We start from the raw sequence: 72089 nt of genomic DNA on the forward strand, positions 1-72089 counted from the left end.
GGCTCATAATCGCACCGAGCGCTATTCGATGGCGGTATTGCATTTCCGCCATCGTTTTTCGATTTCCGCCAGGGTCGTAATGAGGGCCATAGTGTTTTGAAAATAATTCTATCTTTAATGGGCAGCCAGTGATTTTCTCGCCTTATGTTAGAGATATGTTCTGATTTCTTTATACCTAATGCCGCTCTAAGAGCTTTATTCTGCAGCACTTGTAGTTTGCTGATATTTGCATGGGAAGCTCCTAAAAGGAGGACATTACAATAGTCGAGCTTAGTTAATATCAATGCTCAGGCTAGCGTTATGCAGTTGGTGGGTGCAAGGAATTGACGGCTCAGTGCAATGAGTTTGGCCGTGTATGCTGTGGAGGATGAGAGGGCTGAGAGATGTTTACACATGGTGAGGTTAGCATCTATCTAGACGAGAGGCAAGAGTTTTGACCTGTTTAAGAACTGGTATCAGAGTTCCATCGATATTGATGTGTATGTAGTCTGGGTGGAGAGAGGCTATTCTGATTTGGGATCCTGGGATGAGGACCTCAGTCTTCTCATCATTGAGCAAAACAGAAAGGTGATGGCTGGAAGGTTTTGAATTAATCATAACCACGGGCAAAGCTCTGGGCAACCCTCCAGACCATCGTTTTTCAGCCTGCCAAGCCATTACAGAAGGGGAAAAACCATATGCAAATCAGGCTTGGTCCAACCCCAAAAGGGGCAGTCCAGCCCGAACTGCTAGGTCACATCCCTTCTGCACAAGACCACAAGCATCCCCAGACATGTTTCAGCCTTGTTGGGCGTCATCAGTGAGGAGTAGCTTGGGTCTCTAGGCCCGGCAGACTCGGGACCCACGTCTGGGCATACCCGTCCCACTCGGGGTGACTTTAGCAAAACAGAAAGGCGATGGCTGGAAGGTTTTGAATTAATCATAACCACGGGCAAAGCTCTGGGCAACCCTCCAGACCATTGTTTTTCAGCCTGCCAAGCCATTACAGAAGGGGAAAAACCATATGCAAATCAGGCTTGGTCCTACCCCAAAAGGGGCAGTCCAGCCCGAACTGCTAGGTCACATCCCTTCTGCACGAGACCACAAGCATCCCCATACATGTTTCAGCCTTGTTGGGCGTCATCAGTGAGGAGTAGCTTGGGTCTCTAGGCCCGGAAGACTCGGGACCCATGTCTGGGCATACCCGTCCCACTCGGGGTGACTTTAGCAAAACAGAAAGGTGATGGCTGGAAGGTTTTGAATTAATCATAACCACGGGCAAAGCTCTGGGCAACCCTCCAGACCATTGTTTTTCAGCCTGCCAAGCCATTACAGAAGGGGAAAAACCATATGCAAATCAGGCTTGGTCCTACCCCAAAAGGGGCAGTCCAGCCCGAACTGCTAGGTCACATCCCTTCTGCACGAGACCACAAGCATCCCCAGACATGTTTCAGCCTTGTTGGGCGTCATGAGTGAGGAGTAGTTTGGGTCTCTATGCCTGGCAGACTCTGGACCCACGTCTGGGCATACCCGTCCCACTCGGGGTGACTTTAGCAAAATAGAAAGGTGATGGTTGGAACATTTTGTATTAATCATAACCACGGGCAAAGCTCTGGGCAACCCTCCAGACCATCGTTTTTCAGCCTGCCAAGCCAAAACAGAAGGGGAAAAACCATATGCAAATCAGGCTTGGTCCTACCCCAAAAGGGGCAGTCCAGCCCGAACTGCTAGGTCACATCCCTTCTGCACGAGACCACAAGCATCCCCAGACATGTTTCAGCCTTGTTGGGCGTCATCAGTGAGGAGTAGCTTGGGTCTCTAAGCCCAGCAGACTCGGGACCCACGTCTGGGCATACCTGTCCCACTCGGGGTGACTTTAGCAAAACAGAAAGGTGATGGCTGGAAGGTTTTGAATTAATCATAACCACGGGCAAAGCTCTGGGCAACCCTCCAGACCATCGTTTTTCAGCCTGCCAAGCCATTACAGAAGGGGAAAAACCATATGCAAATCAGGCTTGGTCCTACCCCAAAAGGGGCAGTCCAGCCCGAACTGCTAGGTCACATCCCTTCTGCACGAGACCACAAGCATCCCCAGACATGTTTCAGCCTTGTTGGGCGTCATCAGTGAGGAGTAGCTTGGGTCTCTAGGCCCGGCAGACTCGGGACCCACGTCTGGGCATACCTGTCCCACTCGGGGTGACTGTAGCAAAACAGAAAGGTGATGGCTGGAAGGTTTTGAATTAATCATAACCACGGGCAAAGCTCTGGGCAACCCTCCAGACCATCGTTTTTCAGCCTGCCAAGCCATTACAGAAGGGGAAAAACCATATGCAAATCAGGCTTGGTCCTACCCCAAAAGGGGCAGTCCAGCCCGAACTGCTAGGTCACATCCCTTCTGCACGAGACCACAAGCATCCCCAGACATGTTTCAGCCTTGTTGGGCGTCATCAGTGAGGAGTAGCTTGGGTCTCTAGGCCCAGCAGACTCGGGACCCACGTCTGGGCATACCCGTCCCACTCGGGGTGACTTTAGCAAAACAGAAAGGTGATGGCTGGAAGGTTTTGAATTAATCATAACCACGGGCAAAGCTCTGGGCAACCCCCCAGACCATCGTTTTTCAGCCTGCCAAGCCATTACAGAAGGGGAAAAACCATATACAAATCAGGCTTGGTCCTACCCCAAAAGGGGCAGTCCAGCCCGAACTGCTAGGTCACATCCCTTCTGCACGAGACCACAAGCATCCCCAGACATGTTTCAGCCTTGTTGGGCGTCATCAGTGAGGAGTAGCTTGGGTCTCTATGCCTGGCAGACTCTGGACCCACGTCTGGGCATACCCGTCCCACTCGGGGTGACTTTAGCAAAACAGAAAGGTGATGGTTGGAACGTTTTGAATTAATCATAACCACGGGCAAAGCTCTGGGCAATCCTCCAGACCATCGTTTTTTAGCCTGCCAAGCCATTACAGAAGGGGAAAAACCATATGCGAATCAGGCTTGGTCCTACCCCAAAAGGGGCAGTCCAGCCCGAACTGCTAGGTCACATCTCTTCTGCGCGAGACCACAAGCATCCCCAAACATGTTTCAGCCTTGTTGGGCGTCATCAGTGAGGAGTAGCTTGGGTCTCTAGGCCCGGCAGACTCGGGACCCACGTCTGGGCATACCCGTCCCACTCGGGGTGACTTTAGCAAAACAGAAAGGTGATGGCTGGAAGGTTTTGAATGAATCATAACCACGAGCAAATCTCTGAGCAACCCTACAGACCATCGTTTTTCAGCCTGCCCAGCCATTACAGAAGGGGAAAAACCATATGCAAATCAGGCTTGGTCCTACCCCAAAAGGGGCAGTCCAGCCCAAACTGCTAGGTCGCATCCCTTCTGCACGAGACCACAAGCATCCCCAGATATGTTTCAGCCTTGTTGGGCGTCATCAGTGAGGAGTAGCTTGGGTCTCTAGGCCCGGCAGACTCGGGACCCACGTCTGGGCATACCCGTCCCACTCGGGGTGACTTTAGCAAAACAGAAAGGTGATGGCTGGAAGGTTTTGAATTAATCATAACCACGGGCAAAGCTCTGGACAACCCTCCAGACCATCGTTTTTCAGCCTGCCAAGCCATTACAGAAGGGAAAAAAACATATGCAAATCAGGCTTGGTCCTACCCCAAAAGGGGCAGTCCAGCCCGAACTGCTAGGTCACATCCCTTCTGCACGAGACCACAAGCATCCCCAGACATGTTTCAGCCTTGTTGGGCGTCATCAGTGAGGAGTAGCTTGGGTCTCTAGGCCCGGCAGACTCGGGACCCACGTCTGGGCATACCCGTCCTACTCGAGGTGACTTTAGCAAAACAGAAAGGTGATGGCTGGAAGGTTTTGAATTAAGCATAACCACGGGCAAAGCTCTGGGCAACCCTCCAGACCATCGTTTTTCAGCCTGCCAAGCCATTACAGAAGGGGAAAAACCATATGCAAATCAGGCTTGGTCCTACCCCAAAAGGGGCAGTCCAGCCCGAACTGCTAGGTCACATCCCTTCTGCACGAGACCACAAGCATCCCCAGACATGTTTCAGCCTTGTTGGGCGTCATCAGTGAGGAGTAGCTTGGGTCTCTATGCCCGGCAGACTCTGGACCCACATCTGGGCATATCCGTCCCACTCGGGGTGACTTTAGCAAAACAGAAAGGTGATGGTTGGAACGTTTTGAATTAATCATAACCACGGGCAAAGCTCTGGGCAATCCTCCAGACCATTGTTTTTCAGCCTGCCAAGCCATTACAGAAGGGGAAAAACCATATGCGAATCAGGCTTGGTCCTACCCCAAAAGGGGCAGTCCAGCCCGAACTGCTAGGTCACATCTCTTCTGCACGAGACCACAAGCATCCCCAGACATGTTTCAGCCTTGTTGGGCGTCATCAGTGAGGAGTAGCTTGGGTCTCTAGGCCCGGCAGACTCGGGACCCACGTCTGGACATACCCGTCCCACTCGGGGTGACTTTAGCAAAACAGAAAGGTGATGGCTGGAAGGTTTTGAATTAATCATAACCACGAGCAAAGCTCTGAGCAACCCTCCAGACCATCGTTTTTCAGCCTGCCAAGCCATTACAGAAGGGGAAAAACCATATGCAAATCAGGCTTGGTCCTACCCCTAAAGGGGCAGTCCAGCCCGAACTGCTAGGTCACATCCCTTCTGCACGAGACCACAAGCATCCCCAGACATGTTTCAGCCTTGTTGGGCGTCATCAGTGAGGAGTAGCTTGGGTCTCTAGGCCCGGCAGACTCGGGACCCACGTCTGGGCATACCCGTCCCACTCGGGGTGACTTTAGCAAAGCAGAAAGGTGATGGCTGGAAGGTTTTGAATTAATCATAACCATGGGCAAAGCTCTGGGCAACCCTCCAGACCATCGTTTTTCAGCCTGCCAAGCCATTACAGAAGGGGAAAAACCATATGCAAATCAGGCTTGGTCCTACCCCAAAAGGGGCAGTCCAGCCCGAACTGCTAGGCCACATCCCTTCTGCACGAGACCACAAGCATCCCCAGACATGTTTCAGCCTTGTTGGGCATCATCAGTGAGGAGTAGCTTGGGTCTCTAGGCCCGGCAGACTCGGGACCCACGTCTGGGCATACCCGTCCCACTCGGGGTGACTTTAGCAAAACAGAAAGGTGATGGCTGGAAGGTTTTGAATTAATCATAACCACGGGCAAAGCTCTGGGCAACCCTCCAGACCATCGTGTTTCAGCCTGCCAAGCCATTACAGAAGGGGAAAAACCATATGCAAATCAGGCTTGGTCCTACCCCAAAAAGGGGCAGTCCAGCCCAAACTGCTAGGTCACATCCCTTCTGCACGAGACCACAAGCATCCCCAGACATTTTTCAGCCTTGTTGGGTGTCATCAGTGAGGAGTAGCTTGGGTCTCTAGGCCCAGACGTGGGTCCCTTGCCTGCAGGGCCTAGAGACCCAAGCTACTCCTCACTGATGACGCCCAACAAGGCTGAAACATGTCTGGGGATGCTTGTGGTCTCGTGCAAAAGGGATGTGACCTAGCAGTTCGGGCTGGACTACCCCTTTGGGGGTGGGACCAAGCCTGATTTGCATATGTTTTTTGCCCTTTTGTAATGGCTTGGCAGGCGAAGAACGATGGTCTGGAGGGTTGCCCAGAGCAATGCCAGAGGTCAAGATGTATTCTAAACCTTCCAGCCATCAACTCTTTTGTTTTGCTATTGTCACCCCGAGTGGGAAGGGTATGCCCAGACGTGGGTCCCTTGCCTGCTGGGCCTAGAGACCCAAGCTTCTCCTCACGGATGACGCGCAACAAGGCTGAAACATGTCTGGGGATGCTTGTGGTCTCGTGCAAAAGGGATGTGACCTAGCAGTTTGGGCTGGACTACCCCTTTGGGGGTGGGACCAAGCCTGATTTGCATATGGTTTTTCCCCTTTTGTAATGGCTTGGCAGGCGAAGAACGATGGTCTGGAGGGTTGCCCAGAGCAATGCCAGAGGTCAAGATGTATTCTAAACCTTCCAGCCATCAACTCTTTTGTTTTGCTATTGTCACCCCGAGTGGGAAGGGTATGCCCAGACGTGGGTCCCTTGCCTGCTGGGCCTAGAGACCCAAGCTACTCCTCACTGATGACGCGCAACAAGGCTGAAACATGTCTGGGGATGCTTGTGGTCTCGTGCAAAAGGGATGTGACCTAGCAGTTCGGGCTGGACTACCCCTTTGGGGGTGGGACAAAGCCTGATTTGCATATGGTTTTTCCCCTTTTGTAATGGCTTGGCAGGCGAAGAACGATGGTCTGGAGGGTTGCCCAGAGCAATGCCAGAGGTCAAGATTTATTCTAAACCTTCCAGCCATCAACTCTTTTGTTTTGCTATTGTCACCCCGAGTGGGAAGGGTATGACCAGACGTGGGTCCCTTGCCTGCTGGGCCTAGAGACCCAAGCTACTCCTCACTGATGACGCCCAACAAGGCTGAAACATGTCTGGGGATGCTTGTGGTCTCGTGCAAAAGGGATGTGACCTAGCAGTTCGGGCTGGACTACCCCTTTGGGGGTGGGACCAAGCCTGATTTGCATATGGTTTTTCCCCTTTTGTAATGGCTTGGCAGGCGAAGAACGATGGTCTGGAGGGTTGCCCAGAGCAATGCCAGAGGTCAAGATTTATTCTAAACCTTCCAGCCATCAACTCTTTTGTTTTGCTATTCTCATCATTGAGACAGAGACTATTTATTGCCATCCAGTTTTGAATGATGGCGTAAATGTTATTAATGGCCTGGGTGTCTTGGGCGTAATCCCCGGTGATGGGGATAAGGATCTGGGTGTCATCTGCAAAGTTTGTGTAGATGACACCCATATTGTCCAATGCTGGGAAAAGGAGTTTGGTATAAGCATTATACAGGGTAGGGGAGAGGCATGAACCTTGGGGTTCTCCGATGGGTACCGCTATAGGATCAGCCACATCTTTCCCAATAGCAACTCTAGAGGTTCGTTCAGCTAGAAAGGATTTGATCCAGAGGGTGGCCTCAGTGGAAAAACTGAAATCTTTAGCTAGAGTGTCACAGAGTTTGTCATGGTTGACAAGGTCAAACGCTGCTGATAAGCCCAGCAGCAGCAATATGGCAAGTTTTCCTGAGTCTCTAATGGTGTCTATTTTTATTTTGAGGTCGGTGAGTGCGGTTTCGGTACTATGGTTTGGTCTGAATCCAGATTGTCTGGATCCTAGGAGTTTGTGCTGTTCAAGGTGTGTTTATATTTGGTTATACGCTATTTTATCAATGATTTTAAGAAGGAATGGGACCGTAGTTATGGGTCTATAGTTTATTGGGATTAGAGAGTCCAGCGAAGGCTTCTTTAGCAATGGAGTGACCAGGCTTCATTGATACTTGCCAGGACCAAGTTAGAGCTGAATGATGCATTGACAAAATTAGTGATGATGGCAGTGAGTGTGGGTGCATATAGTTTGACTAAGTGCGCTGGGAAAGTGTCCCCTTTACAGTTGGATGGTTTAAGTTTGGCTATGGAATTAAACACTACTTGTTGGGAGACTGGAGAAAAATGGAAGTCTGGAATATTGCATACTGTGGGTTCTGGCATTGGGATCTGCCAGAGTATGTTTTTCTGCTAGTGTTTTCCTTTTTGTGGTGATTTTACTTTGTAATAGTTGTATTTTAGCAGCTAGAGCTTCTTGGATGGTAGTGCACCATTCTTTACTGGGTTGAACCGGGTTGATGCATGGGGAAGGGTAAATAATTCTCTACAGTCTGAGGATGCATTACTGATCCTAGTATTGAGTGTGTTTGCTTTATGCACAATGATAGCTGCTTTGTAGATTTTATTAGCAAGGTTAAAGGCGTCAGTTGTTTCAGGGGTGGGAGATTTGTTGTAGCGATGTTCACAAAAGCGTTTAATTGGTCTCAGTGATGCTAGATCCTCATTAAACAAAAATGAAGTTTTTTTATCCAATGGTTTAGATTTAGTGACACAAGGTGCTACAGTGCCTATTGTTTTTCTGAGGCAGTTATGGTACTGTGCTGGGGAGACCCTCGGCCGGCCCATAGCGTCTGGGTTTGCTCCGAAGTGCTTTAAGACAAGATAGCTGCACCTTAAAATGGATGGGGGTGCAGATGTATTACTCCAACACCAATCAATAAGGACAACTCAATGGTTTGGCAAAGGGGAGTCCGTTTAATGACAAGTACAAAAAACGGGGAAACATGGAAATCAACAGTGATGTGATAGTCCATCTCGCTTCAACTCCCGCAAACTTCATACAAACAGTAACATTTATACCCAAAACTCATCATCATTGACGTGTTAACACTCAAAAGTTAACATGCAATTCTATTGGTTAGGAAAAGGTAACTTTACTATAGGTACTATATCTGTATATGGTAACGCAGTGAGGGGACTGGATAAACACTATCAGGTGGGTGTCTAAGCCCTTCCTTCTAACATTACTCTTGTAGACGTCACTAAGAGTATGACGTCCCATTGGTTCTACTATCTATAAGACCCTAGATTACTTGGTCCATTGTGATTGGGTTGGCTTCAACCCCATGCATAAATCTCCACTTTACTTAGCAGCATGCAGAATGGTCAGCCAGGTGCAGGGTGCCCCAAGATTCACCCAGCCTCCCTTCAATCAATCATTACTTTAGTGGCTATGTGTCAGTTAGTTGGCTGTGGTTGGCCTCAAAACTGTATCTTCTTGTCAGAAAAAGTTATGATATCTCTGTCTGGGCAACAGCCAGGCGTAGGTGTGAACCTGTGCTTCTTCTTGCTCAGATGGTCGCATGCTGGTCACACCGTGAATCTGCCTAGTTTCCTTCAATTTGTGCATTTAATTCTTATTCGGCTTGCCACCAGCCTACGCCTCCTTATCTCGTCCTTCCTGAGATAGGCTATTCTGTTCTTAAGTTTTGATTCCGCAAAGCTACTGTTCGCTCCTTCTATTGGTCTGACATTGGCTCTTCCTGGCTCACGTTGCCTCTGCTGAGTTTCGATTCAGCCATCTCTTCTCTTTTTAGCTGGAATACGAATCCTGTCCTGTTTGACCTCTAGTAACCTGAGTTAATTCTGCTTTTGTGTAAAGTGGACTAGCACTTGTATAGTGTGCTTTGTTGAGGTAGATATGTAGGGGTGGCGCTTGCCGCGGTCTATCTTCTACTAAGCATAGCAAGCCGCACTGTTTTCTTAGCTTTCTTGCGGTTGCAAGCATATGTACAGGCGTTAGCTGGTTTGAATGACATCATCCTGCTTTACAGCTTAAGTTTATTTATATTTCAACATCGTTTCTTCTTCTAGGTTCATGATATCCTTATTCATGACATTTTGCCTCTTGTGTCATCTTTGGGTTGTCTTATCTTCTATCTGCAAGTCTGTCCGGGCCTTCGTGATGTCACCATTCGTCTTCAATTAAGGCCTTTGTGGTATCTTCCGGGACGGTATTTAGGCTATCTTCATTTTGTCTTACTTGCTGGTAGGGTTTTCTCAATGGATATCTTACTGTCCATGGTTTTCTAGGTATCGGTGCTTCAACAGGTGTTGTTCTACTGATAGGCACTGGGCAGAGCCCTACTGCGGCTCTCTGCTAGTTTATTTACTCATCATACGTCACATATCTCGGTGTGAACATTCCTGGTACTTCAAAATGGGCGACTGGAGTGCAGGCTTTATTTGGGACTTCCTCTATACTCCCCCCTCTGGTCGATTCATCGACCACGTCTGCTTCCTCTTTTGGATTCATCTTCACTTCATCTTCTGGGTTCATTCCTTCTTCATCTTCTGAGCTTGTACATGATGGTTTGAAGAAGTGTCTCTTTGGAGTCCATATTTTTATCACTTCTCTCAGGCTTCCTGCTGTCCTTATATGTTTGTCTTTGTTCCATGTCATCAGCTGACATTGTCCATTTGGGCTGCAGTAAATCCATTTTCCTTCATAATTTCTGCGTTTCCTGGGATAAAGAAACTTTGTACCTTCTGGTGCATGCTCGCTGGCCTTCACAAAGTCTCTAATTTCATCATCAGTTAGATCTCTAGGTTTCCATCCTGGTTTGACATCAATCATGATCTTCATCCCTATGGCTTCCTTTGCAGTTTTCTGGCATTGCGAGATTATTATCTTGATAACGCAAAATCCTAGTAATATCATCACTAGCAAGGCTCCCAAGAATTTGAATGCATCCGCCATCAATTGTGGAACCCATGAAAACAGTGATCCGAACCAGCTGTCATCATCAACTTCATCGGTTTCATTGATCATCGGGTTCTGCAGGTTTCTCAGCATACTTATGGCTTCTGTTAAAGTTCTATTTTCCTCGTCATGAGAAGGTATAAATGTGCAACATGATTCTCCAATTTTTGAACAAACTCCTCCATCCGTAGCTGTGATCATGTCAAGCACATATCTGTTCGAAGAGTCATCAGTCGGATTGCTCTTAACTCTTCCTTGATTGCATTGAATCCTTCTATTGTCATGTTGATGGTTTGCAGTAACTCCCATCTGGTTATCTTTAGTGTTTACTTCAACTTGGATTCGTGGCATAAAAATCGTTGTGAACACTGATGAGGTGAGGCTGAACAGCCTGTGTTCATATGGGATTGAATGAAATGCTCCTTCTGATTTGGCAGAGAAGTAATTCTCTCTCTTCATTCGAGTTATCAGTTCCACAGATCTCCTCTTCCTCAGGTGAGCATCTGCTTTCGGGAAACTGTCAATATTCAGGTCACTTTTCAGGATCACCAGTGCTGGAACATGGACATTCACTATTGTGCATATGCCTCCCAGTTTTTCCCAGTCTGATGTATCCTTTGGGTCCGCATGCCCAATAATGATCCATAATTACTGCGGTTCCGTGATCCATTCCTGGAGCATCAAAAATTCACCCACAGTTCTGATTCTCTCCCATCTTTCTTGTGCCATTGTTCCTGAAGCACAATTTCGGACTTTCTACTGACAGTATCTGCAGGGGTCCTCCTCTGTCTTCGACTCTTGTCAGCAGCTTTGTGAGTTTTGGCCATACTGGTTTGCACAGTCTTTGAGAATTCTCAATTGCTTCCGAGGATTATCCATGCTCGGCAGATCACTACTCCTTACTCCCATCCGTCTGGTGAAAGCACTGTTCCCCAAATCTGCATTTGGCCTCTGTTTTTCCAAAGTTGAGCTTCTTCTGGAGTTTTCCCTTGGACGTTCAGTCTCTGGTTCACTTCCCATCTTATTCCTGCCCCTTTAACTCCAGGCTTCTTGTACCTGATCACATGATTCCTAGTATGAGCTCTATTTCTCGTCTTAATGTCCTGCACATAATCATCTTCATCGGGATAAGATGTTTCAGTTGCCCATATCAATGAGACATCGCTTCCCATGAACTGGCCTCTGGTATTCCACATTGCTACGTGTGAGAGACAGTGTGCGGTCGGGACATCGATTTCTACAGCTACGAAGATCTTGGACTTCCCCATGCTGTACGGTAGGAGTGCGCAAACGAAGCATTCTCCTTCTGAATTTCGTCTTCCAACTTCCTTCATGTGCTGGTAGCAAATGTTGTTTCCTAGATGTGCTGTGCTGCCTAGGTAGTTGTTTAGTTCATTGTCATCTTCATGCATGCTTCTCTTGATCCTTAAGCTTTTCCGGTAGTTTGCTATAACTACATCTCTGAATGCCTCTGTATGGCTTTTTCTCGCTGGAAGATCTTCAGGTATCCCAGTTCATGGTGCAGGTCTCCTCATCTGCGCCATTTGAGTGGACAAGAGTCTGGCAGCTCTTTCCCAGTCCTCCTGCATCTTTTCTCTGCTGCGTGCAAATACCCATGCCAACCAGCCTGACACTGGTCCCGTATATTGTTGTATTGTAGAACTGGTACTTGTCCCTTGTGTTGGAACATATATGCTGGGTAATGCAGTCTGTGCGGTTTTGTTCTTCATTTCCTCTTGTAGTTTCCTCGCTCTGGCTATGTATGGGAATAATGAGTCTACTATCAGTTGTGTCCGTGCAGAGAGTTTTTCCGAGTTAGCTTTTGTTTTCTCTCAGTTTCTGATATGACTGATTTTGTTGGTCTTTCTCTTAGTTCTTATTGTTTTCTCACACTATCTTCTGTGAAGATTTTTATTGCAGACAGTCTCATCTTCTCTGCTGCTTTCGTTTGTGATTCTGCAGTCATTGACACTAGGCCTGTTTCGTGTGCATTCTGTGTGTGTGTGTGTGTAGTTGTCAATGTTTTTTCTTTATTCATTTCATGCCGACCCTGTCTCCAGCTTTCCTGCTAATTTGTAACCATAAGTGTGTGTATATCACTGTTAATCACGTTAATTTCAAGTTCATTTACTCTACCATCAGATTTTCTAGGGACTGGAATGACTATATAAGGTCTGGGTGCTTTTGTGGGTTTCATGTGTATATCATCAGATGGGTGCACTGAAATTGGAACACTTTGTGCACCAATAAAGAGTGCAGTTCTGATCGTTAATGACAGAAAAATAATGACAAATATGATGCATAAGTACATTATGGTTCTATGTGTTAGGCAACATCATTTCCTTCCACAGAAGCGAGGGTGCCTCTCTGCTTGTGGGAGGACCAGGTTACTGCTCTGGACCCCCATCTCGATCATTTGCCAAAACATAAAATGTATTATATTCTCTTAACCAATATCGTCTTTCGAGTTCTGTGGCAAAAGTGTCTGGTGCTCCAAAAGTGTCCCCCGCTTGCGAGTGACAATTGTTTCTTATTTCAGGATACAGTTATTTTGCTAGACTATGGGAATAAATCAAATAAAGTAATACTTCAGTGAGTCCCTTTACTGTGCATGTTCAATAAGTAAGCTCCCAGTCCACTCCTCGAATCTGCTTCAGTCCTGAGGACATGTTGGACACTGGTCAGTATGAAGAAATAGGGAAAAAAATAACAACACATATAATAAATGGAGTTCTTGGCCCTCAGTCCGAGTTGGGCCGTAAGGGATACCGGGCACCGATAAGGAGACCAGTGCCGGTAATCCATTCCCACCCAATTCTGAGGTCCCTTAGCAGGAACCTCAAGCGACTTTTAGTCGGACCACACGTTCTTTACGGGTCCCACTAAGGGACCAGGGCACTAATTACGGGCCTGCTATTAGCAGGCCCCTAATTAGCGCTGTCACGCTCATCTGGTCTCCACGGGGGCATAGCACAAAGCTGCATGAATGATGTCTGTACTGGTGTTGCACTGCTTGAGTGATGATGCTTTCACGCGTCTTCTCCCTTACTATCACTTCCCAGGAAGCGTTTGCCTTGAGGTTTTTAATGGTGGGCTCTCCGTCCTGTGATCTCTAGCAGGGGCGCGGTATGCTCAGTCTTTCCCTGGATCAAGTTACTTCACTGATCCTGCAGGGCTGTACCGGAGTCTTGAATAGCTGGAGTCAGCAGGTAAGTCTCTATGCCAATAGATGCTTGGTATAGGTGCTTAATGTCCTTATTACCCAAGTTTTAACCTTTGTTTCTCTTTTCTTTCAGGCGCGGCCTTGGGTGGTTTTCAGATGAAGATATGGCTCTTCCTGAAACGCTGAGCAGATTTCCTGCGGGTGAGTATTAGCGCGAGTGCGTGGCGCTGAACATCTTTATAGACGGTTCTTTTCCGTGCGTGAATAACCTGCTGTTCTTTTCCTTTTCTGCAATGCAGGTGCATCCAGAGCGGCGATTGGATGAACCGCTTCAATGAAATCCCAGAAGAATGCAAACCCCGGGTGAGTATTGGCTGTTCATGCAGATGCCTTCTTCTCTGCAGGTGCGGCGATCCGGAGAGCAGCTGAAGGCGCGGCCTTTTGGATGGAATGCTTCAGGTAAGGCCTCAATTGCTGTACTAATTCCTGTTCTCTTCTTTTCCTTCTTCTCAGGTGCCGATGGATTGTGATCTCAGGACGGGCGTGGCTATTGAAGTTCGAGTACTAAGCAGACACGGTGAGCGTTACACTGCAGGAGTGCAGAATAACGTGAAGCGTGTTCTGTCTGTAGGGTGTGGTTTAAATAGCCTTGCAAGTAGTTCCAGGTAAAGTAGTCCCTAAGCCACACCCTGCAATCTCAGGTAAAGTAGTCCCTCAGCCACACCCAAGGTAGACAGAAAGGCTCAGCCCCACTAGGTTGTGTATGTAGTCCCATGCAATTTAGCACATATTATGAGCCTGGCGCCAACGGCGCTAGACTGAGTCCAGGAAGTCCTAGTGTAGAGGAGGTCTCAGACATGGCCTGCACCCTTTCCCCTCATTTCGAGGTACCAGGAGCTTACTCGCCAAGATCTGTGATGTATGAGGAGCAAATGAACCAACAAAGAGCTGCACTGGGACTCTGCCCACTGTACATCAGAAGATCCATACCTGTTGAAGCGCCCATAACCAGACAACCCTGGGCAGCAGGTTACCCTATCAGACAGCCGTACCAGCCACTGATACGAAACGAAGAGTACCTACAGACGGTCCATGAAGAGACCCAAAGAGCCCTAATGGAAGGCCAGTGGAAATGACTCAAGGGCCTGAACAGACTCGTAAATGAACAAAAGCTGCTATCGAAGATAGCACACCAGTGCGCGTAACTACGAAAATAAATATAATGGACACAGAGAAGAGACGATGTTAAAATGTGAGGAAACGTTGCTACGAGACAAGATGGGATCAACCGGCCTGTCAAACGTGTGTAAATAGGCTTGGAACGCAAGAGGCAAAAGAAACGACACTGCTTGCAATGCTTAGTAGAAGATTAGAGCGGCAAGCGCCAACCATATATCTACCTCAATAAGGCACATTATAAAAGTGCGACTCCATTTTGTAAAAGCAGAAATGTACCCAGACTGCCAGAGGCCCGACAGGCCAAGTTTTGTAACCCAGCCAAAGGCAAGAGAAGAAGCGGAATCGAAACTCAACAAAGAGCGGCTCATGTCTAGGAAATCGAGGTCAACCAGAGAAAGGGAGGAAAGTGTCAGCTAACAAGACTCAAACTTCAGAGCATACCAGCCTGCCTCATGAAGGTCAAGATAAGGGGGGCCCATGCAGGTGGTGAGGCTGAAACAGAATTAAATGCACTAAAAGCTGGAAACTGAAGCAGATTCATGGTGAACTAACATGTGACCAGCCAGGCGCGAAGAAGTACCACCGCCTGATGTCATCCAGGACCTGAGGATGCCATAACTTTTCAAGATAAGAGACTACAGTTTCGAGGCCATCCCTAGCCAACTAATTGCCACATCGCCCTAAAACACTGATTGATGGAAAGGAGGCAGTGTGAATCCTGGGGCACTAGGCACCTGGGTGTCCAGTCTGCATGCTGCTAATTAAAGTGGAGATTTATACTTGGGGTGTAACTTGCTCAATCACAATGGACCATGTAATCTAGGGTCCTATAGTTACTGTAACCAATAGGACGTCGTAGTTGTTGTGACGTCCATCACGCGTGATGTAGAAGAATGGGCGTAGACACCCACCCGATAAGAGTTAACCAATCCACATGCTCTGTTACCATATACAGATATAACACCTATACTTAAGTTACCTTTCCTAACCAATTATATTGCATGATGATTTTTTATAGAATTAGACGTCAGTGATGATGAGTTTTGCCTATAACAGTGACGGTTTGACTGAAGTTCGAGGAAGTCGGAGCGAGACAGGTGATCGCAATGCTGCTGATTTCCATTTGTTTCTCTGTTTGATGTACTTGTCATTAAACGGACTTCCCTTTGCCAACTTCCTCATTATTGAGTCGTGTTGGAGTAAATGAATCCTGCACCCCCTGTCCTCACGTTGTGCGGCTATCTTGTCTTACAAGTTCTAGAGGGTGAGCGCTGACCTATGGGCCCGTCAGTGAATTCCTCTCCTCCCGAACACTTGGTAGCGTGAGGATGGTTTCGGCAATTAATTATTGATTATATAATACTAAGACACCTTAGACCGACGGCACAAAGTAACTCCGGGCCTTCGGTAACATCACGAGTCCTTTTGCCATTCCGGCTGAGTAGACTGAGAAGCTCCCCGTGGACAATGATAGAGGAAGTTCATAAAAATCTGCAGTGGGTCTGAAGGAACCCGCCTTTCCAAGCATAACCCTTCTCATTCCCACGGGCAGCCAATCGGACGAAAAAAAGCTTAAAAGTTTGGAAGAGGAAGGGGCGGTGATCCCGAAGTCCCAGAGAGGAAAAGATGCGATCGGTGAGTGAAACAACAAACTCGTTACTTTGGCAAATGTTGTGTAGGCATTAGAGCCAGTAAGGGAAAGGTAACGCTGGGCGGCGGAGAAAAAATTAAATAGTCAGAAGTAGAGAAGACTGTATATATATATAGCGGCTAATGACTCAAGCATAAGAGATAAAGAGTGGATACCGGGGGGACACCCGAGAGAAAAACGTAAGGATTGCCAGGGGGGCACCTGAGATAAAAACGTAAGGATTACCATGGGGCACCTGAGATAAAAATGAACGATTCGCCTGATTCCTGCGCTTTAATACAGCGGTCAGAAGAAACGTGAACTCAGAGCCCACAGAGGGGGGAAAATTAGGCTACGGTGATATTTAAAGACGTCATCAAGGGAGTTTGTTTAGATCCCATGACGGGGTATTGATTAGAAGGCAGGTATACGTATGACCAGCTGGTGTCCGTCTAGTCTGTCAAGTGTCTGTCATATGTGTCCTGTTTTATGTCAAATGTAAAATAATTGTATTTATGATTGTTTGAAATGCATTTTGGCTTTACGCAATTCTGTAACTAAGAGGGAATCGCCATTGAATTGATAGGTTTTGAGTAAATTGTTGGTATAAATTTTGGCGGGAAAAGATTGGATTGGAGCTTGCGTATGTGGTGCTCGCTCATACTATTGGAAGGTTAAAGAACTGAATAAATATTGTTAGTGACGAAATTAAAAATGGAGGAAGTTACCCCACTTGTGCATTTGTGCAAGCAGCTACCCAAGCATGTACGTAAACTGAAGAAGTACAGCACAGAGTGGGTTAAGGGTACTGCCCACAAGATGTGTATGCCGTGGCCCCATAACGGGTCCCTTTCTAAAGCCATTTTACAGCATATGATGACTTTCCTGCATGCCACATATACCGGCAAGAAGTTCGAAAAACGCCTTGCTGTTCTCGAACTTTGGAAAATGTTCGAGCAGACGAAGGAGGAAGAACCACCAGCAGATTGGATATTAAATGTATGTACAGAGGGGGGTGAGATGCCTACTGCGCCACCAGCCCCGCCTGAGCCAGTGATCGAAGGGAGTAAGTCAGAAGGTCTGTACCCGCTAAGAAAACTCAAGGCAGCCACGGGGTATAGCAACCCTCTATATGAGTCACCTACATGCAGTAGTGACGAGATCAGAGAGAAGGAGCATGAAAGTAATCTAGCCTCCGCAGTCTTGAGGGCCAAGGAGAGACACGATGGGGGAAGAAAGGATCAGGCACAGATTAGTACACCTCTCGAGAAAGAGAGAGAGGGAAAGAAGTGGAAAGAAAGTTATGAATTAACACTTGCAAAAGACGAGTGGATGGGAGGGCAGATACTATTGAAATTAGATGGAAAGGGAAGTGATGATGTAAGGCCGAGAGAAAGGCCTGATGAAGCGCAAAGAAGGGAGAAAGAAAAGGAGAAGGAAATGAGGGACGAAAGGATAAGAAGAAAGGATAGGCTGAGGCAAGAACAACTGTATCGCGAAGAGCAAGGAATACCGCCTAGTCGCACACAATACGCAGCCTATGAAAAATACAGGCAGAACATGTTAAAGTTAGAGGAAGAAAGAAGAGTGCACGAAAGGAAAGGAAAAAAGTGGGAAGATGAGGAGATTAGAAGGGCAAAGGAACGTAGAAATGAACAAATGAGGGAAGTAGATAAGGCTAGAGAAGAAGCAAGGACCTTTCCTGTGGTCCGTAACCTTTCCAGTCGATTAAATAAAAGAGTTTTGACTTTATCAGCTTGGAGTCCAGGATGTTCTTAACTTCAAATTCGGGTTCTCCGTCTACAAGGATAGGATCTGGTGGCTTGGTTAGTCTTGTCCCTGGTTGCACTGGCTTCAAAAGTGATACATGAAAGATGGGGTGAATTTGCATATTAGCAGGTAAGTCCAACTTGACAGCCACCGGGTTCATAATGGCCTTAATAGAGTAAGGTCCCAAATATCTGGGGTTAAAGGTCCATGTTCCCTTTAGAGGTATATGTTTTGTGGCTAACCATACTTGGTCCCCTATCTGGTATTGTGGAGTATCACTTCTATGCCGATCAGCATCTTTCTTGTATTTTTCTTTCGTCTGTTTTAAATGTGTAGTTGCTTCCTTAAAGGCTTGTGTAATCGTAGTGTGCAGATGGTCCACTGCGGGCATTTCTAAGTGTTGGGGTGAGTCAAGGTCTGAGGTATAAAAGGGGCTTTGTCCAGTTCCAGAATGTACTGAATTATTGTATGCATATTCGGCGATCCAAAGAATGTCTTTCCAATTACTCTCAATCTGATGTAACATACAACGCAGGTATTGTTCGAGAGTCTGGTTGGTCCTCTCCGTTTGACCATCAGTCTGGGGGTGGTGACTGGTCGATAACCTCACATCGATTTGTGCCAATTGACAGCATTTTTTCCAAAAATGTGAAATGAATTGACTCCCCTAGTCAGAGACCAATATGGACGGAAATCCGTGTATGTGAACAATGTTTTCGAGGAACTCCTTGGCCAGGATTAAAGCTGAAGGTAATCCCTTTAAAGGAATAAAGCGGGCCATCTTGGAAAAAAGATCCACAAATACTAGAATGGTGTTAAATCCATTGCATGGGGGTAGATCAGTAATAAAGTCTAACGATAAGGTGTGCCATGGTGTAGGCGGAATGTCTAAAGGTTGCAAGAGTCCAGCTGTTTTTTTCTTTTGACTTTTGTTTTGGGCGCAAATGCCACAAGACATCACAAATGATTTAATATCCTTTCGAAGGGTGGGCCACCAGAATTGTCTTTTAATTTTAGCTTCAGTTTTTGCAATACCTTGGTGCCCCTCCATTAGTCTATCATGATAACGGGAAATGACTAGCTCTTGTAGTTCCTTGTGTGGCAGAAATAGCCGCCCTTGGTAATAAGGCAGGTCATTGGTGACAGAGTAGTCCGGGCCTTTTTTTACCCAGTCCTGCAGGGCTGTAGGATCAAAGAGTTGCTGGATCTTTACCTGAATGTCCTCTAGTGTCTGTAGAGTAGTCATGCCAAGAATTGTTTGTTCGGAAATTATAGGTACTGGCTCTGGGTTCACTTCTGCCTCTTCCATCCCTATTCGGAATAAGGCGTCTGCTTTACCATTCTTACAACCTGGTCGATAGGTTATTACGAAATCGAACTCGGCAAAGAACAATGCCCATCGGAGTTGACGTGACGATTGGGCCTTGGCTGTCTTTAAATACTGTAAGTTCCGGTGATCGGTGATCACAGTAATGGTATGCCTGGCACCGAGAAGATAGTGCCGCCAAGCCTTGAAGGCAGATTTAATGGCTAATAACTCCTTGTCGGTAACCGCATAGTTCAACTCGGGTGCCGAGAACTTTCTGGACCAAAATGCTACTAGATGAAGCTTGCCAGTTTCAGGGTCCTTTTGAGACAGGACAGCTCCCATGGCTAGACTGGATGCATCAGTTTCCACTATGTATGGAAATTCAGAGTGCGGGTGCTTTAATACAGGTGCAGACGTGAATTTCGCTTTCAGCTCTTGGAAGGCATTTTCAGCTTCTTCAGTCCACATAAAGCGTTTATTTTTTCGCAAGACTGCTGTGATGGGATGTACAACATGTGAAAAATCCGGGATGAATCTGCGGTAGAAATTGGCAAAGCCAAGCATGCTTTGTACTCCTTTAACTGAACTTGGTGATGGCCACTTAAGGATTGCGTCCACCTTTCGTGAGTCCATTCGGACTCCCTTTATGGTCAGGATAAATCCAAGGAATTCAACTTCTGTGGCATGAAAAACGCATTTTTCCAGTTTTGCATATAGTTTGTGCTGGCGCAATGTCTCAAGGACTGCTCGGACGTGCTTCACATGGTCAGATTCTGAAGAGGAGTATACTAGAATATCATCGATGTATACGACAACACAAACGTCAATGAGTTCACGAAGGACATCGTTCATGAAGTATTGGAAGGCTGCTGGTGCATTGCACAACCCGAAAGGCATCACATGGTATTCGAATAACCCATACTTAGTGCGGAAAGCAGTCTTCCATTCGTCGCCTTATTTTACACGTACCAGATGGTATGCCCCCCCGGAGATCTAATTTAGTGTATATACAAGCGTCCTTCACTTGGTCTAGTAGTTCAGGGATCAGAGGCAATGGGTATCGGTTCTTAACAGTTATCTGGTTCAATGCGCGGTAGTCTATGCACGTTCTGAGGTCACCTTCCTTTTTGGGCACGAAGAACAAAGCTGAACATGCAGGGGACTTGGATGGGCGAATAAAGCCAATGGCAAGGTACTGGTCTAAGTATTGTCGTAGGTGAAGGTTCTCAGGTTCCGTAAGGGCATAGATCATGCTACAAGGGGGTTGTGCACCGGGTATGAGATCGATTTGACAATCGTACGATCTGTGAGGAGGTAAGGTGTTTGCCTGTTCTTTTTGGAAGACATCCTGGAATTCTTGGTATTCTGGAGGTAGTTGCATGACTGCTGTGGTTACTGTGGCCAGGCCTGCGCTCTGACTTTTCTTTGGGTAACAGGTTTGTGCACAATCCGGGAAGGTTATTTTCTTCTCTCGCCAATCAATACAAGGATTAATTGTTTCCAACCAAGGTATCCCCAGTATTATTCGGAACTGTGGGGCTTTGATTAGATCAAACACAATAGTCTCTCGATGCCCATCCTGACCCAATAGTGTCATCTCTGTGGTGGAATGAGTTACAGTCCCAGAGGCAATTTCAGTTCCATCGACTGTGGTGATGACATCAGAGGTGGTTTTTCGGCAGAGAGGTAGATTCATCCTGGAAGCCAATTCATAGTCCACATAGTTTCCTATGGCCCCGCTATCAATGTATGCCCTTACTGCGTGCATACGCGATGGCTGCCCTGGATCTACGAGGACCATTGGTATGATGAAATGTGAGGTCTGAGTATCCTTCTTCAAGCTCAGCAAGCGGACCTCTACGCTTGTCGGGCGTGGTTGTTTCCCGAGTCTGACTCCATATGGCTTTTATCAGCAGCTCCTACCACCTTCTTGGGTGGTTTTACAGGGCAATCCCATAGGAAATGCCCAGAAGTTCCACAATATAGAAACAATTGCATTTGTCGTCTCCTTCCTCTTTCCTTCTGGGTTAAGGATCCTTTAACCCCTCCGATTTGCATGGGTTCTGAAGCATCTGCTCCTTTGGGGTTAGTGTGGGTTTTGACCAACACCCGATTCTCAAACTTGGCTCGATCAGCCTTTCTGTTTTGAAGTCTGTGATCTAACTGGACCACTAAGTCTATATATTCAGCGCAGTCTTGAGGTGGGTTCACGACTTGAGCCAAGACATCCTTGAGTTCTCCTCGAAGCCCTCGATGAAATAACCTGATTCGTTTTTCCTCAGGCCATCCAGTTTCCACTATCAACCTATTAAAGGTTGCGATGTAGGATAGAAGGTCCTGGTTACCCTGTCGTAGGGACAAAAGTTCGTTATCCAGGGCCTGTCCTTGGGAGTGCCGGGCAAATAGTCTTTCCATGCTCATTTGAAAGCCCTGAAAATCCCGAAGAAATGGGTCATCCTGAGTAACTAGTGGAATTGACCAATCAGCTGCACTGCCGCTGAGATATGACAATACAAAGGCTACCTTGGCTTGATCGTTTAGGAAGGCTCCAGGTCTGCATAAAAAGTGCAAGCGGCATTGGTTCATAAACACGGCAAACCTTTTGGGATCTCCGGCAAAGCGTTCGGGTGGAGCTAATGGAATATTTCCTGGTAGGTTTATTTTCACAGGGTTACTCGATAACACAGGAGTTGGATTTCCTCCGGAACCAGGTAGGGGTGCTTGTCCAGCCTGGCTTTGCAACAGTTGCCTAGCAAGGTCATCAGTTCGCTCCTTTGACAAAATCAGTTCTCTCCTAAGAGCATTGGTTTCTTGACGGGCGGAATGCACTTGAGCCCTCAGTTCCCCTAGTAATTGGGCCAATTGGTCAGTCTCTGAGGTATCCATAACGCCCGGGTGGGAATTTGTGGGTAGGCTTTGCGTTCTGTTCCTTCCAAGCCTGTTTTGGCTTGGAGCTCTTGCAGCATGGTCTGCATCAGGTAAGTTTGCAGCATGGTCTACATCAGGTAAGTTGTAATCTAGAAAAACCTGGCGCCATAGGCGTCAGAACTGACTCTCCATATGAGCCTGGCGCCATAGGCACCAGGACTGGACCCAAATGGACCCTAGCAGGGGTTGTTGGGCTTGCTTAGGATAACTTGATGCCTGCTTCTGGGGTTGCTGGACTTGGTCTGGGTCCCCGGGGGTAGGCATCATGACAACGAACACTGGAGGGGGAGTTAACCCTGGAAATGGGGGTACTCCACAAGCGTACAGTGGCCCGAACCTATATATAAAATAGGACAGCTCACGGGGAACTCGGATGTGCTCTATCATATCAGTGACACCAGACCCTAACAGGGAACCTAGGGTGAATGTCGTCATAGGGAGTAAAGAGTATTCCTTCTTAGTTGACACGGGCGCGACGCGCTCATGCATACGAGAAGGCACATTTTCTTTGTCTGGTGAGGCCATAGATACTCAGAGTTTCACAGGAGCTCACAGTAGAGTTCCTTTTACAGACGCACTCCCAGTCTCTGTGGGAGAGCGCGAAATTAATGTACCCTTATTGTACTCACGTCAGACCCCAGTAAACATCCTGGGTCGGGACTTAATGACTAAGTTGAATATGACAATCTCGTTTACCGAGAACGGTATAGTGTGCTCCACTCCAGGAATGAATTATTCAAACATGTGAGAAATGATCAGAGCATACTCCGGACGTGTAGCCATGAGAGCTATACCGTTAGAGCCAGAAGTCTTCGCATATGGGGTGCGGGTGCTCATGGCAAGATTGCCAGGCCTCGCAGATAGAACTATGAGGACACCTGATGAGTTTTTATTCAGACCCAGAATACCTATGCACGAAGAGGAGGGACAAGTATTTCCCTTAATGATACAATCTGCCGCAGTGAGAGGGAAAGTGGTATTGGTAGAAGGATATGATGACGAAGGCAGACAATCGTGTGCTATTATCGCCATCGAAGAAGGGTACCGAGTGACTGACGTCACTGACGACTATCTGTTCGAAGAACACCCTGACCTGGAAGAGACGAGGGTGGAAGTAAGTCTCACATCTTGGGTCAAAATGATCAAACGGCAGGTGCCACAGAGAATGATGTTGGCGCTGATACGTCCAGAATACTTTGCTGACGACATGGCCCAAGTGCCTGCCGCGGTATGGACTACAGGGCCCTATGACGGAGGCCTCCTGAAAGCGTCAGGTGAAGTAAAAATTAAACTGAAACCAGGAGCAATTTAACCACGAGTGCGACAATACCCCATGTCCAGAGATGCAGATGAGGGGATTGCAAAGACAATTTCCGCCATGATGGAGCAGGGCATCCTAGTGACGTCAGAATCACCTTGCAACGAGCATTAAACGATATAGTTGAAGCCGAATTCCCTCTAGTCCCTAATCCATCCACAATTCTGTGCAACATACCAAATGAGGCAAAATATTTCACGGTGATTAACCTGAAAAATGTGTTTTTCTCAATCCCGTTGCACCATGACTCTCAAGATCTGACGTCTTTTACTTTCAGACAAATGCACCTGAAAAGCACGAGGTTGCCACAGGGGTACTTTGAGTCTCCATCCATTTTCAACAGAGTCCTGCAGATGGACCTAAGCAATATTGCAGTAGACAGTGTTGTTTTGCAGTATGTGGATGACATTCTGATCTGCAGCACCACTGAAGGGCAATGCAGGTGCGACTCTGTCCAGCTACTAACTATACTGGCTGAGAAGGGGTACAAAGTTGATAAGGAAATGTTGCAGTACTGTCAACAGGAAGTGTTGTACATAGGGCAACTAATTTCTCATGAGGGAAAAAAGGTAACACCAGAGAGGGCTGAAGCGATCATGAGCACAGCTAAGCCACTCACGATAAAACAAATGCAAAGCTTCTTAGGCCTGTGCAATTATGTCAGAGCATGGGTCTTCAACTACAGCTCGTATACCAAGCCCTTGCTTCAGGCCCTAAAGAAGGCCCAGGCAACAAGGGAAGAAATCGAATGGACCGAGGCAATGGAAAAGGGGCTTGCAGAACTCAAGGATGCAATTTGTAAGGCCCCAGTTCTTGGGATTCCTAATTATGCAGAGGAGTTCTACCTGTTCTCTCATACCGATGGCAATTTTATGACGGCAGTGCTCGCTTAGTGAACCCTCACTGGTGTACAAGCCCCTAGCGTATTACAGCGGGAGTCTGGACCCGGTCATGAAGGGCCACTTCCCATGCAAACAAAATCTTGCTGCTGCCGCGTTCGCCATTGAAAAAGGGACATCCATTGTGATGGGGTGCTCCATGACACTGTATGTTGAACATTCGCTGTTCGCCATGTTAGAGAAGCCAAAGGGCACGCTGACATCTCAGAGAGCATCCGCATATGAGATGATTATCTCCAACCCATCAATCAAAATAGTTAGATGTAAAACTGTAAATCCACCTACGTTCATAGCCGAGCCAGTCACTGAAGGAGAACCTATACACGACCGTGCAAACTATGAGGAATTCTATGATGAGATCCCAGGGGTAAAGGAAAATGCCCTGGCAAGTGGAGAGATTGTCTTTATTGACGGGTCTTCAAGAATCGACCAAGAAGACGGACAAAGGTATACAGGCGTGGCCGTGGTGAAACACCTGGCGAATGGAGAGTTTCAGGTACTCGTTAGTGCGCGACTACCATCTCACTATTCAGCCCAAGCTGCAGAACTAGTGGCACTGATACTCGCTGTCGAAAATCATGCAGACCAGGAAGTAACTGTGTACAGTGACTCCGCCTATGTGAAGTCCACAGTACATGCAGGTCTAGCACGCTGGAAAAGGAGGGGCTACCTCCGAGCAGACGGCACGCCAGTGCAACATGCAGCCTTGTTGGACAGGCTGATAAAAGCACTACAGCTCCCAGTGGGCATAGCGGTCGTGAAATGCGTCGCCCACACCAAAGGGACTGATTTCGTGTCACGTGGAAACCATGAAGCGGACACGGAAGCCAAGCGCATGGCATCCAAAACTGAGACAATCATGGACGTGGAGGTGGCACGTACCCATGAGAGGATGATGGTAGCGCGAGCCACACCTGAGGCCTATAGTAACATGGGGCAGACTCAGCTAAAGGAACTCCAAGGGGAGGCACCTCAGGAAGAGAAAAATTTGTGGAAGTGTCGAGGGTGTTCCTTAAACCCCTCTGATGGGTTGTGGGAGCAAGACAGCTCTGCTAAACCAGTAATGCCTGTCGCTCTACTAAAAGTAGCGTTAGAGCAACTGCACTACCCTATTCACATGTCAAAAGAAAACCTAGCTGCAACGCTCGCAGAAGACTGGTTCATGCTGAATTTAACGGAGCACGTTGTATTTTCTATGGTGAATGCATAATCTGCCAGCAATTCACCGCTGGGCACACATCAAAAGTAGTGAGAGGGATCATCCCCAGACCGAATGGGCCATTCCAGCACTTACATATTGATTATGTCGATATGATTCAAGTGTGCAATGGGTACAGGTATTTAATTGTGGTGGTGTGTCCATTCTCTAGATGGAAAGAAGCAGGACCCTTTACACACCCCGACGCTACCTGTGCTGCCAAGTTCCTGGTGAGGGAAGTTTTCCCTAGATGGGGATTGTGCGAGGTAATGAGATCAGATAATGGGGCCTACTTTGTAAATTCAGTTTTCAAACAGATTAGCTTGCTGCTTGGTATAAAGCACAAGTTCTCATCGGCGTATCATCCTGAGGGGAATGGGATATGTGAACGGATCAAGGGCTTGCTTAAGGAGAGGATAGCCAAGTTGAAGCTCACATTAAAGAAGGGATGGCTGCACTGTCTACCATTGGCATTGTATGCACTTCGGAACCAACCCGGCTCCGACCATCAACTAACGCTGCATGAGATAGTCACAGGCAGAAGGATGAGGACCCCTCTTACCTCCTGAGATAGAGCTAGATGTGATGCCCAGCCGACTAGGGAGGTTTTGGGTACAGAGCTGCAGGACTACCTAAACTGTATGACATCCAGCGCCTCTGTAATTTCAGGCCAACTGCAGCAACGGCGAAAAGGGGATAGCACAGTACAAAACACATCAGGAAGTTCTGAAGCAGACACCGCGCAAGGTATACATGCGCCCCTCATCTTCCCTGGCGACAGAGTACTCATAAGGAACTTTACCCGGAAGAGGTGGGACGAGCCAAGATTAAATGGCCCTTTCATCGTAGAGGACTGCACCCTGTCCGCCGTCCAGCTCCAGGGCAGAAGGGCATGGATCTTCATAAATGACATTAAACCTTATATAGGAGAGAGCCTTCCAGCTGCATCCAACTGCAAAGAACCTACAGACAACGGGGAAGGACCTCAGCACGTGCAGACAAGATCTATGGCGAGGAAAAAGGACGCATGAGCAGAAAAGACAAGACGAGAGAGCTTTTTGTGAAAATCTTGGCTTTACAGTGAACATTCCCTCTAAACACTAAAGGGGATAAAAGACAATAAAACGGACACTCTGTGCAGCCAAAGTTGCAGGGTAAAGAAGAGAATCGCACATCCAAAGCTGCAGTGACGCTACTCATATGAACGTTTAAAGCCACAACAACATTGATAAAACGAACTTTTGAAAGCATGTCATGCCCAAGTAGTACAAAGAATCAAGACTCTGATAGACTGTAAACAAGATATTTCTGAGAACCCGACACAGTATCCTGAAGCATCCAGTATCAAGACTTTGTGCACAGAACTTATGGTACATGTCGGCAGAAGTCTCAAGTGGGATGTGCTAACCTATTTTCAACTCATGGTGTTAAGATACCCGTCGCTTATAGGGAGAGAAGCCAGTGTCACAGACTTTATTCAAGATTCGGCTAACAAAAAAGTAATCAGGTGGCTGCTAACCGTCATCGCAGACGTCTTCGCTGAGTTACCTGAGCATAGCGAGAAGGACACAAATACTTCCACTGCCAATAGACATTGATAAACTCAAGTTTAATTTGTTCTTCCAAATAATCGAGAAATGCCCAGGGCTCGTTGGTTGAACAACTGATACAAGCACTTATATCAGAGATCCAAGAAACCTAGCTCAACTGAGCCAGCTGTGGACTAAATTAAATCATTTGGTGGTAATCCACACAACGGGAAGGTGCAAAGACTGCGAATCAAAAGAAAAGCTTGTGATCAGGACACAGCCAAACAGGGCGAATGTCCCTATCACCCGAGGACACCCGGCTGGCACAGAACATCCTGTTTAGATTAGTCACATACTATCCAGAAATGGTAGGAAGGCCTGCAGATGTTGACTTCATCACCTTCCTTAGAGATCCAGCCAACACCCCGCACATGGGCACACTTCTCCACAGTATAATGCTCCAAGTGGAGCTGTCCAACTTCCAGCGAGAATTCCTAAGGAGATTCTAGTGAGACTTTCCGCGAGGAACAGATCAAGGAGACAAAGACACAGTTCTTCATTCTTCCGCCGAAGGCAGATCGAGAAGAGCAGAAACGAGAATTACGACAACTTGTTCCTAGTTTATTTTTTATTTTTCTTCTATTTTTCTTATTATCCTCTTTGTCATCTTTCTGCCATGGAGCAGATTGAGGAGCGAGACACTGTTCTTCAACTTGTTACCGAGAGACCAAGCGAAAGGGGCGGACCCAAGAACTTCACCATCTTATTTTCCTTTTTCTTCATTTTTCTCATTTTTTCCTATTTTTTCATATGTTCACTTTTATTTTTATTTTTGTTTTTATTTTTACAGCATTCTATTTTTGTGTGATTTTTAGCGGTTACATCTTTTCATTCCTTCGCATTGAACAGGTTCCAGCATGTCCTCGGGACCAAAGCAAATTTGAGGTGTGCACTGGGACCTCACCTACTATAGATATGCATAATGAATGTGATGTACCAAAGTTGCTAGCCTAACCTTTTTCCATAGTCTAGCGAAGGAACTGTACTCCCTACCTAGAGACTACCCGCATCACCCACAAGAGGGGGATACTTGAAATGCACACGTCACTTTAAGTATTGATAAACTGTGGAGCTGTGAGATCCGAATAAGAAAATAAATACATATCTGACTATGGACTTGGTCGACATAGGGGCCCAGAACAGTAACTTAGTTTTACCCCAGACAGAGGGGCGACCCCGCTTCCCAGGAAGAAAATGCTGCCAGCTGTCTCTCAAAACGATCATATATATATGCATCGTGATTATTGTTGTATTTTTGTCCCTAACTATCAGAATTGCATTTTCTATTGGTGCCCGAAGTGTCCCAATGTTGGTACACCCATCAGATAATGAACGTTTGGGTCCAACGAAAGCACCCAGACCATATATAGCTATCCCAGTTCCAAGAAAATCTGATGGTTAAGCAAACAAACTAAAACTGAATGTAATTAGCAGTGACACATACGCATTTGAGGTGATGAATGGAGAGAAAAGCTGGAGACAGGGTCAGCGCGGAATGGGTAATAATGTAGCACTGACCATGGCACGCACCCACACACAGAATGCACACAAACACGGGCAAGTGTCAGAGGCTTCAGGGCCTCCAACAAAGGCAATAGAGAAAGAGAGACTGCCTGCCAAACATTCAGTGCCAGAGAATAGTGGAAGTGACCAAGAGAAGCCAAGTGAAATACCAAAGAAAGGGGGAATAGCAAAATCCCTCAAAAGAACAGAAGTGGCCACGAAAGAATTCACAGAGAAGACACAAATGCTTATAGATTACTTGTTCCCATTCATAGTCCGAGCAAAGAAACTGCACGAGGAGCTGAAAAACAGGACTATAGAGACTATAACAGCAAGCACACCTGCTCCAATGCAAGGAACAAGCCATAGGCCTACAACACAGCCACGCGTTGGGAGGTGGGTAAACCAATGGTGGTTAGAGGAAGTCTATGACAGACTACAAAAGGGAAGGAAAGGAAACACAAAACATTCTCCTACCACAGCGATGCAGTCGAGGCAGCCTGCTCCACCGAGATAAAGCAGCAGAGATGCATTTAGAGACATAGTCATAGCAAACTACAGAAGAACGCTGAGAATCAAGAGAAGTCCTCACGAAGATAACAATGAACTTAATGATTACCTGGACAGCACAGCCCATCTTGGAAACAACATATGGTATCAGCACATGAAGGAAGTAGGACGAAGGCAGTCAGAGGGAGAATGCTTTGTTTGTGCTCTACTACCATACAGCATGGGAAAATCCAAGATCTTTGTGGCAGTGGAAATTGATGTTCCCACAGCACACTGCATGTCACACATAGCAATGTGCAACACCAGAGGGCAGTTTATGGGAAGAGACGCCTCACTGATATGGGCCAATGAAAAGGATTACCCTGATGAAGACGGTTTTGTCCAGGACATTAAAACAAGAAAAAGGGCGCACACCAGGAACCATGTGATCAGGTACGAGAACCCTGGCGTCAAAGGATCAGGGATAAGATGGGAAATAAACCTGAGACTGAACATTCAAGGAAAAACTGCAGAAGAGGCTCAAATCTGGAAGAACAGAGGCCAAATGCAGATCGGGGGGTCAGTGGTCTCCCCAGATGGATGGGAAGACGGAGTAGTAATTTGCCGAGTGTGGATGGTCCTTGGAGCCTGCAAAGAAGCAATAGAGAATTCGCAGAGGTTATGCCAACCTCTGTGGCCAAGGTTGGTAAAGCTACTAACATGGGTCGAAGATAGAGGAGGACCACTGCAAATAGTACCACTGGAAAGCCCGAAACTATGCTTCAGAAGTAATGGTACGAGGAAGATGGGAGAGAATCAAAACTGCGGACGAATCTTTGAAGCTCCAGGAATGACACAAGGAACCGCAGTTATTATGGACCATTACTGGGTGTGTGGATCCAAGGCATACATAAGGCTGCTGAAAAACTGGGGAGGAATATGCACACTACAAACGTCCACATTACCGTGCTAGTGATCCCTAAGAATGACCTGAAGTTGGACAGTTTCCCGAAAGCAGATGCTCATCTAAGAAGAAGGATATCTGTGGAACTGGTATCCAGGATGAAGAGGGAAAATTACTTTTCTCCCAAATCAGAAGTGGCAATCCATGCAATCCCGTACGAACACAGGCTGTTCAGCCTCACCTCAACAGTATTCACAACACTACTCCGAAGTTGGAGTGAATGCTAAATGGTTGCAGTTAACCAGATGGGAGCTATTGCAGACCATCAATACCACTATAAAAGGATTCAACGCGATCAAAGAAGAGCTGAGAGCAATCAGACTGATGACCCTCCAAAACAGATATGTGCTTGACATGATCACAGCAATAGATGGAGGTGTTTGTGCAAAAATCGGAGAATCATGTTGCACATTTGTACCATCACACGATGAAGAAAACGGAACCTTAACAGAAGTCATAAACATGTTGACAAACCTGAAAAACCAGATGATCGATGAAAGTGATGAAATGGACGATGACAGCTGGTTTGGAGACCTATTCTCGTGGGTCCCACAATGGATGGCAGATCTATTCAAGTTTCTGGGAGCTCTACTAGCAATGATATTGCTAGTATTCTGTGTTATCAAGATAATCATTACACAGTGCCAGAAAACTGCGAAGAAAGCCATAGGGATGAAAATAATGGTTGCTGTCAAGCCAGGGTGGGAGCCCAGAGACCTGACTGATGAAGAAATAAGAGACTTTGTGAAGGCCAGCAAATTTGCGCCAGAAGGAACAAGGTTCACATACCCTAAGAAACAAAGAAGGTATGAAGGTATGAAGGTATGAAGGAAAATGGATCTACTGCAGCCCAAATGGACAATGCCAGCTAATGACATGGAACAAAGACGAACATGTGAAAACAGCAGGGAGTTTGAAAGGAGTGATAAAAATATGGACTCCAACGGCTCACACATTCACACCATCATGTACAAACCCTGAAGACGATGAACATGACACCGAAGAATCAAAATAAATAAAGGCAAAAGAGGTTGCAGAAGTGGTCGATGAACCGACCAGAGGGGGGAGTGTAGAGGAGGTCCCAGAAATGGCCTGCACCCCTTCCCCTTATTTCGAGGTACCAGGAGCATACTCGCCAAGGTATGTGACATATAAGGAGCAAATGAACCAACAAAGAGCTGCACTGGGACTCTGCCCAGTATACATCAGAAGATCCATACCTGTTGAAGCGCCCATAACCAGACAACCCTGGGCAGCACGGTACCCCATCAGACAGCCGTACCAGCCGCTGATACGAAACGAAGAGTACCTACAGACGGTCCATGAAGAGACCCAAAGAGCCCTAATGGAAGGCCAGTGGAAATGACTTTAGGGCCTGAACAGACTCGTGAATGAACAAAAGCAGCTATCGAAGATAGCACACCAGTGCGAGTACGAAAATAAATATAATGGACACAGAGAAGAGACGATGTTAAAACGTGAGGAAACATTGCTACGAGACAAGATGGGAGCAACGGACCTGTCAAACGTGTGTAAATAGGCTTGGAACGCAAGAGGCAAAAGAAACGATACTGCTTGCAATGCTTAGTAGAAGATTAGAGCGGCAAGCGCCAACCATATATCTACCTCAATAAGGCACATTATACAAGTGCGACTCCATTTTGTAAAAGCAGAAATGTAAACAGGCTGCCAGAGGCCCGACAGGCCAAGTTTCGTAACCCAGCCAAAGAAAAGGGAAGGAGCGGAATTGAAACTCAACAAAGTGCGACTCATGCCTAGGAAATCGAGGTCAACCAGAGAAAGGGAGGAGAGCGTCAGCTAACAAGACTCAAACTTCAGAGCATACCAGACTGCCTCTTGAAGGTCAAGATAAGGGGGGCCCATGCAGGTGGTGAGGCTGAAACAGAATTAAATGCACTAAAAGCTGGAAACTGAAGCAGATTCATGGTGAACTAACATGTGACCAGCCAGGCGCGAAGAAGTACCACCGCCTGATGTCATCCAGGACCCGAGGATGCCGTAACTTTTCCCGATAAGAGACTACAGTTTCAAGGTCATCCTTAGCCAACTAATTGACACATCACCCTAAAATACTGATTGATGGAAGGGAGGCAGGGTGAATCCTGGGTCACTAGGCACCTGGGTGTCCACTCTGCATGCTGCTAATTAAAGTGGAGATTTATGCTTAGGGGTGTAACTTGCCCAATCACAATGGACCATGTAATCTAGGGTCCTACAGATACTGTAACCAATAGGACATCATAGTTGTAGTGATGTCCATCGCACGTGATGTAGAGGGATGGGCGTAGACGTCCACCTGATAAGAGTTAACCAATCTACATATACAAATATAACACCTATACTTAAGTTACCTTTCCTAACCAATTATATTGCATGATGATTTTTTATAGAATTAGACGTCAGTGATGACGAGTTTTGCCTATAACAATGACTGTTTGACTGAAGTTGGAGGAACTCGGAGCGAGAGAGGTGATCGCATTGCTGCTGATTTCCATTTGTTTCTCTGTTTGATGTACTTGTCATTAAACTGACTTCCCTTTGCCAACTTACTGAGTCCTCATTATTGAGTCGTGTTTGAGTAAATTAATCCTGCACCCCCTGTCCTCACATGGTGCGGCTATCTTGTCTTACAAGTTCTAGAGGGTGAGCGCTGACCTATGGGCCCGTCAGTGAATTCCTCTCCTCCCGAACACTAGGACAACCTTTTGGGGCTTGATAAGCCCTTATGGGTGCCAGTGACTGGGGTAGGCCCATCCATCAGCTCCAGAGGTTTGGGAGTTTGCATCATGACAAGCGCCTTCCCCATTCCCATTGAGCCCTATTGGGCTCAATGGGAATGGGGAATGGTCGGGAATGGGGAATGGTCGGGTGAATGGGGACTTACCGGGTCCGCACAGGTCAGAATGTCCCGGTAAGTCCTCATTCACCCAGACCGGACATGGACCCGGGTTTGGAAGCAGCCATGGCGCAAATAGCGCCATGGCTACCACCAAACTCGGAATGAGGGCCCTTGACTCTGCTCCCTTGATCTGTCCCTCGGCAGAACGTTTTCTTAAAATCTCCTCAGATAATCTCTCTGATGATTGGAAAGTTCCATTTGGAGTATGATTTAATGCAGGAGCATTCCCATCTGTGCGACATTAGCTGTATCTCTGATGAAGGTGAGGAAGTCAACCTCGATAGGTCTCCCCACCTGCTCTGGAAAGTCAGTGACTAGGTGAAAGAGGACATTGTGCGCCAATCTGCTATCTTCTGGAGACAGGGACATCTGTCCTGTCTTGCTGGGTTCAGGATTATATGTTTTTTCCTTGATGTAAACAATGTCTGCACTGTCCGGTCGCGTGGAGTGCGACCAGAATGATTATCTTATTCAAGATATGGCTCAAATGTTCTGTATTTGCTGGATCTCAAAGAAATATGTGTCTATTGTTCTCCCAATGAGAGTTGGACAATCTTCGATTATGCGAAGGAACATTGTGTTGACAAGTTCATTTATTTCCGCCTGCATTGGGACCAATTGATTCTTTCTCACTGTACTCAGGGAGTAGGATGGGGTGTTCGGCAATGAGAGTGAGCAGTTGTCTTATTATTTTTTCGTTTTCAGGATCTTCTAAAAAGTCTGTGACACTGGTGAGCCTCCCTACCAGTGACGGGTATGACCTCAGTACTAAGTCGAAATAGGTGACTAGGTCGTTTGCGATGTTTCTACTGTGGGATACCATAAGTGATTCCAAATAGGGTCTTGGTACTGAATGAATCCGGATACTGCATTTGCTTCCAATGTAAATATCCTCGGTCAAAATTTGTCGTAGTCCTTTTCTCATCAAGGCTTAAGTGTGCCTCAGTTCAAAGTTCAAATCATGTTATGCTCACCTGGACCCCACAAGGGCGTCGAACAGAACTGGACTGCTACGGACTCCACTAGCGTGACTCGTAGTGCGGTGATGGCTGACTGGACTGGCCCTGCTAGTTTCGTCTGCTTGACCCGTAAGAATAATCTCCTAAAGGTAGGAAAGGGTAATTAGCCACCCGTGGGTAAGAGGATACACGCACTCAATTGTTCCCCACTGAACACCTCCTGTATTCCCTTTCACTGGTCTTACCTTATTGTTTGAAAAGATTAGCTCTCCATCCTGCGTGGAATGCAGGGGCGTGTAGAAAACCAGTTACTTCACTGGTCTGAAGGAGATGGGCGAGTTCCAGACAACTGATGGCTCTGAGGTAAGTAGCATATAGTTCTTTAGAGTTCAAAATGTTGGTTATTCACTATTGCCCCTCTTTTCACCCCTTTTTCTTGCAGCTTGAGCCGAGGGATGATCACCTCATTGGAAGCAGAAGCGCTTAGGTAAGAGTCTGTATTACCCAAACTGTCCAGCGAAAAATAATGGTCCAAATGTATTAACTGACTACCTTCTGTCTCCCTACCGGTGCGGCGTAAGAAGAAACGGTGTGCATAAGAAGAATGCCTCGGGCGATGAACTCAAGTAAGTATCTTGCGGTAAAAGAAGATTGCCCTTGTTGGCATTCGGCTCACCTTGTTATTTGTTTTGTCTTTTCAGATGCCAGGATTTCGGCGACGAGGGGATGGGGGCTGCGCCGGGTCGTGGAGATGCTGCGAAGACTGGTGAGTATGGCGCGGCGCTGCAGCTGGCGATGCGACGCACTTCAATATTAAGTCTTTTTCTCTATTCGATGGTTCGGCAGCTCCGAGAACTGCTGATGATCAAAAGGTAATGTCCTTGTTCTAACCTTTCCCTCTTCTTTCCCTTCTTTCTAGGATCAGGTCCAGAGTCGAGGCGGGCGTGGCTGAAGACAGGATGCTTGGCTTGCAGGCACGGTGAGTGTTACGCTGCAGAAGGCAGAATAACGCAAAGCGTGTGCTGTTCATCGGGTGTGGTTTAAATAGCCTTCAAAGTAGTCCCAGGTAAGAAGTCCCAAAACCACACCCAAGCAAGAAATATTCCCTAAAGAAAAGTAATCCCTTCCAGACCTCATGATGGCCTATGCTTAAGTTCCTTGCAGCATGGTCTGCATGAGGTAAGTTTAACAATATGAGCCTGGCACCTACAGCGCCAGGACCGAACCCATATAGCCCCTAACTGGGATCTTGGGTATCCCAGTGGGTGCTTGGATGCCTGTTTCCTGGGCAGATGGACTTGATCCTGATTTCCGGGGGCAGGCATCATGACAATCAAAATATGTTGCGGCTTATACGTGCAAGTTCCTTCTTCACCCTGCAACTAGGATGCACAGAGTGTTCTTTTTTTTTGACCTAATCCCCTTTTTTGCTTAGAGGAAGTGTCCAAGTTAAGCCACAACTTGCAAAAAGTTCCTTGTCTTTGTTTTGCTGGTCATGCGTCCTTCTTCCTCGTCATGGATCTCGTCTGCACATGCTGTGGTTCTTCCCTGTTGCTTGTCGATTCCTCTCATTGGGGTCCAAGCAGGGGGCCTTCTCCGATGTAGGGTTTGATATCACCGAGAAAAATCCATGCTCTCCTGCCTTTCAGTTTCACAGCGGATGGAGTGCAGTCCTCTACTGTAAAAGGTCCATTGAATCTTGGCTCGTCCCACCTTTTCCTTGTATGGTTTCTCTCCAAGACGGCGTCTCCAGGGAAGACGAGTGTAACACTTAGTCCTTGAACTGGGTCTGTTGCAGGGTCTCCTCCTGTGTCCTGTCGCTGCAGCTGGTCTGAAATTACAGTAAGGCAAGATGTCATGCAGGTCAGATAGTTTTGCATTTCAGACCCTAAAACCTCTCCTGTTGACTGGGCATCACATCTAGCTCTATCTCGGGGTGTTAGGGGAGTTCTCATTCTTCTTCCTGTGGCTATATCGTGTGGCGTAAGATGATGGTCGGAGCCGGGTTGGTTCCGAAGTGCATACAGTGCCAGTGAAAGGCAGTGCAACCATCCCCTCTTTAGAGTAAGCTTCAACTTGGCTATTCTCTCCTTCAACAAGCCGTTGAGCTTCTCACAGATCCCATTTCCTTGTGGATGACACACCGATGAGAACTTGTGCTTTATACCAAGCAGCAAGTTAATCTGCTCAAATATTGAATTAACAAAGTGAGGGCCATTATCTGATCTCATGACTTTGCATATCCCCCACCTTGGAAGACTGGGAGCTGTAGTGCCTTAATCAGCCAGTCCAATAAGGATGCGTGCTGCACTGGCGTGCCGTCTGCTCGGAGGTAGCCCCTCCTTTTCCAGCGCGCTAAGCCTGCGTGCACTGTTGACATCACATAGGTGGAGTCACTGTACACCGTTGCTTCCTGGTCTGCGTGATTCTCAATGGCGAGTATCAATGCCAATAATTCTGCAGCCTGTGCTGAATAATGAGATGGTATTCGAGCACTAAGAAGCACTTGAAACTCTCCATTCGCTGTGTGCTTTATCACAGCAACGCCTGTGTATCTTTGCCCATCATTTTGATCGATTCTCGAAGACCTGTCAATGAAGACGATCTCTCCTCCTGCCAAAACATTTTCTATCACCCTGGGTATTTCATCATAGAATTCTTCATAATTTGCACAGTCATGTATGGGCTCTCCCTTAGTGACTGGCTCTGCTATGAACATGGCTGGGTTCACTATTTTACTTGATGGGGTTGGTATGATCACTTCGTAAACTGAAGCTCTCTGAGATGTCAATGTGCCCTTTGGTTTCTCTAGAATAGCAAATAATGAGTGCTCGACGTACAATGTCATTGAGCATCCCATTACAATGGTTGTCGCCTTCTCTATGGCGAACGCTGTGGCAGCTAAACTTTGTTCGCATGGGAAGTGGCCTCTCATTACTGGGTACAGATTCCCACTGTAATAAGCCAGGGGCTTGTACCCAAACGAGGTTCTTTGAGTGAGCACCACCGTCATGACGCTGCCATTTGTGTGTGAAAACAGGTATAATTCCTCTGTATAATTGGGAATTCCGAAAACTGGAGCTGTACAAATCGCTCTCTTGAGTTCAGCAAACCCTTTCTCCATGGTCTCAGACCATTCGCTCTTTTCTTTTGTCACTTGGGCCTTCTTTAGGGCTTGAAGTAAAGGCTTGGTGTAAGAGCTGTAGTCGAAGACCCATGCCCTGACATAGTTGCATAGGCCTAAAAGCTCTGCATCTGCTTAATCGTGTGCGGCTTAGCCGTGTTCAATATGGCTTCAGCCCTTTCTGGGGTCACTTTCTTTCCTTCATGTGAGATCAGCTGGCCTATGTGCAGCACTTCCTGTTAACAATATTGTAACTTTTCCTTGTCAACCTTATATCCTTTCTCAGCCAGTATAGTCAGTAGCTGAACAGAATCGTGCCTGCATTGCTCTTCTTTTGTGCTGCAGATTAGGAAGATTTCTGGCTCTAATGGTATGGCCCTCATGGCTATGTGTCCTGAGTATGCTCTAACCATTTCGCATACATTTGAATATTGCATTCCTCGAGTGGAGCATACTATGCCCTCCTCCGTGAATGAAATTGTCATGTTCCGCTTTGTCATTAAGTCTCGACCCAAAATATTTACTGGTGTCTGACGTGAATATAATAAAGGTACATTAATTTCATACTCTCTTATGGAGACTGGGAGTGTGTTTGCAAAGGAAACTCGACTGTGAGCTCCTGTAAAACTCTGAGTATCTATGGCCTCGCCGGACAAAGAAAACTTGCCTTCACGTATGCACGAGTGTGTTGCACGCGTGTCCACTAGGAAGGAATTTTCTTTACCCCATATAACTACATCCACCCTAGGTTCCCTATGAGGGTCTGGTGTCACTGATAGGATAGAGGACATCAGGGTTCCCAGTGAGCTGTCCTAGTTCATATACAAGTTTGGCCCACTGTGCACTTGTGGATTTTCCCCATTCCCATTGTTACTTCCCCTTCCAGGGTTCTGGGTCTGCCTTGTGCTCATCGTTTGTGACACTTGCAACGGTGCCTGTTGGCTTTGTCTTTGTGGAAAATTTCCCATGCTCTGAGGTTGCACTCCTTGTTGTGCTCCTGGCGCTTGTTTTCACACCGTGTGATTCTGTGCAACGCCCTGTTGTAAAACTACAGGTGGATTTGCCACGCCTGCTCCCATTCCTTGGCCATTCTGCATCATTCCTTGACTTCTGCATGTGCGTGCTAAATGCCCTGTCATTCCACACAGCCAACATACTGGCGGTGGTTGGATTATTTGCCCATTTGACATATCCGGGTTTCCATTTTGCATGTTTTGGAAGCCTCCTTGATTATTTTAGAAACCTCCCTGATTGCTCTGCCATCCACTTCCCTGTGGGTAAAACCCTACGTTACCCTGATTATTTTGTTGTAGACTAGCCACCTGCTGCATGCTTGATTCAGCTGTCCTAGATATCATGGGTCCTTTATGGGCATACTCTGATAATTTCTTCTGGACCAATTTTGCTTCCTCACCCTTTGAGTTGCTTCCTTTTTGCAATTCTTTTCCTGCAGCAGTCTACAATAATGTGCGATAGTCAACTGTCCTTCAGCCCAAAGTTTAGCCTCAACTCCTACCAATTTCTTGAGTTGTTTCTGCACCGGTTCTGGCAACCCTTGGCACAATATATGGTAAAACACAGGTATTGATTTCATCCATGATTCATGAGTCTTGAGTACCCCTGCGTCTTGGAAATTCTGTATATAAATTAATGGATCCTCAGAATCCTTCATTTTTGAGTCATTATAGCTCCCATATCAGAAGTATCTGGATACACCACTCATTGCGCTTTCCATACTGCGGCTCTACATTGTTAAATGGAGCCCTGTCATGCGCGGTATTAATTGTGGTTACACCAGGGTAGCTTGCTTGTGCCCACACATCGTCTGCTCTCTCACCAAGTATGGCAATTAGGAGGCCCTTAATGTCCCCTACAGCTAACGTGTTTCCTCCTGTCATTATTTCTAACTCATGTATCCACTTTCCGGCTCCCGATGTCAGCTTTGGAAGCTTGTTTTTCAAGTTTTCTCGATCCATGTGTGGCCATAGAATATATTGTGGTCTTACTCCCCCCTTCTTTAGTAGCAGAAATTGGAATGCGTAGCCCTCTTTCTCTTCTCTCATTGTTCTCCTGTCCATTGCAGGGGTAATATTCCTGCATCGCCGCCTACCTGGCAATGTCCTTAGTCTGTCTACATAGGGCAGTGAAGACACCCCCCTCTGACCATGAGGTACTCCTTCATGTCGGTCAGACTGCGTGGCTGACTCTGATGCCCTCGGTGCAGACTCGCTAGTGTCTGACCATCGTATCCCTTTTTCCCTTGGGAGTCGTCCTTCGCTCCGCCTCCCTTCTTCGTTTTCCTCACGCTCCACCCTTTCGGAGTCGGACATTGTTTGTCCCCAATTCACGTAACTTCTTGTGTCTTCATTGTTTCTTCTGATTTTTAATCTGTCCAGGAATAGTTCCCTATTCCGACTACTTCGGGTGACATCCTCAATGTCATACAGCTGAGTGCTTTCCAAGCGCTCATCTTCCCCCTCTCCTTGGGGTATGTGTTCTATCCCCATTTCATCATATATTTTATCGATCATTTCTCCGATGCTTCTGGTGTCTAAGTCATCTTCAATATTTGCCCTAGACATGCCTGGTACTGAATCGTACACAGGAAATAATTCTTCAATGTCTTCCCAGTCTACAACTGGATCAGGTTTTTTAACCTCCCTCTCCAAATACTCAAGTACGCATGCTCTTCGCTTATGTTCGATATCGTCATCAAATTCTTTGCACTTCCTCGCCTCTTCTCTGACCCTATCTTCTTCCTTTCTCTTTTCATTTCTACGTTCATCTGCCCTTCGAATTTCCTCATCTCTTTGTCTCCTTATCCTTTTTTCACGTACCCTTTGCTCTTCTTCTAACCTTTGCTGTTTCTGTCTGTCTTGGTCATAGGCTCCTCTTGGGTTGCGATCGAGCTGTTTTTCTTGCTCTTCGCGATATAACTGTTCTCACCTTTGTCTGTCTTTCCTTCTTATTCTTTCGGCTCTTAACTCTTTCTCCTTCACCTTTCTCTGTGTCTCATCTAACCTCTCCTTTTGTTTTGCATCATCAATGCCTTTGCCATCGAGTTTCAATAAGATTTGTCCTCCCATCCATTCATCCTTTGCAAATGCTATCTCATCAGTTCTACCATTGCTTCCCTTCCATCTCTTCCCTTCTCTTTCCTTGTCGAGAGACCCACTTGTCTGTGCCTGATCTCTTCTTTCGACATCACGTCTCTCCTTGTCCCTTGGGACTACAGAGGTAATATTTTTGTCCTTATCTTTCTCTTGGTTTTCGTCACTACTATGTGCAGGTGACTCATATGCGGGGTTGCTGTACCCTGTGGCTGCTTTAAGTTCTCTTAGTGGGTACAATACCTCGTCCTTACTTTCGTCAACTCTCGTTTTGGGTGGGGAAGGTGGTGCGGTATGTGTCACACCCTCCTCTGTGCATACATTAAGTATCCAATCTGTTGGTGGCTCTTCCTCCTTTACCTGTTCGTACATTTTCCACAACTCGAGAACAGCAAGGCGTTTTTCTAACTTCTTGCCTCTATATGTGGCATGTAAATATGTCGTCATGTGTTGTAAGACGGCTTTAGATAAAGACCCATTTTGTGGCCATGGCATAAACATCTTGTGGGCGGTACCTTTAACCCACTCGGTACAATATTTCCTTCGCTTGGGTGCGTGTTTTAGCAATTGCTTGCATAAGTGTGCCAATGGAGTTATGTCTTCCATGCTTAAATCTGTTCCCTTTCCTCTTATATAACACTTGTCAATGCTTTTGTGTGGTTTAAACAGCTTCTAACAATATGAGCGAGCACCAAATATCGCAAGCTCCAACCCAAACTTTCCACAAAAAATTGTATACTACCAATTTATTCAAAAAACATCAATTCATGTGAGATTCTGTCTCAGCTATCAAATCGCATGAAATGTTTCTGTTTTCTCAAAAAAATGTCAATGTATATGTGTGACGTCACAACAGAGAAACATGTAAGACAGACACTTAACAGACTAGATGGACACCAGCTGGAGACAAATATCTCTGCCTCTAATCATTACCCCTTCATGATTAAACATTAAATGTTGTGGTAGCCTAGTCGTTCCCCATTATGTGGGATTCTGGGTACAAGTTTCTTCTAGCCGCTATATCAAAGCATAGGAATAAGACAAATCCTCTCTCTTCTCAGGTGTCTGCCCCGGTAACCTCTCTCTTCTCGGGTGTCTACCCCCAGTAACCTCTCTCTTTTATTACTCTCGAGTCATTATCTCCTTATATATATATACAGTCTTCTCTACTTGTAACTATATTTTGTTTTCCCTCCTCCCTCCGTTACCTTTTCCCTTTACTTGTTCTAAGGCATGCACTATTTGCCAAAACATTCAATGTTTTGCTTCACTCACCGTTTGCATGGTTCGTCTCCGGACCCTCGGGATCACCGCCTTTGTTACTGCCTTCTTCAGCTTTTCACTCGCTCAGCTGCCCGTAGGAATGGGAAGGGAAGTGTGGGAAAACGGGTCCCTTCAGGCCCTTTCTGCAGACTCTTGCTTACACTACCATTGTCTACGGGGAGCTTCATGGTCTACTCATCCGAATGGCAAAGGACTCGCGATATTGCTGAAGGCCTAGAGTTACTTTATGTTGACGGTCAATAGGTGTCTTACTTTAGTCAGATAATCGATGGTCGATAACCATCAAATCTCTGCTACCAAGTGTACTGGGGAGACCCCCGGCCGGCCCATAGAGTCGGGTTTTGCTCCGAAGTACTTTAAGACAAGATAGCTGCACCTTGAGATGGATGGGGGTGCAGATTTATCACTCCAACACCAACCAATAAGGACAACTCAATAGTTTGGCAAAGAGGAGTCCATTTAATGACACGTACAAAAAACAGGGAAACATGGAAATCAACAGTGATGCGATAGTCCATCTCGCTTCAACTCCCGCAAACTTCATACAAACAGTAACATTTATACCCAAAACTCGTCACAATTGACGTGTTAACACTCAAAAGTTAACATGCAATTCTATTGGTTAGGAAAAGGTAACTTTACTATAGGTACTATATCTGTATATGGTAACGGAGTGAGGGGATTGGATAAACACTATCAGGTGGGCGTCTAAGCCCTTCTTTCTAACATTACTCTTATAAACGTCACTAAGAGTACAACGTCCCATTGGTTCTACTATCTATAGGACCATAGATTACTTGGTCCATTGTGATTGGGTTGACTTCAACCCCATGCATAAATATCCACTTTAATTAGCAGCACGCAGAATGGTCAGCCAGGTGCAGGGTGCCCCAAGATTCACCCAGCCTCCCTTCAATCAATCATTGACAAGACCATGACAAGGAACATCTCGCTCTTCAGGAGACTTGACCGTGAGTCCGGCAGCTGGGATGCCTGGCGTCCAACGGAGTATGAAGGCTCTGGTTACTCAGGTGATGAAGATGAGCCAACAGATGTAGGATGCGAGCATGATGATGGGCGAGAAATTGAGACAGCTCCAGCAGTGAGGGTGAGGCCCCACAAAATCATAAGACCCCCGAGAGGTGGATTGAAGAGATGGGGTGCGACATTATTCATTTCGGTGGGAGGTTGTAGTGTCGCATAGACACGCCTCGTGTGGAGGCATGATGGGCACGTTAGGTCATGTGACCAAAGGGGGTTTGGTGAAGGGGAGGCGCCAGTAAATGTTAATGTTACATGCACCCCCATGAGTGTGATCGCTCCTGTGTCCTGTCCTTGACTCCGGCTTAAAGGCAGACACCACACTAAACCCTCCTCATAAAGTCGACAGATTAAGGACACAAGCAGAGTGGGAACAAGCACTTTAGGTCCTGCTGCGAGGGCACCCATGACTGAGAGGAGAGCAGAGGCAACATAGAAAAGGGGACTATAGCCAGCAGAAGTGCTGTGGCAAGATGCCAGCGAGGCTGCAGATTGCAGGAGCCCCTCGGGCAGAACCGCAAGCTCACCTACAGCATAGGTGCTGCGGCTTGAAGCTCAGCGAGCAGAGTGCGAGGGCACCCGTTGCTACTGCAGCGGACCCACAGGCGGGCCATCAGGCCTGGCACGTGCACTGTGCTGTGCTTCCTATGTACTTCCTTTCCCTGAAAGCCGGAACTAGCGGGTCTTGGGCTTCTCGTTCCTGTACTATGGACTGCTCCATTCTGTGCTGCTTTTCAGAGACAGGAGCTGGGTTGTCTACTCCCTGTCGTTCGGCCTGATGGTACCAACGTCGTGGAGGCTAATCAGGACACCGGTGTCTTTTGTGGTGCGCCCAACCAACTGAGGAAACACACAGATTAGGACAACTGCACATGAATGGCAATGGGCGCACTACAGAAAATGTACATAATAGTGCCCAAGATAAGGATTATGTTCCAGCCGTACATGGCGGGGATGAACCTAGGAAATCCAGCTGCCAGCCTTGCCCACAGATGGACAGGTAAACACACACACACACACACACAATTAGACCAAGAGATTTAGTGTGGAGCTCAGTGTTCTTTGCTGGAATACAAACAGCTCACAGCTCATGCCAACATCTCATACAATGAGCCTTGGGGGCACAGGGTCCTTGGAAGCAGCAAGGCATGCCCACTCAAAGTGCTAGAGGAGTGATAAAGGGCTGCCATCGTGCCAACATACAGTGAACCCAGAGTGCTAGAATTCTGCCAAGATGACGTCCCAAAGTGTTTCAGCGAATGGAAGTGCTGCAGAGTGGACCTTGTTCTGCAATGGGTCCAACGTGCTACAGGACAATAAGAACTGCATTTATCAAAAAAGGATTAGCCTGTCCAAATTAGTGCAGTGTTGCCTCCACTTGTGCCGAAGTGTTCCAGACCTGCCAACACTGTGATTTATTTCTGGGCAGGCTTGCCAGCGTGTTTTATGCTAGCTGAAGTGGTCCTTGTGAAATGATGTACTGCAGGCCTGCCCATGGGTGGCAACTTTGAATTTTCGCTATGGGGGCAGAATGTCCCACACCGAGTGAAGCGAGGGGGCTGCACCCATCGCCAGGTCGAAACAACACATTTTACAGCATATTTGGCAGCAGTATGGGGGAAAAAGCCATACGATATTACATAAAGGTCTAAACACAACATCTCAGCAACAGCGGCCTAGCCTGCTGAGCTGTCTTTGCAGCATTCTGCTTTAAGATCACCTAATTGCCCCTACTACTTGTGGCCACTGAATAGCATTGACCTGCCCCGCCTCCAATCAAGGTTCAGGTGGTCCTTTGATTTATTGATGAATTTAATTGGTTATTTATAAAGCGCGGACCCAGGGATTTAACCTGTGTTGCTCCACATCATCTTGCTTCCAAGGCGAGCCCTGGGCTATCCTGGCCATTGATGAGGTGACCTTCCCACTTTGAAATTAGCAGCACTCGCTCATTTTGCAAGATGCATGCAAACACTTCACCACGCCTGAACACAGCAGGAGAGTGTCATTTTGACCCCGAGGAGATTCTGACAGTATTTGCCCGGGGCGATCAAAAACGAGAAAAATCGGTGCCACCATAGGCCTTGTACCCACATCCCCTGCCCCTCCCCAGCCCTCCGGTACCCCCATGTACTCTTCGGGCTTGGCAATAAATCATAGTTTTTGTGGAAGAGATGTTGTCTTGGACAGGTGTTGTGCTTCCGTGGGATTACTGGCGTCCTGCTCACATGTCAGACCAGTGGCGTAACACACAATTTGGGGACCCTCCTGCGAGCCAGGCTCGGGTCGCGCCACACTCTTGCCTAGCCTAGATTACCACGCTTGCGCAATATGCACGAACATGCAGCTGAAGGGGTATGCCGCACACTGCACTAGGAGAAAGATATAAATATGTGTTTTAATGCAATATACAGCACACTTTCTGAGAAAAATTGGCTAAAAAGCCACATTGTTTGCAATTGTTTTGTAGGGTAAAACCCAATCCAATACATGCAAGTCACCAACAGTGCACGGGAACATAAATGTTTTGCTATTAAAAATGCCATGCCACATTGAAAACATGTCCAACTGACTGCACAATGTAGAACAGTGTAGACACGTAATAATACCAGGCCATATTTAGACAAACCTAGACTGGTTGCATGAAAATTCCAGTCGAAGCAATAACACTCATCAAGAAGAGAGCACACATTCAAGCCCGCGTCTCTCCGGCCTCTAACAACACAGCAAACTCTTTAAAATCTGCAAGGAACTGGCCAATCCTGCTGCGGTCTTTACCTCTCCAGTTCCCTCGCAGGCCTTCTGTATGGCTCTGGCCTCTCACTTCTCTGCTAGAATTCAGGACATCCTGTCCTCTATCTCCTCTTCCTCTCCCTCTTCCTCTCTTGGCCCCCCTTTGGCCATCTCTCCCTCTCCTCCTTCTTTCACCTCTTTCTCTCTGACAACACCTGATCAGGTTTCTAGACAAGTCTAATCTATGAAAGTGTTGTCCAAACAGGTGCTCCCCTGCTCCTCTAGAACCATCAAGGACTATTTTGACACCCTCTCTCCAGCCTTGGCCGATTTCTGTAATCACTCTTTCGATACTGGAACTTTTCCCACTCCCTTGGACACCCACACCTCAAGAAGTCATCTGCCGAACCGACCTGCCGGCAAACTAGTGCCCAATCTCCATCACCCCTTTCCTGGGCAAACTCTTGGAAAAGCTGGCCATCTCTCACGTTACTCTCCACGCTGAATCTGTTGATTGTCTCCATGACCATCAGTTTGGCTTCAGAGCATCCAGTGGCACAAAACTGCTCTCCTGAACACCCGTGAAGATCTGCTCTCTAACCTTGATTCCAGCATTCCTTCTGTCCTCATCCTCCTTGATCTTTCCTCTGCTTTCGACATAGTCAACCACTACATCCTGATCAATCGACTCTGTGAGAACCTGGGCATCACGATCAGGCCCTGGAGTGGCTGACCTCCTTTCTCTTCGACCGCCCCTAATAGTCCAACTTGTCCCTTTCTCTCCACCACCTCTCTCTCTACCTGTGATGTTCCCCAGGGCCCTATCCTCTCACCCTGGTTTTTCAACCTCCACTTGGCCCCTTTGGCCCATCTGATATCTACCTTCTCCACTAACTATCAGTGTTACTCAGATGACACTCAGCTTTAGTTCAGGCTCCCCTCAGCCTCCTCTCCTCTCTCGCTCATTCCTGATCATCTATCTGTGATACAGGATTGGTGCACCTCCAACGATCTCTGCCTTAATGCCAGTAAGACAGAGATCCTTCTCAATGGGAGCCCTGGCCCTGCTTTCCCTCTCTCACTCTGGCCGTCCGCCTTGGGCCCTCTTCTTCCACCTTCCTGCAAGGCAAAAAACCTTGATGTCATCTACGACTCCACTCTCTCTTTCTCTCCTCACATCTCTGAAATCTCCCCACTGGTTCCCGGTGGCTGCAGGAGTCAAGTTCAAGACCCTTTGCATTGTCCACGAGGCTTTCTAAGGCCGGGCCCCCACTACATCCAATGCTCTCTTCCAAAATACCTTCCTTCTCGAGCCCTTTGCTCAGCTACCTCCAACTCTCTAAGGGCTACACACTGCTCCAGGCAGAGAGTGGGGGGTTCATCCCTCCTCTGCAGGTGCCTCCCTCTGGAATGGCCTCCCTGCCCCTCTCAAATTTGAGTCGGATCACCTTAAGTTCCGGGAGTAGCTCAAAAATCTTCCTCTTCTCCTCTGCTTTCTCTCTCTCGCTCCCCTGCTGACCTACCTGACCTACCTGTCTGCTGTACCAATTGGTTGCTCGGCTACTTTCAGAGTCTCGCTGAGTCAAGGCTCTATCTTGATCAGTCAGCCTTGCACTACCTCCGGGCCTACGACGCACTTAGGGGCTGTAACTGTAACCCTACAGTCCCTTGTTCTCCTTGCACTACCCAGAGCGACACTGAACTTACTCAGAGCATTGCTGCTCTGTTTTCCCCTTGCCTCTCCTTTGCACTTCGACCCTCCCTTTCCCCTTGCACTTTTCATTCTTGCACTTGCACGATCTGAATGTCACAAGTCCTAGTAAGATCATTTGTCTTGTCCTCCCTCTTACTTCCCTCCCTTGTCTTGTCGCGCCTAGAAACACTTGTGTACAGGTGCGTTATAAATGACTTATCATATTATATCATATCATTTTATCACAGATGGCCAGAAAATTATACAAGGCGCAGTACGAAACTGCTAAACTGGCAGCACCCAAATGCCAGTCTAGCCAGGTAAGTACACTTAGCAGGACTGCTTTATCAGAAATGCTCAGTTAAAAAAAAGTGAAGCCAAACTGAGGAATCACTAGACTGGCTGCACCAAAATGCCTCTATAGCCACTAATACCACACATAATTCCGGTTTAGCCTGGACATGGACAACCATTGTGGTTTATTACACAATCTCGCCCCCCCCACACATCTCCTCTCCCTCCTACCCCAACTTCTAAAATCAGCTCCTTGGCCCAGAATTACCTCCATGTACCTCTTCCTTGTCCCTGTGCTTAGGTATGAGGCTCCTTCCCTCTTAGGTAAGTACTGGGATGAGAAAGAGTGGGACTAGGAGTAATAAAGTTTACAGGTAGCTAAGTTAGACATTACCTCCATGTGCCTCGACCTCATCCAAGTACTTGTGTATAAGGCAGAGTGCCTCATTCACAAGTACTGCCTCATACACAAGTATGGGGACGAGGAAGAATAGGGCTAGGAGTAATGAAGATTACCAATAAGTAATCAAGGCATTAAACACAATTAGTGGCACAACACCATTGAGCTGACTGGGCTTCAGCACTCCCCCCCCACCCCCCTCTGAAATGTTGTGCTATGTTAACGCAACCTGGCTATCCTACAGAGTATTTGCCGGACAGAACAGAACACAGATGTTAAACAGCATCTGGGTTTTCCTGTTAACAAGGGCCCAACAATTATTAACGTTAAGCATTTCACTGTTAGTACCTGCATTCAAATGCCAAATTTTTAGGCAATTGAAATCGTGATGTGGGCTTAGTACTTGCATGCCAGGGGAGTGATTGGAAGGGTAGAGAGGGAACAGGAGACCGCTCATTCTCACAGCAGTCCATAAGTGGGTGTTTTCAGATTTAAAGGAGAGAGTTAACTGTGTGTAACATTGAAGCTGCACTAGAATGGTCTCATTAAAATGCGTAAAGGAGTTAGATGCACCCACACAAATAGGTTTGGCCCTCCGCCTGTGAAGTTAGCACCTCTCCAAACCAGGGCTGGACTGCCCCACCGGGACACCGAGACATCCCCCGGTAGGCCTCTGTCTGCAGGGCCTCTTTGGCGCGGAAGCGCCGTGACAATGGTAATTAGAATTGTAGTTACCACTTCAGAATGTTGGAGCTGGAGGATTGGCTCGAACCCCCAAACTTCCAGGTACAAGTCACAGCACTTACTGACTGTGCCACAGAGACTGCCTTGGAAATGGCTGTACAGAAAGCCATATAATATCAATGAGAGCAAACGCTTGTTTTGAATTAACATGCCAAGATTCACACAAAACGGCACAAATTAGATCATATACAGTTTATAAAAACGAGAAGTGCTGGAAATATGATTGGGTGGTGGTTGTGGGGGCGTGTTGGGGACACTGGCGTAACAGGGGCCCCCGAACCCCCTGCGGTGCGGGGGCCCCGTGACCACATGTTCTGGAAGGGGGCCCCACTTATGTAAAAAAAAAAAAAAAAAAGTCTACCTTTTTTTTTTTACATTTTCTTTTTAATTCACTCTGCATGAAGGGCAGAGTGAATACAAAAATTCTGGTGGCTACCCCCACCCCATGACATGAAGACCCTAGGCTGGAGGCCTCCATGTCATGGGGTGGGGGAAGCCTATGACTTCAAAAATAAATAGTTTATTTTTGAAGTCACTCTGCCTTCATAAAGAAATTATTTCCATTATGGTTTAGTCCTTAACAGAAATAATTTCTTTATGAAGTCAGAGTGACTTCAAAAAGAAACAATCGGCCTCATTACGAGCATGGCACCACCTCCTGCGAATAGGCAATAACCGGCCCATTACAAGCTGAATGGGCCGGTAATTTCCCATTCGCGGGTGGCGGTATTGCCGGGCTCACGATCCCCCTATAGGGCAGAATGGGGGTGGGGAGCATGGTTGTGTCAGCACTGTTGTTAACGGTGACGGCGCAATTACGAGTTATGCTCGCTGGTGCCACACAGGTCGGGAACCTGCGAGCAGAACTCATAATGCGGCGGGATAGTATGAACGGTGCCGGTGCCCTACCGCCACCATTCATACCATCATCGCCAGGGTCCTAATGAGGCCAAATGAATTTTTGAAGCATTATGGCTCCCCTCAACCCATGACGTCTGCATGTGTGAGTGTATGGTGAAAGAGTGCACACAAATGTATGGGTGGCTGGTTATGCATGTGTGTGTGTGTACAGTGAAAGTATGTACACTTAAATGTATGGGTGGCTGCCTGGGTGTGCCTGTATGGTGAAAGTGTCCACACTTAAATGTATAGTTGACTGTGTGAGGGTATGCTGAAAGGGTGCACACTTAAATGTATAGGTAGCTGCCTGTGTGAGTGTATGGTGAAAGGGTGCACACAAATGAATGGGTGGCTGGGTGTGCATGTATGGTGAAAGGATGCACACTTACACTTAAATGTATGGGTGGCTGTCTGGGTGTGCCTGTATGGTGAAAGGCTGCACACTTAAATGTATGGGCAGGTGGCTGGGTGTGTGTGGCTGTGTGGTGAAAGGGAGAACACTTAAATGTACGGGTGGCTGCCTCGGTGTGCTTGTATGGTGAAAGAGTGCACTCTTAAATATATGGATGGCTGGGTGTGTGTGTGTATATATGGTGAATGGTGTGTGTGTTTGTGATCAGGGGCACAACAAAACCTACATTTCAGGGAGGCTAACCCTTCAAATGTTGGGAGAGGCGCTAACTTCACGTGTGGTGGGGAGGAGTAAACGTATTTATGTGGCAGCATTTAACTTCTTTACGCATTTTAATGAGACTATTCTAGTGCAGCTTCAATGTTACAAGCAGTTAAATCTCTCCTTTAGGTCTGAAAGCACCCACTTATGGGCTGCTGTGAGAATGACTGGTCTCCTGTTTCCTCTCTACCCTTCCAATCACTCCCCTGGCAAGCAAGTACTAAACCCACATCGCAATTTCAATTGCTTAAAAAATTTGGTATTTGAATGCAGGTTCTAACAGTGAAATGCTGTACATTGGTAATTGCTGGGCCGCGCCCTTGTTAACGGCAAAACCCAGGTGCCGTTTAACATCTGTGTCCTTTTCTGTCCGGCAACTGCTCTGTAGGTCAGCCAGGTCAAGTCAACATAGCCCACAATTTCAGTGGGGGGAGGGAGTGCTGAAACCCAGTCATCTCAATGGTGTTGCACCACTACTTGTGTTTAATGCCTTGATTAATTAATTAACTATTGGTAATCATCTTTCACCTATGCCTATTCTTCCTCATTCCAGTACTTGTGCATGAGGCACTATGCCTCATGCACAAGTACTGGGATAAGGTAGAGGTACATGAAGGTAATGCCTGACTTAGCTACCTGTAATCTTCATTACTCCTAGTCCCACTCTGCCCCATCCCAGTACTTACCAGTGAGGCAAGGAGCCTCATACGTAAGCACTGGGACAAGGAAGAGGGACATGCAGGTAATTCTGGGCCAATGAGCTGATTTTGAAGGTTGGGGTAGGGGATGGGAGGGAGAAGGGCTGTGTGGGGCGTGGAGTTGTGCAATAAATCATAATGGTCGCCCATGTCCATGCTATGCAGGCATGATATGTGGCATTAGTGGCTAGAGAGGCATTTTGGTGCAGCCAGTCTAGTCATTCCTCAATTTGGTATGACTTTTTTTAACTGGGCATTTCTGATAGAGCAGTCCTGCTAAGTGTAATTCCTGGCTAGACTGACATTTGGGTTCTGCCAGTCTAGCCGTTTCTTACTGCGGCACTGTATATTTTTCTGGGCATCTGTGATAAAATGATATGTTATGATATGATAAGTCATATATAACACACCTGTACACAAGTGTTTTTAGGCACGACAAGACAAGGGAAGGAAAACTGAGGGAGGACAAGACAAATGATCTTACTAAGCCTTGTGTCATTCAGATCGTGCAAGTGTGAGAACGAGATGTGCAAGGGGAAAGGGAGGGGGGAAGTGCAAGGGAGAGGGGAGGGGAAAACACGGCAGCAATGCTCTGAGTAAGTGCCGCCAGGGAAGCGTGGCTCTGGGTAGAGCAAGGAGAACAAGGGACTGTAGGGTTACAGTTACAGCCCCTAAATGCGTGGTAGGCCTGGAGGCAGTGCAAGGGTGACTGATCAAGAAAGAGCCTGGACTCAGTGAGACAGAGGGTAGCCAAGCAACCAGTTGGTACAGCGGACAGGTAGGTCAGCAGGGGAGGCAGAGAGAGAAAGCAGAGGAGAAGAGGAACGTTTTGAGCTGCTTCCAGAGCGTCAGGTGGTCCGGCTCAAGTTTGGGAGGATCAGGGAGGCCATTTCAGAGGGAGGCACCTGCAGGGGAGAAGGATCTACCCCCCCCCACTCTCTGCCTGGAGAAGCATCTAACCCTTAGGGCTCGAGAAGGAAGGTATTTTGGCAGATAGCGTTGGATGTAGTGCGTATCCCGGCCCCAGAAAGCCTTGTGGACAATGAAAAGGGTCTTGAACTTGATCCTTGCAGCCACCGAGAGCCAGTGGAGAGATTTCATGGCTGGAGAGATACAGTCCCTGGGCTTGAGGCCAAAGATAAGTCTCGCAGTCCTGTTCTGGATTAGTTGCAGAGGGCGGAGAGTAGAGGAAGGCAGATTGAGAAAGTGGCTGTTGCAGTAGTCCACCCTAGAGAGAACCAGAGCTCTGGAGACAGTGAGCTTCTGGGGGAAAGTGAAAAATGTAAGAGTCCCGTTGAGGAGGTCCAGCTGGTAGTGGGATTTCATGGCTACGTCCGAGATGTGAGGAGAGAGAGAGTGGAGTTGAAGATGACACCAGGAATGAGCGAGAGAGGAGAGGCTGAGGGGAGCCTGAAGGAAAGCTGAGTATCATCCGCATAACACTGTAAATTAGAGGACAAGGTAGTGATTAGGTGGGTCAAAGGGGCCAAGTAGAGGTTGAAAAACCAGGGTGAGAGGATAAAGCCCTGGAGAATGCTACATGTAGAGAGAGGTGACGGAGTGAAAGGGACCAAGTTGGACCTGGGAAGGGCGGTCCAAGAGGAAGGAGGTCAGCCACTCCAGGGTCTGATCCATGATGCCCAGGTTCTCACAGAGTCAATTGATCAGGATGGCATGGTTGACCGTGTCGAAAGCAGAGGAAAGTTCCAGGATAATGAGGACAGAAGGAATGCTGGAATCAAGGTTAGAGATCAGATCTTCACAGGTGTTCAGGAGAGCAGCAGCAGTTCTCTGGCAGCTCTTAAGCCAGACTGATGGTCATGGAGACAACCAACAGATTCAGTTTGGAGTGTAAGCTGGCAGTTGGCCAGCTTTTCCAAGAGTTTGGGAGAGGGGAAAGTTCCGGTGGCAAAAGTATGATTACAGAAATGGATCAAGGGTGTCAATGTGGTCCTTAATGGTTCTGGAGGAGCAGGCGAGCACCTGTTTCGCCGACACTTCTATAGGTGGGACTTGTCTAGAAACCTAGTCAGGTGTTAGAGAGAAAGAGGAGAAAGGAGGAGGAGAGGGAGAGATGGCCAAAGGGGGCCGTGAGAAAAGGAAGAGGGAGAGGAAGAGGAGATAGTGGACAGGATGTTCTGAGTTTTAGCGGAGAAGCGAGAGGCCAAAGCTGTACAGAGGACCTGTTGAGGGAACAGGAGAGGTAGAAACCGCAACAGGATTGGCCAGTTCCTTGCAGATTTTAAAGAGTTTGGCTGTGTTGTTAGAGGCCGCAGAGACGCAGGCTTGAATGTGTGCTCTCTTCTTTATGAGTCTTATTGCTTCTACTGGCATTTTGGTGCAACCAGTCTAGGCATGTCTTAATGTGGCCTGGCATGCTTTACTGTAATGTTATTATGTGTCTACACTGGTCTACATTGTGCAGCCAGTTGGACATGTTTTCATTGTGGCATGGCATTTTTAATAGCAAAGCATTAATGTTCATGTACACTGTTGGTGACTTGCATGTATTGGATTGCTGTTACCCTACACAACAATACCAAACACTGTGGCTTTTTAGCCAATTTTTCTCGGAAAGTGTGCTGTATATAGCATTAAAACACATATTTATATCTTTCTTCTAGTGCAGTGTGTGGTATATCCCTTCATCAACACGTTTGTGCGTATTGCGCAAGCGTGGTAATCTAGGCCGGCCCAGCGTGTGGCGCGACCCGTGATTTGTTGCCAAGTTCGGGGGGGGCCCTCAGCATGGCTTGCAGGGGGGCCCCCAGACCATGTGTTACGCCACTGGTTGGGGAGGGGCGGTAATTGGTGGGCTGCAACGTGTTACTCCCTCTTTTATGTTGTTGGTCGTCCCAGTTGTTCGTTTTGGAAATCTGGTCACCCTAAACCATCAGCAGATAGCAGAAGCAGGAGGCGACTCGAGGGAGGCTGTGGCTGAGGGCAGCAGCCAGACTGCCGACTGAAAGGTAAGAATTATTTTTTGCGTGCTGAGTGCCCCACTCTCCCATTGTATCTTCTGCTGAGTGTAGTTGCGCACAAGGGGCAATGTAATGCCACTGCCCGCAGGCTTAACGCTATGGATATGGATGTAGTGTAACTTACTGAATGGCACGTTTCACTGAAGCACTGGCTGAAAAAGGGAAGAAAAAAAAAACTGAAATCTAAAAAACACTAATCCGAGTCAATACTTCACATAAGTGACTGGACGTTACATTTTCGAACTCTGGACGAGTGTAAGTAAGGTTGAGAGTTCAATGAAGCCCCCGACGATGTCACTGATTGAAACAAGGCTGGTGTCACATTAAGAACACTTTAAACAAGACCTACTTTCCACATGGAGAAAAGTAATCAACCACACCCTTCACAAAAGAACCTACAACACAAGTACATGGAATACCCAGACCATTTACACTTAACACAAACCTAAGCGTATGGGAAACATAAGTGTACAGCTGCTGTTATTCGTGGAGACATGTTAACGAGCTTGAAATATGCATAATATCTGCTTATCTTGCTTCAGCATCATTGTGGATACACCACCTGTATCCACAATGGCCAATTCACTGACACCGATTCGAATCAGGCCACCATTTGCTTGACTGAGGTATCACACCAGGTTAGATTGATCCTCGCATACATTCTTTGTTAAATGAATGGGGGCATTGCCATGTTATCCAATGTAAAATAATGGTTAAAACGTACTTGTAGGTTCATTTTTACTTGTTTGTGGTTTTCACTGATGTGCACATTTTGGCTGTGTTTTCCTGACTTTCGTTTTTTGACATAATGTTATATTGTTAGTCGGGGTTTGGTAGACAATTTCCGTGGCTCTAACTTGCAATCCACACAGCCACGTGTTGTAGTGGTGTCCTTGAGTTGTTAGAGTTATTGAAAGAGGTTTCGCAGAGCACATTTTGAAATGGGGCAGAGGAGAGCCACAGCTGTCAGAAGGGAGTGTCAAAGTCAGCTCCTTGAAGGAGCACACGCTTGTTCATGCCAAGGTCGCAGTGGGGACGACAGATAGACTCGGATGAGTATTTGGGGTAACACTGCTGAGTGACCATCACTTCCTAGTTCTTCTCTGGTACTTTTACCTCCTTCTTTCCTCTCCTCTCCTGGCTTACCTGCCCTCCTCTCTTCTGGATCCTTCCCATGCCCCCACAGTCTATTTTCTAGAGCCAACAGTAAAATGTACCAACTTGGTCCAGTGAAACTAGGGCACGTGGGTGCAACTGGCCATGAGGGTGTGGTGTCCGTGTATTCCTGAAGTCCGTGTATATCACCAGTCATATCATATGCACTTACTAAGTGTGTTTCCGAAATGCACATTTTGCAAATTATATGGGAGGAGTGTATTTCCCCTGTGTGCATGGTGCAAATCACGGGAGGCGCGCCCCCTGCGTGTATATTTTGCAATTCATGCGTTGGCATCACATAACTAAGTAATGGGTGGGCATTAGCATTACACAGTGTCCCAAAGTCTGTTTATTACGCAATGGGAATGATTCATCACAAAACGTTTTTTAATGGGTACAGGCCCAAATTCTTCTTGGCCCTTGAACATAGTATGTATGCAGTGGATGCACTTTACACATTTGGTTACGTTTCCTGTACCAATGACCTACTCAGTGTCCCTACATCTTTCTTTCCACAGTGTGATCTCTTTGACCAATCCTTGCACAGCGAGGATTGCATAATTGCACTTTAGTTTCCCTCCCATGCACTTTGCATTGCGTGCCCTGAGGCAGGCCTTTGTGCACATTGTCTGCCTGTTCTTTGCACACTGCCCTGTCACACAAACTTTGCCTGCTGTGTTTCAAATCCAGGGACCTGTCTAATGCACGTGCCCAGTGCCCTGCCTCTGCAGCACATGCACAAAGCCTGGTGGGAATTAATAGCACAGAAGCTCCCCCCAAACACCCTCAGGAGCTGGCTGGGGCACCAAGCCTAAATCACGTCATGTGTGTTTCATACCAGTTTCCTCCACGTTGTGCACTGAGGATTGTGGGCAAACAGGCGTGGCACTGGCCCTTGGCCTGCCTGCCTCTAGGGTACAATGTGTTCAAGCAGCTGTCCTGCTGTGTACATAGCACCTACTGCCATGCATACCCCACAACACAGAGTTATTAGTGGCCTGTGCACATGGCTCCTACAAGCGTGCACACACAGGGTCACTAGGAACACCCCAGGACTCTGTTTACATTCCTTCATACCCAGACCCCATGCAAGCAGTCCCACACCTCTATGCATGTCTACTACCTCCCTTCACCCACAAGAGCACTTACATGTGTGCATAGCTCCTACATTCATACAGATCACTTGAGAGCTCTCTCTCATGCCTGTGAACATAGCACCTACCTCTATAAAGACACACGGCCATTGAGAGCGTTCTCAGGGGAGCACACATAGCGCTTACCTCCCTACTAACCCAGGGCTATTGAGAGTGCTCTCAGACGCCTACACATAGCCCCCATCACCCTGTACACATGGTACTGTTGTATGAGTGCTCTCAGGGGCCTGTACACACAGCCTCTACCTCTGTGCACACCCTGTGCTATTGATAGCACTCTCAGAAGCCTTTACACATAGCTCCTCTCCCCTGCACACTTTAACCCATTGAGAGGACCCTCAGAATCATGTTCACATAGTTCCTATCTGTTTGCACACATTGGGGCACAGAAAGCATGTGCAGGGACAAGTGTACAGAGTTTTCATCTTCCCTCACAAAGCCAGTTAGAGTGAGAGCAAATAGCAGATCCAATGAAAATCTTCACAGAATGTGACTAGTGACTACCACACACCCTGGGGGCCTACATCTGCCAGAGCCCAGGGCTAGGCTTGGAGAGGGGATGGGGGACAACCGTGCCATGGTCAGGGGCCCCAGAAGCACTAAGCAGTTGGCATTGATTTCACGGTCCCCTTTTTCCCTAACAGCCTCAGCTCGTATTTGCCTACCTGTGCTTTGGCCCAACAAAGGACCCAAGCTACGAGTCAGTTAACACAGAACCAGAGGAAGGTCCGGGGGAAGACAAACACCGGACTCATTCATGGCCTGGGGATTGACCCTAGCCCTTTTAAAGTGCCTAGAAATACCCTTCAGTTGGCACCATCTTGGAAGCAGGGGAGGGCAGGTGTTCCTTCTGCCTGTTAATTTCAATCTCCTACTCTTAATAATAGCAGGTTTCCTAACACCCTTTTGGTGCGGGACCGGGTGTCTCGTGGCCTGTCTAATGCACAGTGTGTTGGGCTCACGCGCTATGCTCGCTCGTTCAGCAAAATATTGGGCCACTTTGACAACATTTTCCAGGGCCTCTTTTGGTTCCCAGTCCGGCCCTGCTCCAAACATTTGAAGGGTTTGCACCCCTGAAATGTAGGTTTAGTTGTGCTCCTGAACACAAACACGCACGCACACCATTCACCATATACACGCAAGCACACCCAGACATCCATACATTTAAGTGTGCACTCTTTCACCATAAATGCACACCCAGGCAACCACCCATACATTTAAGTGTGCACCGTTTCGCCATACAGGCACACCCAGGCTCCCACCCGTACATTTAAGTGTGCACTCTTTCACCATACAGGCACACACAACCAGGTGCCCACCCATACATTTAAGTGCGCAACCTTTCACCATACCCTCACACAGGCACTCACCCATACATTTAAGTGTGCACCCTTTCACTGAACATGCACACACGCACACCCAGCCACCCATACATTTGTGTGCACCCTTTCACCATACACGCACACAGGCAGCCACCTATACATGTAATTGTGCACCCTTTCACCATACACGCACAAAGGCAGCCACCTATACATTTAAGTGTGCACCCTTTCACCATACACTCACACACACACGTCATGGGGTTGAGGGGAGCCCTATCACTTCAAAAAGAAGTTGTTTCTTTTTGAAGTCACTCTGACTTCATAAAGAAATGATTTCCATTAAGGACCGAACCATAACAGAAATAATTTCTTTATGAAGGCAGAGTGACTTCAAAAATAAACTATTTATTTTTGAAGTCGTATGGCTCTGCCCACCACATGACATGAAGGCCTTCAGCAAGGGTCTTCCATGTTATGGGGTGGGTGTAGCCCTCACGCTTCAAAAATAAAGTTTCTTATGTAGTCACTCTTCCTTCATAAAGAAATTATTTCTGTTATAGAAATAATTTATTTAAGAATGCAGAGTGAATTGAAAAAAATGTAATTGTTTAAAAAAAAAATATATTGAATTTATTTATTACTCCAGGTGGGACCCCCTCCCAGAACATGTGATAGCGGGGCCCCTTGCCCCGTGTGGACTGACGGGAACCCCGTTATGCCAGTGTGTCGGACTTGTGCTTAAGTGTTGTGGTCTTCAGTCGTGTGCGGTAATCTTGCCTGAGTGCTGTGGTGTTGGCCAGTCGAGTAACTTTTCTGAAAATGTTAGGGGAAGGGTGACCAGATGTCCAGGTTTTGCCGGGACTGTCCCAGAATGGGGTGCTCTGTCCCCCTTTCTCAAGATTACTTTTCCATTGGGAAATACAGTGGTCTCGGTTTTTGGTAGTAGGTCCTCATGGCTGGCAGGCGGGAATGCACCATCTCACACAGAAGAAATGCTGCATTCAGATAGTGGTAGTTTGTGACAAATTAATTATAATATGTGCTTATTCCACCAGTAACACTTAAACCTACTTCTCCTCCAACCACTATTGAAGTGTAGTGCCTTGGCAGCCACTTTCAAGGCGTAGTCCTACTTTTATGTTAGTTTCCCTGTCCTGGTTTTTTACTTTTTAAATCTGGTCACCCTGGTTAGTCGGGGACATGCCATCTAAATGAATGGGGCCCCTGCCAAATGAGTGGGCAGAATAGTGTGCCACAAAGTTGGGTGAGGGAGGACAAACACCCTTGTCCCCCCTTAAAATGGCACCCATGGTGTTGGCTAACGGTGTGTGTATTTTACAGAGAGCTGTACCAGTTCTTTCAACATGAAGCACTGCAGTCTTGTCACCATGGGTTTCTTCCATTGTTTTTTTACAGAATTGCCAACATTATCCATTTCAATCTGTAAATTGCTTCTCGAGACCGGGTTTGTTCTTTGAATTCTGGTACTTGTAGTCCGAGATTTATAATGGGACAAGCAGAACTACACGTCCCAGAATGCAAAGGAAACTTCGGATTGCTGCGTTTTTAAATCATGTCTAAGGTTTTCGTGGTCTTGGCATTGTATTGCACTCTTGTTGAAGTATAGGAGGCGTGCCAAGATGGCGCACTCGATTCCTCCAAAAGTGCTGAAGCCCACTGCCAGCGACAAGAAGCCATACAATGGCAAACGTTGCTCGATATAAAACCGCCTAACATGTTGCCTCTTTCCGAAAAGCTCCTGTCTTGCCAGAATGCAGAAATCCTAGAGAAGCGCTACAAAACGCCTGCCACCATGCCCCATTCCAGTTGAGAGATGTTGTTTAGTCGCCGTTTTAACTGTGCATTCTGGGTTTTAACTATGCATTCTGGGGATTGTAGTCCTGTAGTCTTTATAATGAGGACATTCTGGGCTACCAATCCCAGAATGCACCGTTAAAACCATGGCTGCACTGTCATCTCTCGGATGCAATGGGGCATGTTGCCATGTACGCTTTACCGTGGCTGTCGATGCCTGGCTGCCAGTTCTAAGCGCGCTTTGGGTGCTGATTCAGTAATGCCAGGCAAACACCAGACAGCCAATAACGCTGCCTCATGACCAATAGATGACGTGGCACGGTGTGGGCACCGATTCACCGTCCTAGGCAATGCCAGGCAGCGAATCTATTCCCACACTATGACCAAGAATGCTGAGGGACTATGTGGCGCCGCCCGATGACGGGCGCGCACGCGGCGGCGTGACATTGCACGCCGTCGCGTGCAGTACAAATAAACGGGGTGTTTCCCGGCCGCATTAGAGCGACCGGGAAGCCCGAACCAAGAAGGACGTGTGCGTCTCAGTCCTTGGTGCCGGGACTTGCGGCAATGCGCGCAGGGGGTGCCAGTCACCCTCAACAGTGGCGACGAGTGGGGGAAACGATGCCCGGGCCCGGCGGTGATCATCGGAACAATTTTTCACCGAAACGAGGTCGGAAGACAGACTTCGTTTCACGCCGCGGGTAGTATGTTGCCCACGCGGCTGGCGGCCATTTTGTGCAACGGGCTGTGGGACTTCAGGAGGCTCCGGTTTGGGCCTTGAAGCGACCCCAGGCCTAATTTTTGGATATTCTAGTAGCTGACAGCTACATCTACACGGAGTTATGCCCAAATAGTGCATCGACTCAATTTTGGGTTTTCTACGACGAGTGGAAGCTAGGAGAAGGCCTATTTTGGCTGGGCCTGCTGAATCTATTTATCCTTTGCCACAAATTTTTGGAACAGCTAAAGGCAGAATGCCTTTTTCATCCCCTTCATCATCATCTTGGTGACTCCACCAGCCTTCATCCTCTTCATCATCACAGAGGTGTTGGAAGTCACTGCATCCAGAGGTGGTTCATGCTGAGGGTCAATTTGGACTGGGTGTTTGAGTTGCGGCCCCTGATCAACATTCTGGGGGTGCCTGTGCGCTCAAACTCATGAGTGACACCGACGATCAGGACGGAGCACACGGTGTGGCGGCGCAGATTCATCCTCGTGCACCAGTGGCCCCGCAGGGTCGACAACCTCCAATGCAGCAACTGGCAGTTCCAGCTGATGGTCAGGCAGCGGTTCCGGCTCTCCAACCCCCAGTTCAACCAGCTGCTGCACCTGGTGTCCAACAAGCGGCGCCTGCCATGGCCCAGGTACGTGCACATGCTGCCCTGCAGCCCATCCCCGAATTCGATGTGTCGGGCCCGCCATCCAGCTTGGGGCCCAGATGGAGAAGGTGGGTGGACCGCCTGGACATGTATTTCAGGGCTGCAAAGTGGTTGATGACGACACCAGGCTGGCCACGATGTTATACTCGGCAGGGCCCTCTGTCCAGGAGACTTTTGAATCTCTGCCACAAGGGAATGGAACCTATGATCATGCAAAGGCTGCTCTCCAAGCATACTTTCTGCCCCTTGCCAACGCGGACTATGAGCGATTCGTGATGCTCTCTGCCAAACAAAAAGATGACGAGACTTTGGACACGTTCTATGGGCGCCTGAGGCATCTGTCACTCGCCTGTGCCTGGGGCGATGCAGAGGACATGATTAGGACCATGCTTATCCAGGCGTGCTCGTCAGGCAAGCTCAGGCGCCAAGTGCTGAGGGAGCCTGGGATAACGCTCCAGCGCATCCTTGAGCTAGGAAGGTGCCACGAGGTGTCAGAGGCGAGAGCCGCAAGAATGGAGGCCGGGTCGTGCCTTATCAAAACTGAAGAGATCTGCGCGATGTGGCGAGGGGGGAGGGGTGCCCGGAGATCTGGCGGCGGCACCCGAGACAGAGCCGGGAGGGCAGGCGAAATTTGCCAAAAATGCGGATACGACCTGCCCCACCCAGCGGAATGCCCTGCAGCTGGAAAGACCTGTGGACGGTGCGGGTTGCCAGACCACTTCTCAAGGGTGTGTAGGGCGACCTTGCCCGTATTCGTGCCAAGGGGTCAGGGCCGAACTGTTTCCACTCGCCAAGGTCGGCAGTCCAATGTCGCTCAAGTGGACCAGAGCGAGGAGGAGGCCCAGGTGGAAGAAGCGGCGGAAGAAGACGAAGAGAACATATTCTTTGTCTCAAGTGTGGAGCTTCTAAGAAGTAGGAACCGACGACAACCAAGGTGCGTGGTTGAAGTGAACCAGTCTCCAGTCCCTGTCCTCGTGGACACAGGGGCGTCGGTGAACGTCATGGCCCGAGAACATTACAACGCAATGGATCAGCCGCCCAGGCTAGTCACACCAAGAGCCCGCATCTTTGCGTTCGGTGGTGTGGAACCCATCCCTCTGGACGGGGCCTTTGTAGCAAAAGTGGAACACGATGGCTCTCCCATGACAGCACGTTTCTACATGACCCCAGTTAGTAAGAACACTTTGTTGAGTTGTGCAGCGACGGAGGCTCTCGGCATCGTCAGCTTCGCGTACTCCGTCTACCTGGAAGACATTAATGACTTGCTGGAGAAGCATCGTGCCCTGTTCAAGGGGATCGGGCAGATGGCCAGGGAGCCGGTGCGGCTACACATTGATGATTCAGTACAGCCGGTGGCCCTCAAACATCGGAGGGTACCTTTCCACCTCCGTGAGCAGGTCGACAAAGAACTGGACAGCCTCGTCGATCTAGACATCATAGAAAAGGTGGAGGGCCCGACTCCCTGTGTGTCCCCCATAGTGGTGGCAAGGAAACTCAAACAACCGGGCACAGTCCGGATCTGCGTGGACATGAGGATCCCCAACAAAGCCATCCAGAGGGAGAGGCACCTCACACCGACGCTGGATGACATCATTGCGGAGGTGCAGGGTGCTCGCTTCTTCTCGAAACTCGACCTCCGGGCCGGCTATCACCAGGTCGTCCTCCACCCCGAGTCAAGGTACATTACCACCTTCACCACACACCGGGGACTATATCGCTACAAGAGGCTGAGCTTTGGGGTGTCCTCGGAGCGGTAGTATTTCAGAACATCATTCGGGGTGCCCTAGCTGACCTCGAGGGCGTCCTAAACATAAGCGACGACATTCTGGTGTTCGCAAGGACGGAGGTGGACCACCTGAGGCGTTTGGCAAAAACATTCGAGAGGCTGCAGTCGTTGGGACTCACCCTCCACAAGGAGAAGTGCGAGTTTCTGCGCCCCTCCCTGCAGTTCTTCGGGTTCGTGTTCAAGGAGGGGGGGTGTCTCCTGACCCTAAGAAGGTACTGGACATACAGAAGGCACAACCACCGGAGTCTGTGTCAGAAGTGCGAAGCTTTTTGGGCATGGTCACGTACTGTGGGCGGTTCATCAAGAACCTGGCATCCAGGTCTGAGCATCTCCGTGCCCTGACAAGAAAAGACACCATCTGGAATTGGGGTCCACTGGAGCAGGCGGCTTTTGATGATATTAGAAGTGCCCTCACGGCCGAGGACACAAGGTCGTTCTTTGATCCTGCACTACCATCGGAGATCATCGTCGACGCCAGCCCATTTGGCCTGGGTGCTGTGTTGACACAGGTTGACCGTGACGGCGGCGTCCGGCCAGTCGCGTATGCCAGCAAAGCGCTGTCAGACGCCGAACAACGTTACTCGCAGATTGAGCGCGAGGTGCTTGCGGTGCTGTGGGGATGCTGCCACTTCCGGCTCTATGTACTCGGACGCCCGGTGGCGGTGGTTACTGACCACAAACCACTGCTGCCCATCCTAGCAGGGTCGTCATCCAAGCCGCCGGCACGCATTGAGAGGTGGATGCTGGCTCTTTTGGAGTATGGGGTGACCCTGGTTTACCGGCCAGGGCCAAATAATGCAGCTGACTACCTATCCAGACACCCCGGAGCGCCTGGGGAAGGAGACCGTGACACCTGTGAGCAAGAAGCTGAGGAGCATGTCCAGGTTGTGGTGGAAGCAGCCATGCCGAATGCCTTGCCTCTCCAGGAGTTGGAGGCTGCGGCGGCACAGGATGAGTGCTTCAAGGTGCTGAGGCAGTCCATGCAGCAAGGCTCCTGGAAGTCAGCGCTCGAGGCCCTGGCGGGGCGCACTCAGGAGGCCCGGACTGGTTTAGAACAACTATGGATGGTCCGCGAAGAACTGTCTTTCTCTGCATCGGGCCTGCTACTTCGGGGTGATCGGATTGTATTGCCCCAGTCAAAGGTGGGTGAGGTGATCGCACTGGCACACCGGGGCCATCAAGGGGCCACCAAGACCAAGGCCCGCCTCTGGATGAAAGTGTGGTTCCCCGAGCTGGAACGCAAGGTGGATGACTTTGTGGTGGCTTGTGTCTGGTGCCAGGCAGCCTCGCCCTTACAGCGGGAGCCGGTCATCGAGGCGATGCCAAGGGGGACCCATCCGTGGGAGGTGGTTCATGCCGACTTTGGGTCCACCACCATGGGCACCCACTTCCTGGTCCTGGTGGACGAGTACTCCAGGTACCCGGAGGTGGAGTTTGTGGAGTCCGTGGCGTTTGAGCACGTGGTGGTGGCGGTGGAAAAGTTGTTTGCGGCTCACGGGTTTCCACACACGCTGTGCTCAGACAACGGTGCGCCATTCCAGGGTGAACGGTTTGCTGAACTGATGGTGAGCTGTGGGGTGGTGCACCGGAAGATCATGCCTCTTTGGCCTCGAGCGAATGGGGAGGCGGAACGTCTGATGAGGACCCTCAATAAGACATTTAGGATTGCCCAAGGACAGGGGCAGTCCCTACATAGAGCCCTGTACCAATTCTTGAGGGTATACCGCACCACGCCCCATGCGTCCACAGGGGTGGCCCCGGCGGAGGCGATGTTCAGAAGGTGTCCGCGAGGATTGTTGCCAGAGGTCGGAGAACGAGAGCCTGCGGTGATCGACGACCAACGAGTCGAAATGGACCGGCGAGTGAGAATTGAGCAAGAGAACGTGCAGAGGGGGCTTCGCCCCCAACAGCTGGAGCCGGGCGATGAGGTTCTCATTCGCAATCAACATCCGCATGGGAAGCTCTCCCTGCCGAATGAGCCTGAGCCACTGGACGTCGTGGCGGTCCGGGGCTCCATGGTGACTGCGTCAGATGGACGGTCGGAAGTAACTCGCAATGTAAGTTTCTTCAAAAAGCTCAGAGATCCTAGAACTGACCCACCTCCTGATCCGGACCTGGGAGAAGTCCCGGAGGACGAGGGAGACCCACCCTGCATGCCGGAGTCCCCGGCTCGGGGGCCGTCGGTGGACAGATCACCTGTGCCGGAGGCGAGCCGGAGGTACCCCCAGAGGACTGGGCGAGGGAAACCTGCTTGCCTCACCGATTACATCCTGGGACAATTGGCTGAGGATCCGGAGGGTGAGAAATGCTAGCTTAGGGGACCCGGGTGGATGCCAATAAAGGGGCACAGGGGTTTGTAACTTGTTCTAGTTGCAGTGTTGTTTGGTTTGCAGTGCATAGTTGAATGGTAATTGTTGGTTCTCCCCGAAAAAGGAGGAGTGTGGCGCCGCCCGATGACGGGCGCGCACGCGGCGGCGTGACGTTGCACGCCGTCGCGTGCAGTACAAATAAACGGGGCATTTCCCGGCCGCATTAGAGCGACCGGGAAGCCCGAACCAAGAAGGACGTGTGCGTCTTAGTCCTTGTGCCGGGGCTTGCGGCGATGCGCGCGAGGGGCACCAGTCACCCTCAACAGACTATAAACACAGAGCCAAGGAAATGACTCATTTAAAACAGCATCATCTCACACTCAGAACACTCTGCTGACATTTAACTCTCACACTCAGCACTCTGCTGACATTTAACTATTTCATGACCGGCTGCATTTTTAGCACCAATGGCCATTGTACCCCTCTCACATATAATGCAGGCCGAAAAATGTGCTTACCGCCGGTGGAATTTACCACAGGGAATGCCTGCAACGTCTGGTGGTAACACATATCGCAGTTACCCGGCAAAGCAGTCATTTTAGCAGAACAGTAATTTACCGTCAACTGTAAAGCACTTTTTGGAGACATAATTGTTCATATTTCATGAGGTTTGGGGGGATTTCAGCTATTTCTGGAATATTGCACTTGGCTTGCGGTTCAATCCAAGGAAAGACCGGCTGTTATGATTACATAAGATTATGTAATACGTCTGTGGTCCAGGTCAGCATTAGGGAGATTTCCAGATAATCAGGGAGACTGGATGGGGTTCCGGAAGACCCGCCTTCTCGGCTTGCAAAGCAGAGGCCCGGCTGTGCTGAAGGGTTCAGTCATTTAAAGACTTTTTAAGCAGACAGCACTGAAAAATAATGTTCCACCGTAAACAGGCAATTCTGCATTATTACAAAACACTTTCAATAATGTGCATATTAAGAACGGGGAAACATGGGCACTAAAAATCACAGTGAAAACGAAATATTCACCAGGAGCCGTTTCACAGCACCCAGACTAAAGCGCTTTAACTAGTGGTGCTACCTCCAGAGTCTAGGCACTGCCGGAGGGTGGGGGTTATGCAGAAGGTCACTGAGGCAGGTGCTTCTGTTGGTCTTCTGTGGTGTACAACCCCAGACTGCATCTCATGTAGTGTAGTCTGTGACACTTCAAACCGGGCTTTTCATAGTAGTACAATATGGCCCCATTAAAAAAAAACAAGAAAACCGAGCTTCTGTTATAATAATAATATGCATGTGCATAGCGGCTCATCTAACAATAATTGCTTCTTGGCGCACACGCTGATCGTATTAGCCCACCTAAAGGGAACGAATGTTATGCGTCTGAAGGATGAAAGGCAGGTCAGATCACGCTAGAATTTAGTGCCTGTTAAGGCTGTCATCAACTATGGAAGTTCGGGAATATATTGCTATATTTTTAGCCCACCATGCTGCTTGATGGGGGCGTGGGTGAAGTGTGCCAGCGCCTTTGTTAATTCTTGACATTCCGTGTTGGGCTGTCATTTAACAAACGGCGGCATTCTGGGATGTGTAGTCCAGGTTAATATGTAGTGAACAAACTGGATTTGAGGCGGCCTAGATTCCCACGCTTGCACAATACGTATGAAGGTGCTGCTGCAGGGGTATGACGCACACTGCACTAGGAGAAAGATCAGCATATGTGTTTAAATGCATTATACAACACACTTTCTGAGAAAAATTGGTTAAAAGGCCAGAGCGTTTGCAATTGTTTTGTAGGGTAATACCAATCGAAAAATCCAATGCATGGAAGTCACCAACAGTGCACAGGAACATTAATGCTTTAATTGATATAATGCTTTGCCATTAAAAATGCCATGCCACAATGAAAACATGTCCAACTGGCTGCACAATGTAGACCAGTCGACACGTAATAACATATTACAGTAAAGCATGCCAGGCCACATTAAGACATACCTAGACTGGTTGCACCAAAATGCCAGTCGAAGCAATAGCACTTATCATGGCTATTTTATCACAGATGCCCAGAAAAATATACAATGCCGCAGTAAGAAACGGGTAGACTGATAGCACCCAATGCCAGTCTAGCCAGGTAATTAATTACACTTAGCAGTACTGCTTTACCAGAGATGCCCAATTAAAAAAAGTCAAGCCAAACTAAGAAATTGCTAGACTGACTGCACCAAAATGTCTCTCTAGCCACTAATACCGCATATCATGCCAGCTTAGCCTGGACATGGATGACCATTAGGATTTACACAATCCCCATTCCATCCAACCCCTCACACATCCCCTCTCCCTTCCACCCCCTGCTCCAACCCTCAGAATCAGATTCGCCGCCCAGAATTAACTCCATGTCCCCTTTCCTTGTCCCATTGCTTACGCTCCTTGCCTCATAGGTAAGTACTGGAATGAGGACGAGTGGGACTAGGATAATGAAGATTACAGGTAACTAAGCCAGGCATTACCTCCACATCCCTCTATCTCATCCCAGTCCTTGTGTATGAGGCAGTTTGCCTCATACACAAGGACGAAGAAGAACGAAGAAGAATAGGACTATGAGTAATGAAGATTACTAATACATAACCAAGGGATTGAACACAAGTAGTGGCGCAACACCATGGAGATGACTGTGCTTTAGCCCTCAAACAACCCCCCACCCTGAAATTCTGGGCTATGTTGACTCAATCAGGCTGACCTGTTGCCGGACAGAACCGGAAAAAAATGTTAAGCAGCACTAGGGTTTCGCTGTTAACAAAGGCCCGGCAATTACTAACCTAAAGCCATTCACTGTTATTACCTGCATTTAGGCAATTGAAATCTTGATGTGAGTACTTGCATGCCAGGGAACTGATTGGAAGGGTAGAAAGGGGACAGGAGACCGCTTATTCTCACAGCAGTCCATAAGTGGGTGCTTTCAGACATTCAGGAGAGAGTTAACTGCTTGTAACATTGAAGTTGCACTAGAATAGTCTCATTAGAAGGCATAAGGAAGGTAGATACGCCCACACACATAAGTTTGTCCCTCATCCACTGCCCGTGAAGTTAGCACCTCTCCCAACATTTGAAGGGTTAGCCCTCCCCCCGAAATTTTGATTTTGTTGCGCCCCTGAACACAAGCTCACATACCATACACACCCAGCCACCCATACATTTAAGTGTGTACTCTTTCACCATACAGGCACACCCAGGCAGCACCTATACATTCAAGTGTACACCCTTTCACCATACACTCACACAGACAGCCACCTATACATTTAAGTGTGCACCCTTTCACCATGCACTCACACAGGCAGCCACCTATAAATGTAAGTGTGCACCCTTTCACCATACACTCGATACGCACAACCAGCCATCCATACATTTAATTGTGCACCCTTTCACCATACACTCCCACACGCACACTTCATGGGGTGGGAGCACTATTACTTCAAAATGAAATAGTTTCTTTTTGTAGTCATGCTGCCTTCATAAAGAAATGATTTCTGTTATGCTGTAACAGAAATAATTTCTTTATGAAGGCAGAGTGACTAAAAAAAGAAAAAAAACATAGAATTTTTGTTTTGTTTTTGAAAGTCCGAGGAATAACGGGGGCCCCTGTTATGCCAGTGATGAGTACTTGCCCTGATGTTGTGGGGCCAGTCCGTATGGTGTGAGTGGGGGCATGTTCTGATGGTCTGAGGACAGGCCATGGAATTTGGCGGACCTATCCTGCTTCCTGTCCCAGTGAAGACCTCCAGTAGGACACAACCAGCTCCCGCTGTCCGCAATCTTCATATTGAAATCTCGTCCCTTTTTACATCTGTACTGGCCTTCTCATTTCTGTGTTAAGTCCTCCCATCGATCCCGGTCAGGTTTTACTTACAAATTTAATCACAACAAAGGGTTGCCTATTTATGCAGTGCACTCAGCTTGTTTCCCTTTTCTGGCCCCTTCAAATCTCACTCTCCTCCAGTGCCGGATTATCGATTAGGCCATGTAGGCAATGGCCTATGTGCCCCACTCTTTGAAGGGGTCCCGCGACAGTGTATCAAAATAAAGCGGTGCAGAAAATTAAAAACGTATTTGGAGATCATTTGCAAGGGGGGGCAACATTTCGACTGCCTAGGGGCCTCTGCAGGGTTTAATCCGGCACTGCCCCCTCCCCCTTTTTTCCTACACACATCTTCCTGCTCCCACCATAGGCACCTCCAGGAGAGAAATATTGAATTGTTGGATATCTGTCCTTGGATGGAGAGTTTAGTCACCTTCAAGGGAAGAACAATCCGTTGGCCTACGGGTATGTTTTTTTTGATGGAGATCTTGCACCTTCAGGAGAGGAATGGTCCATTGTCCTGCAGGTATGTGTGCTTGGCTGGTGCGCTCAGTCACCTTCAGGAGAGGAATAGTCCATTGTCCTGCAGGTATGTGTGCTTGGCTGGTGTGCTCAGTTACCTTCAGGAGAGGAATGGTCCATTGTCCTGCAGGTATGTATGCGTGGGTGGTGTGCTCAGTCACCTTCAGGGAGGATTGTTCCTTTGGCCTGTGGGTATGTGTGCTTGGATGCAGAGCTTGGACACCTTCAGTGGAAAAATGGTGGATTGGCCTGTGAATATGTGTCCTTGGATGGAGTGGTTAGTCACCTTCAAGGTAAGACCCGTCCATTAGCCTACCGGTATGCGTGCTTGGGTGGAGAGCCTGGTCAACGTTAGGGGAGGAGTGGTTAATTGGCCCGCTGGTATGTGTGATTAGGTGGAGTGCTTAGGCACCTTCAAGGGAGAAGTGGTTAATTGGTCTGCAAATGTGTGTGCTTAAGTGGAGAGGTGGGGCAACTCCAAAGAAGGAACAATCCATTAGCCTGTGGGTGTGTGTTCTTGGTTGGAGAACTTGGACAGCCTCAGGGAAGGAATGGGCCACTGACCTGTGCGTATGTGTGATTGGATGGAGAGCATGGGCACCTCCAGGGGAGGAAAGGGGAGGAACAGTCAATTAGCCTGGGATATGTCTGCTTGGATGGAGAGCCTGATTACCTTCAGGGGAGAAACAGTTCTTTGGGCTTTGGATCTGTGTCCTTGGATGCAGTGCTTAGTCACCTTCAAGGTAAGAATTGCTCATTGGCCTGCAGGTGTGTGTGCTTGGATGGAGACCTTGGTCAACTTCAGGGGAGTAGTGGTTCATTGGCTTGGGGGTATGTGTGCTTAGGTGGAGAGCTTTGGCACCTATGCTGATCTGCATACCTCATGTAAACTATTTTGCTTTATTGCAAGTCCTCTACTGCTCTTGGATATTTATTTTAATGGTTTTAAGCCTGTTTTCTACATCTAGGAATTGAGCTTCTTCAATGATTATCTCTCATAAGAAACGAGGATGGAACCCTTGCACACAATGAAAGGCGGGCAAAGCTATTGAATCTTTGGAAATATGATTCTAACTGATTTCAGCTTTCCAGAGTAAGTCCACCCACTCTATCCCGGGCTTAAGAAAACATCTCAGGTATTTTTCCAGCTCTTGGTTTACCCTTCTGTCTTTCCGTTATCCTCAGGATGATAGCTAGTTGTCATTCGAATTTCAATTTCTGAAACTTTACAAAAGGCCTGCCAGAATTTAGAAACAAACTGTGACCCTCTGTCTGAAATTACCTGACTGGGAAGACCATGAAGATGTACCATATTTTGCAGGAGGTTTAGGGCTACGTTTACTGCTGTGGCCTCTCACTTAACTGGTATAAAATGTCCTGCCTTGGTTAACAGATCTAAAACCCCCAGGATTATTGAGCATCCCTTATCTCTCGGAGGATCTGCTATAAAGTCCACAGATACAGTGTGCCAGGGGCGAGGTGGAATGGGTAAAGGCACTAAGAGACCTGCCGGTTTCTTGCTCTCAAATTTAGCTGTAGCAACAACCTCACATGTTTTAACAAATTGCACAGTACCCACCCACATACCATTGCACCAAACATCTTGCCTTAGTAGTTCTAATGCCTTTCTATAGCCAGGATGCCCAGCCATGGCATTGTTCCAGCGCTCTCTTTCGCAGTTCTTTGGTGGGTAAATATAATCTGGTTTCTGAATAAGGGAGACCTTCTTTAATTTGTCTACTCGAATTATCTCTAAACCAATCTAATCTACCATCATTTGTTGACAAGCCTCCATACACATATTCATGGGCTTCTCAACATCTCCCACTATGATGTTTTTCTCGGACAGCATGGAAACGGGAGGTATTGAATTCGGTTTCTCGCTTCCTGGCAAGCATCTCAACAAGGCATCTTCTTTCCTATACTGATGACCTGGTTTAAATGTGATGATGAAATCGTATTCTGAAAAAAACAGAGATTGCCGGAGTTTTCATGGGGTCAAGGTTCTGGATGTACGCAGAAACATCAAGTTTCAATGATCCATTAACACACACTGTCACTTTATGTTTAGCCCCCTACAAGTAATGCCGTCATTCATGGAATGGGGATTTAAAGGACAAAAGCTCCCTGTCTGAAATGGTATAATTTACCTCAGCTGGATTAACCTTTTTTGAAAGGTAAACCACTGCATGCAGTTGCCCTGTTGAGGGGTGTCTTTGAGACAATATTGCTCCCGTTGCCAAGTTGGAAGCATCTGTCTCCACAAAAAAAGGCTAATCTTATTCCGGATGCAACAGAATCAGCCCAGAAGTGAATCTTTCCTTCAAAATCTGAAAAGCCTGTTCTGTCTCTTGGCTCCAAGCAAATTTAACTCCTTTATTCAAATGTTTAGTAATGGGGGGTCACCACTCGTGAAAGGTGTTGAATGAACCGACAACAGGAATTAGAAAATCCTATAAAACTCTGAACATCCTTGACACAACTAGGAGTTGGCCATTCCTTAACAGCTTGTACCTTACTGTAATCCATTTCCAGACCATTCAGAGGAATAACAACACCTATAAATCATACATGTTGCATGTGAAATTGGCTTTCTTCAGCTTGAGAATAAGTGATTTTCTCTTAATTTCTCTAACACATTTCGAATGTGTTTCTCGTGCTGGCTGGGGTCTCTATAAATAATTAAGATGTCTTCTATATACACAATCAAACAAATATCCAAGTATTCTCTCAAACTAATTTATAAAAAAAAATGGAAAGCTGCTGGGGCATTGCAAAGCCCAAAGGGCATTACCTGGTATTCATAGAGGCTAAACTTAGTCCGGAAAGCAGTCTTCCGCTTGTCCCATTCTCTCACCCTTAACACGTGATAAGCCTCATGGAGGTTCAACTTGGTAAAGATATTCTCACCTTGGACTCTACACAAAATTACTGAAATTAATGCTAGTGGATATCTGCTCTTGATGGTAATTTTGATTAAAGCTCTATAATCAATACAGGTACAAAGGGTTCCATCCTTCTTGTGCACAAACAATCGAGGAGAGGCTGTGGGGAACTGTAAATCCTGATGAACCCCTCAGCCAAATTATCTTCCAAATTTTCTTTAAGATGTTCATTCTCCTTTGCATTCAG

Source organism: Ambystoma mexicanum, chromosome 8, assembly GCF_040938575.1.
Source record: "Ambystoma mexicanum isolate Mex_15411 chromosome 8, UKY_AmexF1_1, whole genome shotgun sequence".
NCBI classification, from domain to species: domain Eukaryota; kingdom Metazoa; phylum Chordata; class Amphibia; order Caudata; family Ambystomatidae; genus Ambystoma; species Ambystoma mexicanum.